Raw genomic sequence first — 72,089 nt, forward strand, 5'->3', positions numbered from 1 at the left:
GATGTCAAACACAACCCTGATGTGGTCCTCAATGAAATCGAGTTTGACACCTCTGCTTTAATCCCTTAATTTGGGGTATAGTTGGGCTGACTGAATGGAGCTGAGCTTTTACTAGCCAGATGCTGTCCTGATGCAAGATGGAGATCAGTGCAGATATTTTTTTTCTTTGCACACTAGGAGAGAAATATCTGCCACTATGTAGAAACAAACCCTCAACCTTCTGACTGGGAGGTAAGCATCTTCACCCCTACGCCACCACACCACTCCAATTTATTCTATTTGTTATATTTAGTCATTATGTGTGCTTGTTTACAGATTCAAAAGAACAAAATAGTATGCATTCTATCGGGAATTTACATCACTAGAAATAATTGAATTAGAAACACAGAATAAATATTAACTATATAATTAAGGTACTCTGAACATTTTTTCCTGATTAATGGCCACTTGGCCTGTGATTAAATCTTACTTTTATTCTCCCACAGCAATAATTACTATCTGCAAAAATAAGTTACATTTAAAAGGTCATGTTATATAATAGTTGATGGAATGAACTATGTGGGGGCAGGAATATCATGCTATAACTATGATTATGAGTATTGGTTCTAGGTTTTATGAACAATGACATCTGCAGGGTCTTTCTTCTTTGCAATGCCGCGCTGCTGCTTTCATCATGACCCTCCCTCCAGAGACCATTCATCCTAGTATCAGACGGAAGAATGCAATTTTTTTGCAGATTAGAAATAAAAAAAAGTAATAGATTGCCTGTAAAATACATTCTTCTACTTCGTCGACATAATAGGTTCCTTTGTGCTGTTAGAGAGAACCACTTATTTATTGCAGGCTGCCTCAATCATTAGAATAACTGCAGAAGGCTTAGGCAATAGAGTTTCCAAAGAGAAAAATAAGAATAATTAAAGTGAGCAAGAACCAAGGAAGCAATCATGCTTACAGCACCCTGAAGAAAGAAAAAACCAAATTCAATCACATGGTACTGCCACTATTCTAAACGGGCCTATTCTTGTGAGTAATAATAATAATACCATAATGCATTTTCAGTGTATTTTGAAATGATTTCTTGAAAGCCGTTATTTAAAAACATAGTTGACATCCAACCAGCATATTTTGCAGGGATATTTTGAGGATAGATTCCTCAAGTAACTCTTCAGAATCTTTCAAGCAAGTATTTGTTTCATATGCCAGCATTGGAGAGAAGAATAGAACTCTTCAAAGGCAGTGAAGCCTACTCTGCATTGTTTGAAGCTGAATATCAGGGGAATAATATCTTCATCCCTGAATGGGTGTTGAATAGGTAGTACAAATAGTACAATAGCAAAAATATATTCATAAACATTTATTTGTAATGGCATCTGCTTCAGGAGAAGTGAATATAGGGGTGTATGGGGAGGTATGGAGTATGGGGTGCCTTTTTGTTTGTGTATCATGGTGTTTTTCAACTTGTGACCACAATTGAGCCCAAAATTCCTGTTGTAAAGTGAGATAGTTGTTAAGTGGTTTTTGCTTCATTTTATGACCTTTTTGTCACAGTGTTGTGACCCGCCAGTGGCCAGTGCAACTGGCAGCAGATTCGGACAGTGAGGAGGTTGGGGAGGAACATGGCTCAGTCCTGGAGTCTGGGGAAGGCTCTGAGGAGGGCTCTGTGTCAAAGGCAGAGAGGGAGGCAGAGCCATATGCCAGATATCAGCTGCCTTCAGAATCAGACATCAGTGAGGCAGACAAACAGCTGGAGCCTATTCCCAGTGTGCACTTGCGCAGAGTTGCCAGACAAAGGGAACAGCTAAAGAACAGGGGTCGAACAGGAGTAAGGCCACAGGTGGATGATGAATGACCCCTCACAGAGGAAATAAAAGAGGAGCGAAAGGGGAGTAGAGTTTGCAGGAGACAATTAGTTTGCTTAATTGATTTGTGACTTTCAGACACTCCTTGCCAAGTTTTGCAGATATTGGCCTGACAGTTCTCTAAATCAGATAAGGTCTGTGACTGTAAATCCTCCCTTGAAAGACTTTGCTGGATGTGAATGAGCAGAATTCACAGTAAGTTAATAAAAGGGGCTCTTGGGAAGCCTAGGTCAGAACATACAGTTGTTAAATCACTGCAGTTCTTAAGTTATTACGACGGTTGTTAAGTGAATCTGGCTTCTCCATTGTTTGTCAGAAGGTTGCAAAAGGCAATCACATGTCCCCAGGATACTGCAACCATCATAAAGATGAGCCAGTGAGCATATGAATTTTGATCAAATGACCATAAGGATCCTGTGATGGTCATAAGTGTGAACAATGGTCATAAATCAATTTTTCAGTGCCACTGTAACTTTGAATGGTCATTAAATGAACTGTTGTAAGTCAAAAACTACCTGTACTAATAAATTCAGAAGTATTCTTTTATAGAATCAGAACATTTTCTTCCTACTTTCCTTTAAAGACCAGTGTTCCATTATGACTACCGTGTTTCCCCGAAAATAAGACAGGGTCTTACTTTCTTTTGATCTCTGAAATAAGCACTTGGCCTTATTTTCGGGGAGGTCTTATTATTTTTGAGGTGCAGGAGGCGGCGAGGGTGGTCACCTCATGGCTACTGCTGTGTTGCAATATTTTCAGGGAGGGCTTATTTTCAGGCGAGGGCTTATTTTAGTGCATGCACTCAAAAGCCCGATTGGGCTTATTATCCAGGGAGGTCTTATTTTCGGGGAAACAGGGTATTTATATTAATGTATGTCATATATTGCTAACAGAAGCTCCGTATAAATGTTGCCAAAATAAAAGATTCATTCCAATTCCTGTAGGTCCTTTACGTACGTGAAATGAAATTCACCTTTCTAAGAAACAACATAACATTTTGATATATTAGAACAGCTCCACTTATATGATAGACAGCTATATAATTTTTTTTATCATAAAACAAATCAAGTTGTTCATAGATTTAACTTGTGTATTCTGTTTTTATATTAATGTATGAAATTTAAGATGCTTTGCATATTTTTCTGTGCCTGTCACTGAGAGCTTACTCTTTACCCCCCCCTGGGGAGGAGGGGAGACACATAATGAAAAAAATGTAAGCTGACAGGATAAGAAGCTCAAGAAGTTGCAATAGCAACAACTGAGTCATAATATTTATTTTATAACACTGATCATACTGTATTTGTTCCGAGGCATTAAGTTACAGCATTGAATCAAACAGCCAACTGATTTAATTTCAATACCTGAAAGCAGAAAACTAGCTTAGTTGAGGTATCATGTAATGAACAAACACTTTTTCAACATGTCACCCTTAAGTCCCTCCTTGCTATCTGTGCTTGAAGCACATGTCTCATTCTTTCTAATTGTAGGGCCAGCCTTAAATAATTATATGCTCCTATAAATAATAACCATGATTCCATGGATTCACTGCTATATGTTTTAAAACATGGCTCACAAGGAAATCTATTGTTTCTAGCTTGAATAAAATATTCACTTAGTTAATCAAATGTCTGTGGCTGTTGAATTTGCAAACAGGCTACAAAAGCTTTCCAGATGTTGTGGGGTAATTAGTGCCCTTAAAGGAAACTAGAAATACTTCATTCCTGTTCAGATCACCGAAAGGTTATCAATCAGAATGAGAGCACCTCACATTTAGACGAATGGAAACAAATCCAGAATGTTAACTACACAATATGTATTTACTGCATTATGCAATTCAGCCTTAAAATATGCAAACTCATTTCTTCTGTATCTGGATAACTTCCACATTCTGTTCAAAGACTGGCATATCTCTTAATGTCCTTGTGAGTGATAGCTTTGCTCAACAGTCAACTGTGTTTCTCAAAGCTGCGAGTTGCTTTTGTTTCTCTTAAGCCTCCTTAAACTACCCTGCTCCTTTCCTATTAAAAATAGATGGTATTATTTTCCACTTTGAAAGTGTCATCTACTAATATGATCTACTATCAGAAGAAAGTAGCAAGTTGCTCTTCATCTCAGGGGGCAAAATATTATGAATAGCATTTTCTGTATGAGGTTCCTTATGATAGATGGTGATATACATTTTTATAAGTAAATAACAGACAAATAAATAATAGATACAAATATAGATTCCTTTAGGCTAAAACGTTTAGATGCTCACAATGAGAATCTATCTGGCAAGAGATGGAATTTAAGATAGATAGATAGATAGATAGATAGATAGATAGATAGATAGATAGATAGATAGATAGATAGATAGATAGATAGATAGATATTCATTCATTCATTCTGGATCCATCAGTTTTTTCCTAATTTGAAATAATGTGCTTTTTGTTATTGTTTATACCTTGATTAGCAATGATTACAAATGAATCATTTTAGTCAATTACATTGTAATTGCTTGCTTAATTGTGTTTTAAATATCTGAATCATTTTCTGTTATGTTTTCAGTGTTCTTCAGTGATTTGTCACCACTTTGCCTATTTATTCCACCAAATATTTATGCAATAATGGTATAAAAGAACCCAGCTTTCAAGCAAGTTAAATTAGTAAGGGAGAGACAGGGAAGTTAGCTAGCAAGAAATATGTGATGCACTGTAAATTAAAAATTGACACAAGGTATCACAAATATTAAAGAGAGGGTTTAGTGGATATTATAATTAACCATAATTTTATTTTATTTTAGCAAAACTACTTGTTGATTCCAAAAACAAACAGATGTTTAAGTTTCTACAGTGGTTTATTGTCTATACTGATTCTAAAATTAATATAATTCATTCAGGGGTAGGCTTCAAAAATTTCAACAACGGATTCTGTGCTTGGTTGCCGGGTGGGCGTGGGCATGGTGGGCATGGCCTAGTCAGCCTCCTGCACCATGGTTGGGGGATGTTCTCCCCTCCCCCAGGCTCCAGAGGCCTTCCAGGAGGCCCATTTCCCCCCCGCTAAGCCTCCGTAAGGGCCCTGCACTTACCTCACATCCAAAATGGGCCATGTGGAGACTCCTGGGAGAGGCACAGTGGGGTGGCAGCAGTGGGGGCGCAATGGGCAGGGCCAGCCAGGAGTGGGATTTGAAGGTTCTGCAAACTGGCCATAACATTAGCTATGGGCGAAACCATAAGAGCCCACCCCTGTTTTTATTTCACATCCTAGCTTTGGCATTGCCAGTTAAATTTATGTAGAACTTCTGCTTTCTGAAATCAGGTACCAGATTATTGTAGTCATTATTAGGGGAAGTTTGAAATCATCAAACCAGATTAAAGTCTTTCTCAGAGAGCTCAGAACTTCATAGGAAATGTATTTTATATGTTACAGTTCTGTTGATATTTCTTTTATATCTAATGGCAAAGGCAAATCTCAGAAGTCTTTAAGTTTCATGGATGGTTTCGAATACATTGCCTTTGCATTCAGAACTCTAATGGGAAAAATGTCATTAGAGGGATATTATAAATACAGGTTAAGGTTCTCTAATCTTTTGAGTGTGAAAGTAAATATAATTTTGCTCATACCAATTGATGTGTTACAGTACTTGGATAAAAAGGAAGCTGTACATTATCTAGGAGCAATTCCCATTTTTGAGTGCCATCATATTATAAGGCAATGAATAAAATTCAGGTATTGCAGTGAAATTTTGTATATAATCAGAAAGATATTTCATGGTACATCAAGAGTTTAAAACCTTAAGTTCGTATCCCAGAGATGGGTTACTGAATGTCATTTTTGATACTTCATGGAAATTAGGAAACTCTCTGCAGTTTTAATCTATTTGCAAAAGTATATGGCCAAATAAAGATTGATTTGATCTGATTACAAAAGAACAGAAATTTCATTACCTTAATTTTAATTTGCTTTGAGTCCTTAAGATGGAGCTATATTAAAGATCCTACACTACGTTGGAGCCACTTTAAATCTAAATTTCATTTTTTAAAATAATGTAGATAAGGAAAGAAAAAAGATAAGACCAAACAATCATTACAGCATTATAGATTGCTAATATAAACACTGATGAACATTTGATTGCAACAATCTAATTATTTGCAAGCAGCTAAATTCTCTAGATTGGTACAGCTGCTATTCACTTAATTTGGAATGCTCACTTCACAACCTATGCTATTTTTTCTCATAGTTAAAAACATTATGTCTTCCTATAAGTAAAGGTTCTCCTTGCACATACGTACTAGTCATTCCCAATTCTAGGGAAGTGTGCTCATCTCCGATTCAAAGCTGAAGAGCCAGCACTGTCCAAAGACGTCTCCGTGGTTATGTGGCTATCATGACTAAATGCAAAGGTGCACAGAATGCTGTTACATGTCTTCCTGTAGATTTTGTATAAATATTATTAAACAGATGGAATAGGCTACATATCCAACCATAAAATTGATTTTAATGAATGGAAATATGCATTGCAGTTTAGAATAGATTAGATAAAGAGTTATAAGAGTTATAAACCTTGATAAATGGATTTAAACTAGTTCTGCATCTGAAACATATCATATCCTTCTAATGGAATGGGTGCCAGATGATTGGTTCAAGCAGAAAGAGAGTGGCTTGCTTATAATTCTGATTTCTCCGTAGTATTGGTGAAATACTATAGCAAATATTTTAGCCTATAGCAGTGATGGCGAACCTATGGCACACAGGACATGTGGAAGAGCGCACGCTCACATCGCAAGGATGCAGAGGCCGAGAGCTCAGAAGGCGAAGAAGATGACAGCTGCTGCATGCACAGTAGCCGCGCCCAGCCGGCGCGCAAATTCAAACCGCATCTCCCACCTTGTACTATTTGCAGAGGAGACCATGCCAGATCATTTTGCTGTCTCCACGACTCTATCTGCCAACGCTGCGAGAGAAAGGGGCACATCGCCAAGGTTTACCAAAGCAAGCTTCCCCCAACGACCTGGCAGCCACAAAGCCGACCTAACCACCAGCAGAGGCCTGACCAAGGGGCATGGCGGCCATCACCACAGCACTCAGAGGGTGACAACAGAGTCACCCATCACACCCCAATTGGCCAAGCCCGCACAAGACGGTCAAAGAAGCTGAAGGTCACAGTCCCCATTGAGGGCTCTCCATGCGATATGGAGATCAACACCGGGTCATCACTGACCATCATGCCATGGTCTACCCTGAAGCAGGTTATCCCTAGCCTGAAGAAATAACATCTATGCACTCCTGACATCCGCCTTCGTGATTACCAGGGGGACTGAGTCCCCATCGTGGGCCAAGGCACCTTCCAGGTGAACTTCAACCACTTCAGCAGACAGCTCCCGGTGATGGTGATCAGCAGAAACCTGCAAAGCCTCCTGGGGCTTGACTGGTTCGAAGCCCTGAGGCTGGAATGGAGAGAGCACCGATGAACTACTCGCAGAACCTACCCCCGAGACACCAGTTTTTTGCATTGTCTGTTTAGAGACTGGCTCCATCTTGCTTAGTGACATTGCCCGCCATTTTGCCAGATACTCCAAGATCAAACAGGTTTTGAACTGGGTGGTGGAGGGAGTGGCCCAAGGGGCCTGTTGGGTCTGATTTCAAAATGTATTATCATAAGAGAAATAATCTGTCTGTTGTTAAAGGATGTTTACTGTGGGGGGACCGAGTCATTGTTCTACCCAAACTGCACATTGCAGTACTAGAGGCTTTACATGTAGGGCATCCTGGAATTGTCCGGATGAAGTCTTTGGTTACGTGTGGTGACCTAACATGGACAGGGAGATCGAAGAATGGGTGGCTACCTGCACACTGTGCCAGGAGTCCAAACCAGCTCCCCCAGAGGCACCCGCTAAGGAGTGGGAGTGACCTCAAACACCATGGTCTAGGGTGCACATTGACTTTGCTGGCACAGTTCACGGCCAGACATTTCTCATAGTTGTGGACACCTACTCAAAATGGTTAGAGGTAGTCCTGATGACCTCCACTACAGCAGAAGCAGTAATCAAGGTGCTACGGAGACTTTTCTCCATGCACGGCCTGTCCGACGTCTTGGTCTCTGACAATGGGCCCCAATTCATGGCCATGCAATTTGAGATCTTCCTAGCAGCTCAGGGAATCAGCCATGCCCTGGTCGTGCCATTTCATCCGGCCTCCAATGGTCAGACGGAAAGAATGGTGAGATCTGCAAAAGAGGCCCTCTCTAGGATGGGCCCAGGACATTGGCAAACACGGGTTGACCACTATTTGCTAATTCAGCACATCACACCCAATGCCATTACAGGGAGAAGCCCCTCCGAGCTACTCATGGGTCACCAGCTAAGGTCCCACTTAGACCGGCTACACCCAAATTATTCTGCCTCATCGACCCCAGGCTCCACAAGCAAGATTTGGACATTTAGCGTAGGGGATTCAGTATAAGCCCACAGCTACGCCGGGGGAACTCTGTGGATTCCTGCCACGGTGATAGGCATCACCGGCCCTCGCTCTTACCTCCTAGAGCTCTAGAACGGTAGGAATTGGAGAAGGCATATTGACCAACTCCGTGGCCGCCTCTCCAACTCCACTCTTAGACAACCAGAGGAAACTCCTGCATGAGTTAGCCAAAGCCCTACCCAAACAGAGCAAACACTCACTCCTTCCATGGCCAGTTCAAGCCCGAGGGTACTGGGAAACTTATCTGGTTATGTTGCAGGCCCGCAGTGAGCTCTGAGCGAACCGGCTCTAGAAGCTCTAGCCGCGGCCTGTGAAAGGTTCCAGGAGCTTCCACCAAGCGGAGCTGCAGAGCAAACCAGTCCGTCCGACCTGTCCAAGGAAAACAGTCCTGAACTGTGCAGGTCAGGCAGAGCTACCCAAAAGCCCACCTACCTGCATGACTACATAATAAGTAGGATTGTTCCATCCAAGAGGGGAGGGGTGTTAGATACTTGCTCTAACTTCAGTGGTTTCCACCAAGGTCCTCTGTTCCGGCGGGAACAGAGGTTTAATCCTATTGGTCGAAGGGCCTGACAGCTCCCTATAAAAGGGCTGCTGTCAGACTCAACCTTCGCTGGATTGTTCTCACTTGTTGTACTTAATAAAGAGCTGTTGTTACCGTTAAGCCTTTGTGTGCTTATCCATGACAATCATTCACATTTCAGATTAGATTTTTGAACCGTGATTTAGATGTAATAAAATAATAATAAAATAATAATAATAAAATTTTATTTGTTAGCCGCACCCTCTCCAGAAGGACTTGGGGCGGCGTACAATAAAAACACATAAAATACAAGTATAGACAGTACATAACATAAATAGACGTATACGTGGAGGAGGTAGACAGATAAATGGAAATAGAATTAAAATTGCAATTTAAAATCCCCTAAGTAAAATTACAAGATTAAAAACCCGTCAGGAGCGATATGATCAAACTATGGTTGAGCCAGGCCAGCTACTTGTGTCTGGGTTTTAAAGCATTCAGAAAACCTAACCAGTGATATGATACATATACTTTGTAAAAAACAAAAAGACAACCAAAATGTGTAATATTAGCTTTGATTGAATTATTCTAGTCAGTTATTTCTACCCAGACTTGATTTTATAGTGTGGTAATTTTAATGTGCTATAAAATCTGAGACTCCGTGTTTCCCAGAACTACAAAATGCTATTAAGATTCTTCCACCCAAAAGTGTCAGGAGTGTAACCTGGAATTATTTAGGACCAAAAGCTGGGAGTTAGAAATAAAGATCAGACTGTGTTGAGCAATTCTATACAGATAGTCCTTGACTTACAGCAGTTCATTTAGTGACCATTCAAAATTTCATTGGCATTGAAAAAAGTGTCTTGGGACTGATTTTCACACTTACAAACATTGCTACAATCCCATAGTCATGTCAAATACAAACACTTGCCAACTAACTCATATTTATGACTGTTGCAGTGTCTTTTGCAACCTTCTGATAAGCAAAGGTCAATGGGGAAGCCAGATTCACTTAACAACCAAATTATATAGAGTGTAATTATAAGACCTGAGTGCAACATAAAAAGTAATAGGTGAACAATCATTAAAGAAGGATCCAATCTAGAACTAAGGACAAATTTCCTGACAGTGGGAACAATTAATCAGTGGAAAGACGTATCTCTGGAACAGTGGTGGGTTGCAGGCGGTATGTCCCAGTGTGGGTGTACCGGAGCCTCCCAGAGCACCGGATACCGTTCTGGTACGGTGCTCTGGAGAGCCCACCTGCCTGCCCAAGCTCCTTACCTGTGCTTTAAGACTTTGGTGCTTCCGCGCATGCGCATGGCACATACAGCGCCTGTGCGATGCTCCACCAAGCAGCTGAAATCACGGAGGCTTGCAGAAGCATTGCAGGCAAGTACGATGCATGTGCACGCTGCATGCATGGGCACATGTGCCAAGTGCATCCCTGTGGGTGATGCCGGGGCCGTTCCAACTGTACCGGTTGGAATGGAATTTGGAACCCACCACTGCTCTGGAAGTTCTGGGAACTCCTTCACTGAAGAGATTGGGAGCTCCTTCACGAAGAGATTGGACAACATGTGTCCAGAATGGTATAAACTCAAGGCCTGGGCTGTGGGGGCCAGTTCTGGCCCACAGGGTGCTTAGATCTGGTTGTGGGGCCACCATAGAAACAGTAAAGGACTGGTCCGCGGTGTCTCTGCCAGAAAAAATAGTTGGGAAGGCCCTACATGTGGCCCTCCCAGGCTCCATTTTCAGCTGTGATGGCCTCCTGCTGTCCTCTGTGAGAAAAAAGTGCAGCTCCCCCCCCCCAGCTCCATTTTTGCTGGCAGAGGGTGGCAGGAGGCCATCACAGTTGAAAATGGAACCTGCAACCCCCTCTTTGCTGGTAGACTGCTTGGGTCACCACAGACATCCCTGACATGAGTGATATCAAGCTGGCCATGCCCACCCTGCCCACGGCAACCCCGGCCCCTGAGGTGAAACACAACCCTGAGACAGCCCTCAATGAAATTGGGTATGACACCCCTGGTATAAGGTCTCCTGCTTGAGCAGGGAGTTGGACTAGAAGACCTCCAAGGTCTTTTCCAAACCTGTTATTCTATGTACTCTGTTCTAGATCCTCCCATAGTATAATATCAGCAGTATGATGTCCAATATGTTTAAGTTCTCTAGTGAGTAATCATTCGTATATATGAAGCATCAATTGCAAATCAGCAATGGCTTTGCTGGAAATCTTTCAAACTGAGATCAAGCAGCTGTTTATTGTTAAAAAACCACTAGATATTGATTTAATGTGTTGTACTTCTTGCAAGGAACTAGTTTTAATTAAGAATAACACCCACTTTCTTGGACCAGAAGGGAGAAAGAAATGTCAGAGAAGAGAGCTTTGTGAAAGCTTTACTTAAATAAAATTCACAGTTGGTTTAGAGTTTGCTTGAAACTATAAATAATGCCATATTCTTGAAATACTAGCTATATTTTCTAAGGATTTTTTTAAAAAAGAAAACTTCAAATTGCCTTGTGTCTTTTAATTAAAGATGGAAAATTACAGATTTCCAACCATGTAGTTTACTCACAATGATTTTTAAAAGAGAAACACTTTTTTTTCAAGCTCAGAATAAAGCTGAAAAAAGTCAGACATGAGTAAGAGGAAACAGCTGCATTCGCATTCATGCAACGTCTAAAACACATCTTCTGAATCATTTTCAGAGTCCGCACACTCCCGCTATGTCATGCCTTGCAAATCATTGTTTCCAATCCCTCATTTCCTAGTATGAAAGGAAGTGTTTTAGAAAATGGACTCAGCCTACAGAGTCCAGATTCAAACCCACAAGTAGTTAGGAAATTGCATAGATGTCTTTGAATCAATTGCTTGATTGAAATATTTAGATCAGTCTCTGAGTAGGTCTGTAAAACCTCAGAAGCAGCAGCGGGATTGCTGACTTCATAGTTCAATGTACATTACAGTCCAAATTCATGCAACTGAATTAATTCACTAAAGCAGGTTTGTCATACATTTGCATTTTATGAACACATCCACAATCGTACAAGACTATTTCAGAGAAACTTTCAGGTAACAGCACTTTGTTCCTGCAGGAAAAAAAGCAATATTGTATGTATGTATGTATGTATGTATGTATGTATGTATGTATGTATGACATTGCTGTCATTGTTATCTTCCCCATCATCATCATCATCATCATCATCATCATCATCGGAAATTAATAATCCTTAATCCTATAAATCAACATTGATTCCATTTTCAAAACTCTCTCCAAACTCATTTATCCTGGAAGTAAGATGGCGGGTGAGTGGGTGGAGAAGTAATAATAATTTTTAAAAACCTGGAAGCTCTGTTAGGAAAACTGGTGATCTATTTGATAATTGTTTGGGAATAGTTAATATGTCTATGTTGCAAAAAGAAAATGAAATTACTTACAGTATAAAGCTTATAGAGCTCAATATTTAATTAGAGAACTTAGTAGGAAATCATTGCTTATTAACATCTACTGTATCTTGTGAAATTTTAAATTTGGTTTTACAATTTAAGAAACAAATAAAATGTGTTACTTATATTGTAAGAATAATAAATGCAAAACAGTAATGCAGCATCTAAGATTCCTACCAAACAATTGAAGTTAGTCTTCTCTACTATTTCTGTACAAACATACATTACACAGAGCTTTCTAAATGGATATGTGGTGACAATATGGAGATATGTTGCATAATTAATTAGTGATAAGGGAAAAATGTCAGACTCAAGCTCAAGAACTAACAATTCACATAGCTGAAATAAGACACATTTCAAATTCGGTTTTCATGAAAGCTAGGCTACCATATAGGCATTGCAAAAGTCTAGAAGATCATTAGGTGGAAACATGAGTCAAAGTTTCTTGCAACCCATTTGCTACCATCTAGTAATCATCTCTATTTCTGAAGCCCAGAAATTTCATAGACTATATATGTGGCCCAATTAAAATAAAATAATACTTGCATATAAACAAGTGGGTATAATCAATGACCTTGGGTTAGTGGTCATTATACTAACCAACATTGCTGTATTAGAAAGAATACCAACCTTGTAGAGTTGAACCACATTTTAATAGGATTTTTTAAATTAGCACATAATGTCAGTAAAATCATTTGGAGGGGGTGTCAGTCTCAATTCCTGGTGACCAGAGGTGGTAATCAGCAGGTTCTGACCAGTTCCGGAGAACCGGTAGCAGAAATTTTGAATAATTCAGAGAACCGGTAAATACCACCTCTGACTGGCCCCGACTCTATCTATTCTCTGCCTCCCGAGTCCCAGCTGATCTGGAAGGAATGGGGATTTTGCAGTAACCTTTCCCTGGAGTGGGGTGGGAATTGAGATTTTATAGTATCCTCCCCCTGCCACACCCACCAAGCCACGCCCACAGAACTGGTAGTAAAAAAAATTGAATCCCACCACTGCTGGTGACCTTGCTGTTTTCTTGGCAAGGTTTCAGAAGCAGTTTGCCACTGACTGCTTACTAGGACTGAGAGAATATTAATGGCCCAAGGTCTCCCAGCTGGTTTTGTACCTAAAGCAGAACTAGAACTTACTGGCTCCCAGTATCTAGCCTGATACCTTAACCACTACACTAAACTGAACCTCCTTATAATCATAGACAATGGTAAATGTCATCATGCTATTTATATAGACTGAATATTCATTCGCTTTCTTCTCAACAGTCTTCAGGATTGATGAAATGCAATGGTGGTGTCTTCCACCTTGTAGGGCTTTTCCCTATATAGAGGTTATGCTATAATACAATAATACAATAGCAGAGTTGGAGGGGACCTTGGAGGTCTTCTAGTCCAACCCCCTGCCTAGGCAGGAAACCCTATACCGTTTCAGACAAATGGCTATCCAACATCTTCTTAAAGACTTCCAGTGTTGGGTCATTCACAACTTCTGGAGGCAAGCTGTTCCACTGATTAATTGTTCTAACTGTCAGGAAATTTCTCCTCAGTTCTAAGTTGCTTCTCCCCTTGATTAGTTTCCACCCATTGCTTCTTGTTCTACCCTCGGGTGCCTTGGAGAATAGTTTGACTCCCTCTTCTTTGTGGCAACCCCTGAGATATTGGAATAATGCTATCATGTCTCCCCTAGTCCTTCTTTCTCTTAAGCTAAACATACCCAGTTCCTGCAACCATTCTTCATATGTTTTAGTCTCCAGTCCCCTAATCATCTTTGTTGCTCTTCTCTGCACTCTTTCTAGAGTCTCTGCATCTTTTCTACATCGTGACGACCAAAACTGAATGCAGTATTCCAAGTGTGGCCTCACCAAAGCATTATAAAGTGGTATTAACACTTCACGTGATCTTGATTCTATCCCTCTGTTTATGTAGCCTAGAACTGTGTTGGCTTTTTTTGGCAGCTGCTGTACACTGCTGGCACATATTTAAATGGTTGTCCACGAGGACTCCAAGATCCTCCAAGACTCCAAGATGCTGTTTGCAACTAATTAATGAATAAGGAAGAAAGTTACATTAAAATTACTAACGAAGGTGACCGTCTGTAGAGAAACCCATTAGTGATGTCATTTTCTTCATTTCTTCCAAGCATTACAGTTTCATCCCTTATTTCTTTTGTTTTATTTCACATCTCCTGTTATGGCTGCTGTAATATGTTTATTTTCCAATATCTCACTTGAATGGCTCCAGTTCACTTAATATGGTAGTTAGCTCAGAGTTTCTGAGCCCCTGTCATCCATAGCAGAGACTTTTAATATAAGCCAATTTTTGTGACTATTAAAGCAAGGACTGGCAATGGACATCAACAGAAAACATAATATGGTAATTGTATTGTATTATGCAAGTGAACAGATAATCTTAATTGTTGGCTTTGAGCTCATCCCAAAACTATAGTTGTTTCACATATGGTTCATGTGTTACTAAGCCATGGTTTGTTTTAAGCATGATTTGTTGAATAGGCCATAGTTTGTAGAGTCACATAATGTCTTAAATCAAAAGCAAATTGAACCAAATATGATTCAGTGCTATTATGGTTTAGAGCAGGGTGTCAAACTCACGTCATCACAGCAGCATCACATGACATACCAGGACTCCCACTCCCCTTCACTAAGTGGGCATGGGTGTGCCTAGCATATGATGCATCTGTCCTGTGGGCCGGGAGTTTGACAGCCCTGGTTTAGAATGATATATACTCAGAGTCACCAAGTCGGATTATTTGACTACTTAGGTTTGAGTTTTTGATATTGTCTCTCAAAAAGGAGTCTTTTTCTGCTATGTTTTAAAATGCCAGGTGCTGAATCTGACACTGATTGTACATAACAAGATGTGCTTTGCCTTTGAAGGTATGCTTCTTCCATTCTTGCATCCATTTTGTAATAAATGAAACCTTAAAACCTTAACAAAAATCCATGCATAAGTGCTTTATTAACAAATTCTGTTTACCCCTTCCCATCCTCCTTCAAACAATTTAATTGAGTGCCCTGTTTTTCCTTCTAATTCAGGGTTTCCCAGCTTCCAGGACAAAGACCACTACCGGGCCATAGCCTATTCAGAACTAGGCTGCACAAGCAACAGGCAAGTGGGTGCTTATGCTGGCAAGTGCAGCTCCACTTGCCCAAGCAGTGAGCATTCAAATGCAAAGTTCCATTTGCGCAAAGGGAGCTGTGCTTGATCACGTGTGCACCTGCCACTCACACAGAACCAGGGGTGGGATCCTACCAGTTTAATAATAATAATAATAATAATAATAATAAGAATAAGAATAAGAATAAGAATAAGAATAAGAATAAGAATAAGAATAAGAATAAGAATAACAACAACAACAACAACAACAACAACAACAACAACAATAATAATAATAATAATAATAATAATAATAATAATAATAATAATAATTTATTAAATTTCTAGACCGCCCCCTCTCCCCGGAGGGACTCGGGGCGGTGTTTACCAACCAGTTCGCTGAGTGCATGCTTCTGCCATGCAAATCAGCTCCTAAAGATAGGTAAAGTGCAGCAGCAGACGGGACCACTTGCTCATGGGAGTGAACCATTTCACTCCCCGCTGATCTTCGGAGCTACAGTTTCGCCCAAACCAATCCAAACCAGTTGAATCCCACCACTGCACGGAACCATTCCCTCTACCCCCCCCCCCCTCCACCGGGCCTCTAAGCCAGAAAGGTTGGAGTCCACTGTTCTAACTTCACAGTTTGTTAATGTGATTCTCATTCTTTCTCTCTCCCTCCCTCCTCCCTCTCTCTCCAGAGAAAAGAATTAAATATGAATGTGCACTCCTCTCTTTTTGAAGAGAAGAATCTATACTTGCAATCAGAACATATATATTAAGATTTTAAGAATTAGTTCTATAAGGAGAAGACAAGGAAGCCTGGATTCTTTGGTAGCATGTGGTCTTGTTATCCTTTCTGCATGCAGCAACATCCACTTTTCCTATTTGAACAACCTGTATAAACATTTGGGAAATTAAATGTCTTAATTCTGGATGATTAATTGTACTCGGGTAATGTTAAGATAACCCATTTTTCTACCCATCCTGATATCAAATTGTGATATTCATATATATTCTCCAAATATTCTATTCTGTTCAGATAATGATATATACATTTTGGAAGCAAATCTATTGCTTGCAGTCTATTTTTAATGAAGAATCATTAGGAGATCAGACTTTTTCTTTGATAATTTGAAACGAGGAGCATTAAGAAAAGACAAGCAGCTTTGGAACAAAAGCAAAAGCAGTCAATAATGTCTAACGTGAATTGCTATTTTTCACAAATGCCAGCCCCCCCCCCACACACACACACACTCCAAAGACTCTTTTCTCATTACAAGGGTTACAGCTCACAGAAACAAATAAAAGAGAAGTTGACATTTGCAGGGGAAAAGCAGTTAAAGGGGCCTAAACAATCTTCTAAAGAATGTTCCTCGGCATACAACAGTTCATTTAAAGACCATTCAAAGTTACAACAGCAGAGAAGAAAGGGACTGAAGATCAGTTTTCACACTTAAGATCACTGCAGTATCCTGCAATCATGTGATCAAAATTCAGATGCTTGGCAATTGGGTTCATATTTAGGATGGTATTTAGGATATTTAGTGTCCCAAGGCCATGCAACCTTCTGACAAGCAGAGTCATTGGGGAAGCCAGATTCACTTCGTCTTATTAACTTAACAACTGCAATGATTTACTTAACAACTGTGGCAAGAAAAGTTGTAAAATACAGCAAAACTCACTTAAAGACTGTTTCGTTTAGCAACAGAAATATTGGGCTGAATTGTGTTATAAGTCAAGGATTATTTGTATGACATCCCTTGACACACCATTACTATAGCAATTAGAGGAGGAAGTTTGGTGTTAAGACCAGTATTCAACTAGTTCTCTCCGGTTCACATGAACCAGTAGCAGTGGCTGCGGGAGGCTCTGCCCACCCGCCCCAATGTAATACGCGACCTGCGCATGCGCAGAAGGCAATATGCATGCACAGACATAGGGTGAGCAAGGAAAGCAAGCGCACATGTGCACTCACATTTACAAACTAGTAGGGAAGGTAAGTGAATCCCACTGCTGGTTAAGACTATACAGTACAGTGGTGGGATACGACTGGTACGCCCGGTACGGGCAAACTGGTGGCTGCTGGGAGCACCAGGTACTGTTCCGGTACAGTGCTCTGGAGGGCCTACCCACTTTACCTGTATTTGAGCCGATCGGGGCTTACGTGCAAGGAGCATACTGCGCCTGTGCAACGCTCTGCCAAGCAGCTCGAGTGTCGCAGAGCATCTTGGGTGGTAAGTACTCAAGCATGCACTGCGTGTGTGCTGCACGTATGCACGTGGTGGACACCCGGCCCCGTTGCACCGTACCAGTTGCACAGGGATCCGGAACCAACCTTATTGCCTCATTGAAGTATATTCAGGCCAGCCATCTTACAGGTTCCTGCCCAAATTAGAATCACTGTGCAAGGCCCATTTCAACCATGAAGGAAAATCTAACATTAGAAGCAGTCAGTGGAGCAGAGACATCACTGTTAATTGTTGCCAGAGCTGATTAGGAAATCTGTCTCTCTCTGTCTCTCTGGGCTTTTCCTCCTCCACTGAGTTCAACATACAACATTTGTTGTCACCATTGCCCATCCCAATCATGCCTGTGGTGCAGCTGTTCTGAGTCACTGTTGATTGGGGTTATGTTGATGGACTCTGCCATTTGTTAAAGGCACCATACCTGGATTTCTTTGGTGCTTTCCTCCTTCAGTATTTCACCAGCTAGAAGGGGGAAATGGACACCTATCAGGACTTTGCAGCATGCAGAGTTCGGATTTCACCTCAAAAGTCTGCCTGGGATTTTCTATGGTGAAGAAGCTTTCTGTGACACATCCAGATTAAAACAATCTCAAAAACGTAAGGCACATATCAGGGAAGAAATAGCCACCCAGAGGACAGAAGCGGGTCATGTATTGTTTTTGTCCTCTGAGTGGAGAATGAAATTGACTAGCTAGTAAGGAACCAAATCTTCTCCTTCAAAGGGAAAGTCCCTTAAGTATGGAGAAAGGGTAATTGAAACTGACCATATGAGGATGGTGGTGAATAAACAATAAAATATATCCCTCATTATTCATTATAGCCCTCCTTATTTTCTTGACTAAGAAAGTCTAAAGGGATATTCATGATGTCAAAGTGGTAGGCCAAACTGGATGATCAAAGCCATGTCCTGATTTTGTTCACTAGATACCTGAAACATAACTTAAAAATAGACGGTGCTTCCATCTCTCGTAGAGAGCCGGAGTGCACAGTGGTTAGAATGCAGTATTTCAGTCTAATTCTGCCAACTGCCAGCAGTTCAATTCTCACTGGATAAATGTTGACTCAGCCTTCCATCCTTCTGAGGTTAGTGAAATGAGGGCCCAAACTGTTGGGGACAATATGCTGATTCTATAAACCACTTAGAGCGGGCTATAAAGCACTACAAAGTGGTATATAAGTAAGTGCTATTGCTATTTACATTCACCATTTTGAGCATTGCCATGGTTTTTTAAACAAGGAAAATAGGTTTGTTGCATCGAAAGATAAAGGTACAGTTCAGGATATTATTTGAGTGCAATGGTGCTAGAATAATCCTAGTTCTTCATACGAAATAGTGGAATTATGTTCTTCTATCTTCTCCCTTGTTGGAAGCCTGGAAAGAAAATGAGGTCTAAGGCAAAAGCAACATTCAGAAGAAACCAATTTCCAATGCCTGGAGATAAACGGTTATGCCAAGCATGGAGAGTGAATACAGAATAAGGGGAAGATCACTCCCAACACTCATCTCTGGTCTGACAATGCTACAGTTTTAACATATATTGAAATCAGGGTGGAGGAGAGGGAAGAGGAGATTATTTTTATATCAGCATAGCTAATAACTTCAGGCTGTTCACAAGTGGACTAGGAATGTGAACTGGAAGTGCTGTAGGGAGAAGAGGCAAATTTGATGTTGTAACATTGTTAAGTTTAAGACGGAGAGTGTTACTGGTTTTTTCTTTCACAGACCTTGATCATTTTTCTACATTTTTTTTTATTTCCTAGCACTTTCCCCCCAACAGCAAGCCTGGTCCCATTCTATTCAGTTTTTGGAGCATTATGTTGTCAATTGGCAGACTGCTGAGCCTCATTTTATTTAATTCTTTTCATTACTGCAAAGAATAAACAGTTAAGAAAAACATGCAGAACATGGCTTCTGAAAATCTTCCAATCGGTTAACAGCAGATCACCCTGAGTCTCATGAGATCCATTTTACAATAATACAATAGTAGAGTTGGAAGGGACCTTGGAGGTCTTCTAGTCCAACCCCCTGCCAAGGCAGGAAACCCTATACCGTTTCAGACAGATGGCTATCCAACATCTTCTTAAAGACTTCCAGTGTTGGGGCATTCACAACTTCTGGAGGCAAGCTGTTCCACTGATTAATTGTTCTAACTGTCAGGAAATTTCTCCTCAGTTCTAAGTTGCTTCTCTCCTTGATTAGTTTCCACCCATTGCTTCTTGTTCTACCCTCAGGTGCCTTGGAGAATAGCTTGACTCCCTCTTCTTTGGGGAAACCCCTGAGATATTGGAACACTGCTATCATGTCTCCCCTAGTCCTTCTTTCTCTTAAGCTAAACATACCCAGTTCCTGCAACCGTTCTTCATATGTCCCCTAATCATCTTTGTTGCTCTTCTCTGCACTCTTTCTAGAGTCTCCAGAGAAGAGCAACAAAGATGATTAGGGGACTGGAGACTAAAACATATGAAGAACGGTTGCAGGAACTGGGTATGTCTAGCTTAAGAGAAAGAAGGACTAGGGGAGACATATGGCAGTGTTCCATTTTTGACCAGTCTCATTTGTTTCAGAGAGTTATCTCAGTGGTGTATAGAATTCCAGACCTGTCCAGGTGATTAATTTCCAAACATTTTTAAGGTGGTACAGAATAGCAACATTTGACAAAAATGTAACATCCTTGTTTTAAGGATCCGTGCTGTCCCTCCTAGTGCAAAAATTCAGAAGTGGTTTTGTTTATTTTTGTGATTTGTTTGCTTTCAGCTAATGAGTCAACAGTTACTTCTGCTGCTGCATGCTGAGATCCCAAGATATACTAACAATAGTAATTGCAATAACAGCAACTGTTTCATAAATGCTGAGCTTAGCCTTTTCCTCAGCATCTTTTGAGAGCAGAGCTGAAGCTGAGCAGGTAACCTGTTTTTCAGTTATACTAAAAGTGATGGGGGGGGCAGGTTTAGAGAAAACCCTTGCTTTTAAAAAAAAATAGTAGGAGCTTTCACGAGAAAATATTATATGTACTATAATATATTTGCTGAGATTTTCTGCAAACGAATAAACCCGAAATACTGAGTATCAAGTATTACAAGAGGCAATAGCACCACCTGTTGACCAGTAATGGAAACAGCTAATTCGTTATTTGCTTATTGTTATCAACAGTTGTAGAGTTGTGCAAAGTTTGAAGAGGTGCTTCTCTGCTATGATGTTTTGAAGCAAAGTATCTCCTCAAATCTACACTGCAAAACAAGGTGGAAGTTCTGTTTCTCAAAAGTGCAGCACAAGTCAAAATGAAACTCTTTTGCTTTGAGATTTCGGGGTTTGAGAACTGGTTGCTTTCCAGTTGCTACTGCGTAGGAATTAGGTAACAGAATGACACCTCATGGAAGTGCCCTTCCTTTGTCTAAAACAGGGCTGTCGAACTCGTGGCTTGCAGGCCAGATGCGTCACATGCTGGTCAAGCCCACGCCCAGTTTTGCAAAGGGGAAAAAAGTCCTGATAAATTGAGCGACAATGCCGTGACAACGTGAGTTTGACACTCCTGGTCTAAAACAAGCATATGTAAAGACATATTTACTCCTGTTGTTGTTCCAAGGTGCTGTGATCTGGTTGCTTGTTTCTTGTTAGATGACCAAAAAAATCTCCAAGTAAAATTGAATGCATATTAATTGATGGATGAAACAATCCCTTTGCTTCCTCCCCAATCCCACCCCAAACACATAAACTGGGATTTCTTATCTTTCTATTCATTTTCCAAGAAAAATACATTTGGTCACATTTTTTTAAAAAAAAAACTTCATTAAAAAGTATCTAATTGGTGTCTGTAAGTCTCACTTTTAAAACTCTTTATTGGAGCTTGTGTCTTCTTAACAATAAAAATGTAAAATAAAAATAAAAGGCAGGTGAACACATATCAATATTATAATTTCAAAACTAATTCTATTTTATTTGAATCAACTACTTCCAATGGCAAATAAATAAATGCCAAGGACATCAAGTAGACTTTTCAGAGGTGGTGTAATGGTAGGGTGTTGGATTGAACTAAGGTGGCCAGGATCGTTTAGGTATGTTTTAAAAAGTTAAGATGATGGGCTTTATGATACAATCAAAGCCATGCCTGTTTTCTGTGTGTTTTCTGTGGCATACATAAAAAAATAGGCAGGGATTTGGTTACTCTATTGTGGCTGCCATCTTGATTTTTTTTCGACACTCCAGGACACCACTGAAAATAACTTAAACTTAACACTTCATCATAGCCATTCTGGGTAAGTAGACACATCTTCAAACAAAACACTAAGTTGCACTTACTCCTTATTTTTATTCTATGGGGCATATGTAAGAGTCAAAGACAGATACAGACATGGATGATATGGATAAGATGGTGCTTTGCTGCATGCAGCTTCTCATCTTCAGAATTTGAAATGCATATATTTTTTTAAAGCCATGGTGTGGAGAGTCTGGAAGACGCACAGTTGTCCCTAAATACTCAATTGCCCCCATTGTATCTCCATTGTTAATCATTTGCAAGGATAATGGAGTCCATAAAATAACAATGGTTGTTTAAGTGCCACAGAGCCACAGACATCATGTGTGGTGTCCACATGTATGTCTATCCTCCATTTTAGCTCCAGGGTTAGTCATTTGCAAGGATAACAGAGTCCACAATACAAAGACATTAATGCCAACTTTGAAAAGTGCTTTAATCAATATAAATAAATTACATGGGTTCTCACTGAAGAAAGTAAATGTTCAAAATCATTTACATTGTACGATTATCTAAAATAAATTCCTCTTTCATTTAAAATATTGTGCAAAAAGTATACAGTATAGACACAACTGCATGCTGTCCAGTCAGATTATTTGTATAAAGTATTGCTTTTTATTTCTTTGTTTCAGAAAATATATTCCTGACATACTACATGTCAGCACTCAGCAGAAGCCTGGGAGCTGCATCCTGGAAACTTTTAAAGAACAGTTTATTGAGTGCAAATAGAACAGTTTTCTATGGAAGACAAAATGTCTTTATATTTACAGAAGATTTTCTGGCAATACAATCTGATTATCTTGTTGAGGAAACCTGTATTAATCTATGGTGACGTTAATCAGAAAGAGATTGGTAGCATCTTTTCCAACGAAAGCATTTTATTAAAAGGCAAAAGCTTTCTTGGCTGCAGATGCACAGAGTGGATAAATTGATATAAGGTTTAAATTGGGGTAAGGCAGGCCAGAAGATGCAACAACATTCCTTCTATTCAATATTCACAGTAGTTGAGAGTTGGGCAGCATTCAAGTTTGATAAATTATTATCTATGTCATTATTTATAACTATGCTTCCAAACACTTATGAAGTTTAAATATTCTGAAATAAAGGTGTTTAAAACGCAGACAAAAATAGTCTGCATAGAAAAATATGCATAGCAAGGTTACTAATGAACTGTCTGCTGCTTTCAAGTAAGCAACTTTTTAAAAAATGATTTTGGAACAAAATAAAGTACCTTTTCTAAATCATAAGGGGGAGCTCCAAAGCAATTTGAAAAGTGCAGTATTACATTTCTATGCAGAAGTCAAAGGCACATCTCTGAAATATAAGCATGCTGGAGTAGCCACCAACTACATACATACCTCAAGGTTCAACTATTGAAGGCACCTCCACAACTTGCTTAAAATGAGGTTAAGTGGTTTTCTTTCTCGACTTTTTTCATTTTGCAATGATATTACAAAACTGTCCATAGAGTCAGACATTAATATAATAAATCCATATTCTCAAAAAAAAATTGAGAACGTATGTAACCACTATAAAATCATTTATCCCTACAGTGACTAGTATACACTGAGCATTGGAAAAGGAAATACCAATATATAGATAGATAGATAGATGATAGATAGATAGATAGATAGATAGATAGATAGATAGATAGATAGATAGATGATAGATAGATAGATAGATAGATGATAGATAGATAGATAGATAGATAGATAGATAGATAGATAGATAGATAGATAGATATAGATATAGATATAGATTAGATTAGATATAGATATAGATATAGATATAGATATAGATATAGATATAGATATAGATATAGATATAGATATAGATATAGATATAGATATAGATAGATATATAGATATATAGATATAGTAATAAAACTATTTTGCCATACACAATCACACACACACACACAGTAGAAGAGGGAGAGAGGGAAAGGAAGAGGGGGTGGGAGAGGTTAAGTTATAGCTCCTTTCCCTGATTTAGTACCTTGTTTACATGTTGCAGTTAAAACTCCCATTCAACAGCTTTATTTACAATGCCCATTTGCTATTGACAATCCAACCCATTCTCAGATAACAATATGAAACAGAACAAGGAGATGAACACTATAGCAGGGTAGTATTCCATGCTTCATAAATACAAGTAACAATGGTCTCTCATGATACCTGCAGCCAGAGATTTCTTATAAATATAGGCCAAAATGTCACTTAGCATTTATGAATCAAGGGAATACTTGAAATGCCAAGAGTGCTGAAATTAATACCTCAGTGCTGAAAGTCTTAGTCACAGCTCATCAAGTCTTTGGAAATTGCCCAAGAGCATTTTGAATAATGCTGGAGAACTCCAGTTTTGATTTCTGAGTGTGTTTAAACAGTTATTGGCTCAATGTGGGCTACTCCCATTGTTCTTAGTGAACTGAGTTGATTAGATCTGTCTCTGTTTTCATACCAGCTTTAGGGCAGTTCTAAAGGCTGTAACCTAGCAATAGCTAGGTTATTAAATTGGCTATAATAGCTTCCAGATTATTAAATTGGCTATAATAATCTTGAACTTCTCCTTGACTGATTAAATTGATCAATCCTTAAAGGAAATGATCTGTATCTCTTTGCAAGAGGAAGTAATAATGCTTTCACTAATGAAAAAGTTCCTTGACATGAAAGATCTGTACAATTATAGGTCATTCTCAAATATTCTAGTTTCGGGAAAGGTGAACAAGAAGATAGATGCCTTGCAACTTCAGACAGATGTGAATGATACTAATTTTCTACCTCTGTATGAATTAGCCTTCAGTTGGTCATGGTAAAGAAACCTCACTGGTTCCTTGGTAGACGACATGTCAGAAACTGAAAGGGAATAGTATAAACTGCTGGAGTTCTTGAATCTCATGATATCTATTTAGACTGCCTGGCAGGACTGGGCGATGAAGGCATCATTTATAATAGCCAGTGGTGGGATTCAGCTAGTTCGCACCTATTCATGAGAACCAGTTGTTAACTTTCTAAGCAGTTCGGAGAACTGTTTGTTGGAAGAAATCTCATTTTGTTTTTTTCCACTTTACAGGGCTAATCCTGTAAGGAAGGCAGGAAGGAAGCATTCTGGTGTTGTTTCTAGACTAACCTTTATTGCCCTGCTTAGAGAAACTGCCTCTCCAGTTAACCCTTATTACATTGTAACAGCTAAGGTGAAGTGCCCATTAACCTGAGTGACGTTGAGTTGGCCACGACCACATGGTCACATGACCACAGAGCCATGCCTACCCAGCTGGTCATTAGAGAACCAGTTGTTAAATTATTTGAATCCCACCACTTATAATAGCCCTAGTACTGTCACACTATGTCTAGGATGTAGTGTCAAAGGACTACTGCTCAAGTCCAGGGCTGACAATCTTTGATGATCCTCAGAGTTCCTTTTTGGGGAAATTCAGCTGAAATTTTAAGTGTCATGCTGACAAACCTAAACTATCCTCATCTAACTCACCCAACTCCAAGGATACAAGAGGGTTGAATGAGGAAAAATATACTGAAGTAAAACTTGGAGGAGATGGTGATATTGTTGGTAAATAGGAAAATGTATGTAGGAGGAATTGAGATTCAGCATCTTTCAGATGGAGTTCCACTTCCCAAAGAAAAAATAAGTTTTCTATCTGAGAATGGTCTTTGATTCTCAGCTATCATTGGATTCATACATGGTAGCTGAGGTAAACAACACCTCTGAATATACCTAGTATATCATCTGGGACTTGTTCTGAACCAGTCAGATTTCATGATGGCTATCCATGCCTTGATTATATCCTATCATGACTATCCTCATATACTTAATGTGGGCCTACCTCTGGAAATATATCCAGAAATTGTATTTGGAGCAAAAAAAAATCTGACAACTAGGCTTTTTCGGTTCAAGCATTATATGATACCTATATCAAAATATCTGCATAGGGGCAGTTGTTTGTTACTAGGCACAATTTAAAGTAACAGAATAACAGTTAGGAGGGACTTCAGAGGTCTTCTAATCCAACCCCCCCAAGTGTCGACCTTGATCCCGCTAATCCTAAAGAGTTTAGGATCTCACTATCTGAAGGACTGCTCTTCTGAAGATGACCTTTAAAAGTCCAATTTTTGTGACATGTAAAATTGGGCCTCTCTGTGTTGTTCCACATTACACGGTGTATTTCCTTGGGAATAATACTTGGCCTCCACTCTTTCAGCATTTAGAAAATTAATGGTTCAATGGTTTAAGTGTGCATGCCAAGGTTAATTTTAGTAAATGTTTTTACTCTTGGGCAATTTTTCTTTTAAAATGGTTTGCTTCTCATCCAAGATGTTTCTTCAGCTCAGAGTTGGATGGTGGGGAATTCCACCACTTGGATGAGAAGTGAAACATCTTCAAAGAAAAACCAGAAAGTCCAGTTGCCTCTTGAAAAAGCACCTTTAAGACAACCATGACCTGGATGATTGAGAATCCCCATAGACATTTGAGCAATCTGATATTTTGAGGTGGGGACATTAATTTTGGAAGCTGCCTTTGAGTACATACCAGAGTAGAAATGGAGACATTAATAAATTACTTAAAGGTATAATTTTTAAATGTATTAATATGAAAAAATGGTAACTACTTGGTTAGTAGTCATGTTAACAGATTTAATTTTATTTCATTTTGTTTTTATCTTGGCCCATAATCCTTTCAGTGTCCTGAGTCCTAATAGGCAAGATGGTGGCACTCAGATTAAAAGATTGAGCTTGCCTTTTACATGCCAAAATTGAAGGTGCTTCTTTCTTATCATACTATTGCCATGTCCCATGGAAATCTCTTATCTTCCTACAAGCAATTAAATGAGTTTCTATAGTTCATTTTTGGTTAAAATATTTAGACATTCTAAACTACAAAAATCGTACTATTCTCTTGAGTGAGTAAAAAGTTTCATGTGACTGAGATACTCTTGAAGTAAAATGGATTTAAAGTAAAAGTATATTTATTTATTTTTTAAAAAAGAATTAAATGACTTGCTCAGAGTCCTCCAGTGCTGGTAGTCAGAAGTTACAGCTGCCATTGGACATCACTGAGATTTTTTCTTTGACATTCTCTAGAAAGAATAGTTTGTTCCTCATTCAAAGACGCACTGAAGTGCTTGTTTGATCTTGTGTCTTCAAATCTGCAATCTCTGGGGGAGGCTTATATAACACATATGCTGTGATAGTAAAAATTAGAGAAATTGCTTTGGAACATGCACCTGCAAAAAAAAATTAAACAAAAAATAAATTAAACATTGATCTTAATTTATCTTCTTGCTTTAAGAGATGAAAAAAACGCAACCTTCTAGGCTGCCATTATATCAATAGATTTTATATGTATCCAATAGGTTGGATCTGCACTGCTTAGAAGTCTGAATAAACAAGACTTGCAAATTACATGGTGTTGTGTACCGAGCCGGTCTACCAGTAGGTGGCGCTGCGTAGACCTTCTTTCATTGGCCCATACATCCGGCGGGAGAATCCTGGTTACCCTATTGGTTCCCCGACTGACGGCGTTTGTATAAATTGCTGTCAGCCGGGGATTGTGTATCTCGGTTTTAGTCAGTTACTGTTGCTTTTAAATAAAGATTAACGTCCAGCAGCCTTCTTGTTCTTCTTGCCTTGGAACACAAAACTACATAGGAGCTCCCATGCTCTGATCTCTGCCAATTAACACTTTTCTTTGATTAAAACTGCCAAACTGGTGTTTGATCCATTCAGCCTGTAATTAATTAATATTAGATTGTTTCAATATAAATTTCAAATAATTATGGTTCTGGACTTGAATTGGCTCAGTTAGACAAGGTGATCTCTATTACAGGTAGCTTTCAACTTATGACTGTAATGGAGCCTCCCATTGCAGTCATAAATAATTGTAGTCGTTGAGTGAGATGCCCACATGATTGCCTTGCTCAATGATCCCTACGGTGGCTCTCTAAGTGTGGTCATTAAGTGACTGTGCAGGTCATTAAATGAATGAAGCAAAACATCTGCCTACCAAAGGAGGGCAGGAAATTCTGTTCTATGCACAGAAGGAAATTACTTCTCCTCTCTGTGCATGGTTGGCTGGGGAATTCTGGGAGTTGATGTTGCCAATGTTGACAAACACTGTTTTAGACATTAAAGATCAAACACTGATTGTTTTAACATAAATTTTGTTTATATACCAAATCAAAGAAATGAGAGAATGAAATAAATTATACAAGTGTAAGCTGATCCCTTCAGCATATTTTCATAATTTTAAGGAAAACAAAGACACTTACTTATACCAAATAGCAAATATGCCATTTTGATGTTGTTATAGGTCCAACATGCTCCTGCACGTCCACATCTATCTATAGACCAGAGTGTGCAAGAATGGTCTATTGAGACCCCAAAAAGGATCGGGCCAGGAATAGTGCCTGCAAAAGATGGAGTGATACAAAATTATAACAAAATACCAGCTACGGATACTGAAACCATAAAATAGAAAATAAAGATTTTGAGAGATTTATAAATGTAAACGGCAAATTATCTCAACAAGAAACCCTTTGTGAAAGTTGCAGGCAAATCATTTAATGTATTTTTGCATAATTTTTAAGTGACTTAAAGTTAGCCATTTTTAGTTCTCCCTACTCCTCCCACCAAGGGTTTCATAAGAGCTAAATCTTCAAAGTGGCTAAAATATTTAAGATGTTGGCAATCTCATTCCTAAGTTTTGCAAATTCTCATCAACAAACAATAACATTTCACGTGGTCTCACATGAAAATTAACATTGCAAGTAAGGTGGTTTTGTGGATACTTCAACATCTCTTTATAGTTTTAAATCTCATTATTAGGGAGTCGGTCTAGGCATTAGCTAGGGATGAATGAATCTTGATGCTTCCTTAACCACTGATGTTCCTCAGGAACTACTTATACAGTTTTTCTGATACACAGTCTCTTTTTATGGAAACCAGGTCTTCCTGAATTGTGAAATATGTTTTCCTGGCTGCAGTTTGTTTCATAAAAGCTATGAAACTACCAGTGATTGCTTACTCGACCTTTTAACCCTATTCAGAAAATAGATCAGCTTCCTTTTAGAAAATACTATCTTTTTCAGTTAGGTCAAGACCTAAAATCTGTTCTCCTGTTTAACTTCCTCTTCTTCTTCCAGAAAATGTGGCACAAATGATGCCAGCAATTTCTTGCTGCCTCTGTGCATAGTTTCACTTAGCCCAGTTTTTTGGCCAACAGAGAAGCTAGCACAGCAGCATGATTTTGGGGAGATTAGAGAAAGCTATGCAGGCTTTTGTGAGTTGCTTTGGAGGAGAAGAAGATGTAATTAAGAAGATTACTTACAAACAGAGGTCTTTGAAAATAAAGAATGCATGCTATAGAATTATAACATATTGCAGTAAAATTGTATTGTATAGTTTGACATTTTATTATAAGGAGCAAAATGAAAAGCAGAATATATTTTGGGGATGAGAAAAAACTATCTTCCTGTTTTTAGCAGACTTGTATAAAGCAATGCATGTGAAAAAATGGAAACTTGGGCTAAAAGTTCTCAATGAAGAATTTTCAGTCAAATTTATGATGGTCAAAGCCAACCAGGAAGGGATGGATTTCCAATAATAATAGTAAAATTTGGAATAGTTCTCTCTCTACTATAATCTTCATAGTACCTAGTAGATCAAAACAAGGGCAATAAATTATTACTCATGCGTACTTTGAAGAAGAAGAAATGACAGTCAACAGGAACCACTTTCAAATTTTTGGTCAAATTTGATCTGCCCCTTAAATCTATAGTCCTTATAGATTTACAATATTATTCCTACCATGAAATTTCTTTTGTGAAGTTTTAAACTTACCTAGAATTCGTAGAAAGAGCATATGAACACCTAAAGCAAATGATCTGTGATTTTCTGGCACACATCTGTAAATCAAAGTTAATTTCAACATTTAATGTGATATATACTATCCTTCAACAGATACCATGATATGATTGCTATTCGTTTAACGATGTAATGTATTTCTTGAAACTGCAGCGTTAAAACAGAAGGCAAAACTAATACTAAAGAAAAACTTTCTTCAGGGGAAATATCACCATAGAGACATTATGCAAGACTATTACGCTGACAGTTAGAACAATTAATCAGTGTAATAACTTGCCTCCAGAAGTTGTGCTCCAACACTGGAGGTTTTTAAGAAGAGATTATATACCATTTGTCTGAAATGTTATAGAATTTCCTGCTCAAGCAGGAGGTGGGACTAGAAAACCTGCAACGTCCCTTCCAACTCTGTTATTCTATTATTCTTTTCGGTTACTTTTTAAATTCTTAGCTAGAGTTAGAAATTCTGTTTGAATGTATTCAGCTCAATGTTTCAAATAGCTGGACATCCCAGTACATTTGTGGAGAATCTACTGCTGACCTCTGCATTCTTGAACACTTTCTTCAACACTAGGTTGTCAACTTAATTTCCCAGAATGCCCTAGCACCAGGAAGCAGACTCAGGTTTTCTCATTTGCATATTATGGAAATAATTTCCTCACTGTACAAATAGTTTGGCGTGTTTGCAAAGGAATGGTAGAAGAAACAAGTTCATGTTTTTTTTTAAAAAAAATTCCTACACTGCATTCCATTTTACAAAATTTAAAAAATAAAATAAAAGTAGCCTTATAACTACCTGAGAATGGCCACAGTTGTTGGTGTAACGGCCATAAAGGTAAAAACAACAGCGAAAAAGAAGAAGCTAAGGAACCAAGGTAGGACTGTGCACTTAGATTTACATTTCCCAGAAGTGGCTCCGTGGAAGGTATTCTGAATTTCAAGTACGGGATTCACAACACAGGAACAATTGCTGTAGTGCTATAAATAGTGTGTTAAAAAACACAGACAAACAAAATAAGTAACCGATTTGTCCAAAATTAATTGAAAATTCATTCGACAGCAAAATGAATTGATTTCAAAATGTTACAGATATACACAGACAACATATAGCAAGATTGAATAACTTAACTATTCAGCCAGTTGTAAAATAAAAAATGTTCTTGTAGCAAGAGAGTTCTATTTCTAAAAGTAATTGTGGAACATTTGGTGATCAGGGATCTACCTTCATATCAAAATATACTGTCTGTTCAGCCAGTTCAGTGGCCCTTAAATAAACCAATGGTGCCACATCTAAATTCTAGGTATGATATCCATTTCCATATGTGGATCTTTTCTCTAAAATCCAAATAGCTGTTCTTCTGTTCTCCACTTTGCATTTATGTCAACGGAGAATATTAAGAACACGTTAAGTTCCTGGTATTTTCTGAGCTTGGCTGTTTTCCTGCAGATGTTTGGTTACCAGATGTTTGGTTACTACAGGAAAACAACCAAATTTAGATAGCACCAAGAAACCAACAGTTCAACACTGAGTTACATATTATTGCCTGCTAAACTGAAATAAAATGTTGCAGCTCCTAATATAATTGCTCTTGTTCAGTGATTAGTCTAGCAAGTCATGCCCTCATTGAGGATAGATATTTCATTTGTCTTCCTATGCCCCCTTGTTACTGTCTGGGTTTCTTGTCTGTTTGTTTATTTTTCCAAGTAGTCTAACTTAGCTACTGACTTGCCCAAAGTTCAATGTATTGCTAATGATACCAATTGGATAATTATAATGATTATTTTCCAAAGCACCAGAAGGCAAGACAAGAAACAATGGATGGGAACTAATCAAAGAGAGAAATAACCTGGAATTAAGGAGACACTTCCTAAAAGTGAGGACAATTAACCAGTGGAACAGCTTGCCATCAGAAGTTGTGGGTGCTTCATCCCTGGAGGTTTTTAAGAAGAGACTGGACTTGTTTGAAATGGTATGCTTAAGCTAGGGGCTGGACTAGAAGACATCTAAAGTCCCGTCCCCCCAAGCTCTATTCTGATGGATACATTTTAAGCCAGACACATGGCTAAATCATTTTTAACATTCAGAACTTAGATTTGATGTAGAGTGAGCATCCACTTTCATAGCACAACATACCTTTCCATGCTTTTGAGGAACAACAGCAGTACATCCTGCATAACATGGAGAAAAATACTGGACTTCATCTGCACCACATATAGGCAAAAAGTCTGAACGCAAACATCTACAATGGGCATTGCAGGGTGCTGTTAAGTTTAATAACATGCCTGTGCTGAAACAGAGAAATAATACATATATGAAATAAAGAATAAACTTTCCATAATAGCATGTTTTCATTCATTAATAACCATGAACAATTGGAGCTAAATATTTCTAAAGTCACTGCAATGTGCGTGAGATTTTTTTTTCAAAAAAGTTATATTCTTCATTTTGTAAAGAAATGGGAGACTACTGAAGTTCATGGAGATGGTTTCTAGGTAGCCCTTGACTTATGATGGCAATTGAGACTGGAGTTTTTATTGATAAGCAACGTGGTCATAAAACATGCCACATGACCACACCACTCAGCAATGACAAGACCTATAGTCCATCTTGCCATTGTTAAGTGAGGATCATGAATCACTAAGTGAGCACCTCTCATAATTCCCTACTGGCTTCCAACAAGCAAACTCAGTGGGGAAGCCACCAGGAAGTTGCAAGTCTCAGGCAGTTAGCATAGCAGGCCATCAAGCAGCTGATGGCTGCAGCAAGATGGGGGCAAAGGGATGAATTGGTGGCTGGGGAGCTGTGGCATGAGTGAGGCAGGCTTGGGATGGCTGCTGCTGGGTGGGAGATCTGCAAGTGGCCAGAGAGGCACAATACAAGCACAGCAAGTCTTGTGAAGGACTGCAGAGAGGTATTCTACTGGTTTGGATCAGTTCTCCCGAACCAATAGCGGAAATCGCAGGTGGCCCCACCCACCTGCGCCCGGCTCTATGGCATCCTATTTAGGCCATTTTTCACCAAAGGCGCATGCGCGGAAGGCTGTGCACATGTACAGAGGTGGCGCTTGCAAGCGAAGTGAGCACATGCGCAAGCTCGCATTTGTGAACAGGTAGGGGAGGTAAGTGTATACCACCCCTGGTGGGGCGTAAGAGTGTGTGGGTGGCAGGGGAGGCATGGCATGAACACAGTGGAGATTGGAGTAGGCGCTGATGGTTGGAGGAATGTGTGTGAGGGTGGACGAGTGGCTGGAAAGGTTCGGAGTGAGTGCAGCAAGGTTCAAGGAGAGGGTGTGGGTGTGGGAGACATACCTGAGCAACTTGCAACCCTTCCTTTTCCAATAAGAAAGCCAGCAGGGAAGGTCACAAATGGTGATGATATGGTTCACTGCAACCATCATAATTATAAACCAGTTGCTAAGTGCCCAGATTGTGATCACATGACTGTGGGTATACAGGTAGTCCTCAACATATAACAGTTCATTTAGTATACCATTCAAAGTTATAACAGCCCTGAAAAAAGTGACTTAGGATAATTTTTCACATTCATGACCATTTCAACATCCCCATGTTCACATTGATAAAACTTAGATGCTTGGCAACTGGCTATTATTTATGATGGTTGCAGCGTCCCAGTGATGACCTTTTCTGACCTTCGGACAAGCAAAGTCAATGGGGAAGCCAGATTCACTTAACAACCATGTTACTAAGTTAACAACGGCAGTGATTCACATCTGTGGCAAGAAAGTTCGTAAAATGGGGCAAAATTCACTTAACAAATGTTTTGCTTAATTGTAAGTTGAGGACTACCAGCACTGGGGCAACTTTTAAAGACTTTGAGGACTGATTATAACTCCCACCTGTTCAGCTTTGTTCTTACTTTGAATGGATGCTGAATGAGGGACTGTTAACTGAGCACTATCTGTAGTGTCATTGGGAGAAGGAATGAGGACTAATTTACAAAGCAAGCATGTGAATGAAAAGTGAATTGATTCACAAAAACATAAGCTCTGATGATGTAGTAGAGTATAATAATAGTTGTAGTTGTTTTGTCTTATGTCTTCTACTTTTTCTTATTTGTTTTCTATGCTTTGCATGATACCACTTTTCCCACAAAGACAGTGTGATGGAAATATATTGTGAACACTGTTTTCATCAACATCAATACGAGCAATTTTGATTTAATGTTTCATTATCTCTGAGATGTATAAAAATATAAAGCATAAAATGAATTCTGAAGAATGTTTGATTTAATTCCCATCTTGTGGCCGTTATATATTTCAACATATACTTTTAATCATATACTTGCCCATTATATGTTTCAGAAACACCAGCAAATGGTTCATTCCCACATTTAGCAATTGCAAACACCATGTTTAATAGTAGCGCCAGCGTACAAGTAGCAATAATAAACTTGATTATAGTTTTGCAATTCATTTGCAGCTTGGAAATTAAGGTACCACTTATGATTTGGCCAAATGCTGCGCCTGGGATTAAGACAAGTCCTAACAAGAAAATAAAGGAAAACAGTTATCAAAGTAATAATTTCACTTAAAATAAAACAATAAATATATTCACTACTAAAAAGAGAACTAAACATGGTTATATTATTGTTATGATAAGCAATCATTCTTTAACTTTTCTCTCTCTTTGCATTTTTATGAATTATGAATTATGACTAAAAAAGAAATGGGTTTGGAATGCTAATCTGTGAAAAAAATACATTTTCATGCAGTTACTCGTTACATATATAGCTGTGTCACACAAACAAGCTTAGCATATCTATATGACTGAATCAATTAACCCAATTTCAAAATTTATATGACACACTGAACCATAAACCTAGCTCTCACACTGTGTTTGCACAACACACTGAGCTAAAAAGTGTCCAGTTGTCCAGTTTATAGTTCAATTGTTTTTTTTTTAAATACAGTTACTACAGTGAGATAAAAGTACAAACACCAATATCCCCACTGTTAAATAATTTCTAAATACTTATTAAATTCATCTTTCAGAGTTTATGGGCTTTATTGGCACAAATTTCATTTTTGTTTTCCATGTGCTTGGCTATTAAAACTTCATTTCAGATAATAATGCCAGTTCACTTAACTGGTTGTTTCATGGGATTACACATGTGTGAACCAGCTTTCAGATATAAAATGCCAAAGATTGTACAACACTGATCCTCTGTGATCACATCTCTACTTCTTTCCTGACTGGCATGTTCTCTCACTCAGTAACATGTTCCTGATTTTAAGTACAAGAAAGCAGGTAGAAAGAGCAACTAGAGGCAGTTCCAGGCTCCTTACCTTCCATTCAAGATGGTATCCCAGTAAACCGATTGTTAATCAAGGATCTCAAACAATGAACACAGCACTGAAATGCCATTTTACAGAAAGGTTTTTTGTTTGCTGAGGTGCTTAGAAAAGATCAACTGATTCCCCCCCGCCCCAGGTCAGTGCCCCTCAAGGGACAATAACCTGAAGAACAGTAAATATTGTTTGGATTCCCAAATTATTCTGATTAGTTTATCAAAGAAAACATATTTTTCTGGACATAAAATTCACAGAATTCAATAGGATAGTTTCTAATAAAACTCTTAAAACTCTAGCCTTTCTTTCCATTGTTTAGTTTTCTTTTTTCCCAAAGTATTAAATCTCATCATTAACAAAAATTAAAAGGGGTTTTGTGTAGAATGAAGCAAATACATTACCTCCTAAAGTAGCTGAATAGCTAGATGTAAATCCAAACTGATTTTCTATAAATTTAGGCAAGAAAGTTGCAAAACCAGTAGCGACTAAAGCTTCTAATGCAGCAGCTACTACAAGATACATCAACACGGGATTTCTCAGCAGCATCTAGAAAAGGAGGGTTGGTTAAGTTCCACCTACATATTTTAGTTAGATTTCTTAAATCAATGTTATGTTACATACAGAGTGCCTGCTTAGATTATTCCACAAAGAAATTGATCTATTTTTTTTTAGAATACATTTTCATTATAACATCAGTTTTGCTATTCAATCTATCATTTTAAAACTGTTAGAAATGTTATCTCCTTCTCCATCTCTTCAATGAAAAACAAGAGAACATTAAGAAGAAAAACATATTCTTAGTGGACTATTTGGGCAGAAAGACTCCAGGTCTACCTATTATCATGCTAATTAATCCAATTATTTGAATCTATATCCTGAATTTCAGCTAGTCAAATTCGGTTTGAGCTTTGAAATTCATTTAAACCATTCTAGAATTAATATTTACCCCCATTTTCATATGACTACTTTGGATATATTTATGAATAAACTTTAGAAACATTCTGTTCTTTACAAAACAAAAAAGAAATCCCTCCTGTTAATCAACTACCCTTTTTGTTGATTTTCCACATATCTGAGCCACTATTTTAGCTTCCTTGATGCTGTCAAGAGATAAAGATGTCAAGATACAGGTGAGTAATGCCTAATTTTGACTTTTGCACAAGTTAGCAAAGGGGGGGGGGTCAAACAGAAGTAGAAAAAACACAAGGTTTCTGACAGAAACATGGCAATTTAACCAGAGATTTTCTTAGGATCTATGACAATAATCCCATACTAATACAGTACATATATATGAAGAATTGCATTAGCTCAATATTTTGCTCTTCTTTCTTCCTTTTCTATTTGGCTTTTAAAATTCAACAAGTTGTAAGCCTTAGAGCTACCACAGTCTTGACAAATCTCTTAGAGTAGAATCTCAAACTGTTTCATCACAAAAGGCCGTTGCTTCAGAACTCAAATATTGAAATGTGTAGAAATCTGGTTCACAGGCCACAAACAAGTTGTCGGAGATTTCCTTTTATAAATATACTTTTTATAAATATAGTTTGGCTGGTTTGACACCAGTGCATGCATGAAAACAGAAAAATGTTGGTCATTTCCTCATCTAGGCATAGCATATGGAGCCAGGATATTAGGTGGAGTTACCCCCCTCACCCCGTAATAACTTAGTACGATTTAGCTATCATTGCCTCTTTTCTTGAACAGAAGATTTTACTGCCATCAGTTACAGTAAGAAATCATCATCAACTTCTTTCTGCTTGTGCTGATGAAAACAGCCAACGGCTATGATTTCTATCAAGGCTTGCAGGGGCATGGAAGGAAATGAGATGAAACTGTCAAACTCATCCCTTAGCTGGTACTTAATTTTAAAATCATTTAATTTAGTATCTAACCGGCCCTCAAGAAGTGGTGAAAACAAACATTATTAGCTACTGATGAGTGGCCATAAACTGGAACAGGCAATTAGAGCTGTTGATGTAATCTGCAAAGATATACTGGGTAATAAAAGTTATTATTCATGGTTAATACATATATCCTTTTTATTATGCTTTTTACTTATCTTTTTTTTTCAAATAATGTGTCTTAGTGATCAAATATCTATTAAAAATAAAAGGATAATTGAATTTTAGAGCTGCAAGAGGTCTTGGGGTGGCATTTAGTTCAGTCTTTTGCTTAAAGCACCATTTACAGTTCAGGAATCTTACAACACACCATCCTTAACAGAAGGTCTTTATTTAAATGCCTTACAACTTTTTGAAGCAATTTATTCCACTCCAACTAGATCTTCCCATTAGGAATGTGTTCTAATGAAGAGCAACTGTATTCCCAATGCCAACTCCTCTGGCACTTGGCAGAAGCTCTGGTCTCATGTTTTGGTTCGTTTTGAGATCTTTAAAAAAAAACTTTTTTTAAAAGAAGAAATTATATCTGCAAGTAAACTCTCAGATTCTAGCATCATTTTGATTTCCAAAAATACTTATCAACCTTGTATTTTCCTATAGGCATAATGGGAAATAAAAATGGATGGCCGCAACACCTGAGTGCTTTGTTTGGAAGTGTGACTACTTCCCAGTAAAATATATACATATAAAGGTTTTGAATTGATGGGTTTTATCTATGGGATGACAGATAATGGGGAGCAATCTCATCAGTTTTTTGTTTGTTTGTTTTGTAGTTCATAAGTATTTTGTGATTGGACACATCTTTGTGGCAACTGTTTTAATTAGCATCCATATGTGAAAATTCAAACATCTATCAACTCAAAAGGCTAGGGGTCCTGTGCTTAAACCTTTCAAACAGAAGCAATCTGTTTGAAGCACCAGAAGCACCCTCACCCTTCAATAATCTGTCCTACAACAGACCTTGCAATTAGGCATTTCTTCTTAACACTTTGCCAGATTTGCTTCCCTATTAGTTCCATTCATTGGTTTTAGAGCTCACTTCTAAAATCATATAAAACAACTCTGTTCCATCTTCTCCATAAAAGGTCTTGAGACATTTGTTGTTAGTTGTGAAGTCATGTCTGACCCATTGCAACCCCATGAACAATGTTCCTCTGGCCTTCCTGTCCTCTACCATCCTCTGGAGTCCATTCAAGCTCACTCCTACTGCTTCAGTGACTCCATCTAGCCACCTTATTCTCTGTCATCCCCTTCTTTTTTGCCCTCAATTGTTCCTAGGTTCTTCTCCAGTGAGTCCTTCCTTCTCATTAGGTGGTCAAAGTATTCAAGATTAATCTTCAGGATCTGGCCTTCTAAAGAGCAGTCAGGGTTGATCTCCTCTAGGACTGACCGGTTTGATTGCCTTGCAGTCCAAGGAACTTGCAGGAGTCTTCTCCAGCACCATAGTTCAACGGCCTTAATTCTTTGACTCTCAGCTTTTCTTATGCTCCAACTTTCACAGTCATACATTACAACTGGGAAAACCATAGCTTTGACTATACTCACTTTTGTTGGCAGGGTGATGTCTTTCTCAAGAGCAAGCGTCTTTTAATTTCTTGAAGATGAATCCCTTAATCTGCTCTATTTAAGTTTCACCAATTCATCATAGATCTCATTGTTCTGACTGGCAATCACTTTTGCCTAAACCTCAGTTACATATAAAATATGACCATGGGCTTGAATTATATGAAACTTGAAGAAGCCTAGGAGCAGTATGTTCATTTCCTTTTCAAAGTATCTTATACTAATGCAATTCTCCTTCCACTCATTACTCTTTGGCTATTAAAAATCAATATTCAAATAAGTGAAAGTGAGGAAATCTACACTACTGAAATTGATGTTTGAATCTGACTTTAATCATTTATTGCTTTGAATGTAAAGTACTGCCTTATCGAACCATTTCAAACATTGAATAATGCTATTACCCTTGTTGCATTCTGTTAATGAGGCCTTGCAAGTATTATTGACACAATTACTCCCAAATGTGGCCAGATTCAAATTAACTACAGATAATGATTTGAATGTGTGGCTTTTGTTACCCAGAGAATCATAAGAAAGTCCTTAATGCTCCTCCCAGTATATTCACACGTCTGTTTTCCATTATGATGTGCTTCAGAAATCTTCTCTGCTCGTATTTTGCTTGTACCTAGAAAAAGAAATAATTTACTTTTGACAAAAGGCAATTGTAATCACAAGAAGTACATACATTCTGTGGAAATTAGCTGTAATTTTAAATGTTTGGTCAAGTAACTTTAGTAAGTCTGTCTGCTTGGACACAAATTTGTATTCTTTATGGTTTCCAGATCACCTTTCTGTCAGATATTTCCCACTTAAAATAGTTTCATCCTCTTGAAGAATGCACTAACAGGATGCACTAACAGGGTTACCAGACTTCCAGCAAAAGAGTTACCATGTGGTATGATGGGCAACTAAATAAAAGGACAACAATCCTCCCTTTTGTCTTCATGTCCTTTGTTGGACAGGCATAGCCTTAAAATCAAACATTGCTTTTCAAGTATCTCTTCCATAGCAACTGTTCTCCATGGCACACTGTTTCCTTAATAAGGGCTAAGGGCAAGTTAAAAAGCTCTATTCTGTAATCTTAATTAATTGAAGAGTACTTTTCAACAGGCTTGCTCTGCTGCCTGAAATTGGCAAGACTTTAATTAGTTATGTACATACGGAAGACTTTTGCCTCTTAACTGACTCTAGCACATTGCTGCCATTGAAAAACCTGATCCTGGAAAAAGTAAGTTCTTATGCATGTACAACTATAGAGTTTTATTTTATTATTTTATTTTTTGTAGATTTGCACTGTAATTTTTTTACAGATGTCAAGAAAGTTAACAATTAGTGTATCCCCTTTTCACCCATTTGTCCTTCTTTCCAATTGTCTAGGTCAGGGGTGTCAAACTCATGGCCCAAGGGCCGGACAAGTCACATGCTGTTTCCACCCCTATCCGGTTTAGCAAAGGGGGAAAAGGTCATGATATGTCACGTGATGACACCATGACAATGCCGTGATGATGTGAGTTTGATACTTCTAGTCTAGGTCCTCCTTTGCCTGTTCAGATCACTGGTATCTTAAGGACAAATAGTTTCAGAAAATCAGTCTATGGCATAAAGATAAAAAATATGTATAGGAAGGTATTTAAGTTTGTTGAAAGCAGATTTAAGATTGGAATCACCATAAATCATTGAGTTATAATAGCATTTGTTCCTACCAGCGGTAATGAAATAGGGTTGGCTAATATCCAAAAATGGATTGAGTCTCTCTCTCCCTGTTCAACCGGTTTTGTCTACTGAAAAGTAGAAATGGGGATTTTGAAATAAAGCTTTGCCTTAAAGAATTTTGATCTTGTGCCACAGAAAAATTCTGCCTTAGCTCAGGACATTATGAAGGGACTTCTCACATCTTTTTGAAAGACTGATTCTTGTAATTTCTTTTTTCAAACATTGGTTAAAGAATAAGATATATAAGAAAGGATCATCTTATCAAAGATAGAAAGACTATCAGGTTTTTACTCATACATCCTTATTTTTTATTGCAATTCAATACATATCTTGTCTTAGAAATAAGTGGCCTTCATTTGTCTACATCCAACTGATCATTGTGCTTCTCTTAGTAGTTGTCTTCTCTCTTTTTTTTAGAGGAGGCCTTATTTCTTTGTACCCAATGTTCCTTATACAATTATACTACTGCAGTAAGAATAATTTAAAACTGTGATAAACTATATGAAAGTTGCAAATTCCAGAATATTTATTATAGTACAATCCATCCATCCATTCATTCTGTACTGTTTTACACTATAACTTTAGGAATCCCAACAACTTATCTAAGGCTCAATATATTTAGTATTATACTAATTACTTATTTTAGAATACTTATTTACCTGGCAAATGCTTTGGGAAATATGAAAATGGTGCTACTAAAAGGCATGTAGCGAAGCTGCATATCACAAAGGCTATCCACCATGCTCCAACCCAGCGTGGATCTTCTGGAGTGAGGTCTACACTAGAATAATATTATTTAGTGAACACATATTTAACAGAGGTATTATGAATTAAATAAAAATACCTTTTGCAAATATATTCTATATGATAAAATATACATTTTAACTTATTTATTACAACTGTGCTGCCTTCTTCCCACATTTATGCAGTTATACAAAAAAGAAATTAGTTCTGTTTTACTAAATGGAAAATTGAATATATTTCAGTTAATAATGAGTCCAATCAAGTATTATTGTTCAAGCTTGAAGGAGTGTTTTACTTCAAGTAAGATTCAAAAGTAGCAGCACTTAATAGGTTTTGCCTAGCAATATGAGCACCATATGTATGAAGGTAAAGCAAAAGAGAACAACAACTTTTATCTCTTTCTCCTCCTCAGAGCTCAAGGTACAAGAAAAGGTTTTGAGAAATTTACAACATTGACTGAAGTGCTTTCAAAATGTGTAGATTCACCACAAGTAGTGGGATTGATTACAGTGTACCCTGAAGCTGTCCAGTCTGGAACTACCTTAACATGTGTGAAATCTAGAAGCATCTTAGTCAACACTGGAGAAAAGAAGGCTAAGAGGATCCTTCTTCCACAGAAGAAGCCCAAAGAAGCTTCAAGCAACCAGACTGTTCATGAACTAAATTGGTTGGCCTTTCACAGCATAAATGGCTTCACATATATCTATTCATATAGGCATCTTCTAAAAATAAAACAATCAAAATCCACATCTAGCAAATTGACTAAAAATTGTTCATTGTTCATGGCAGCTCTGGTGTTTTAATCCAGGTTTCCCAAATACAAATCATTGCTTGGTTATTGAAAACAACCCCTTCCTCCAGTGGTAGGATTCAAATAATTTAACAACCAGTTCTCTGCCCTAGTGACCAGCTGGGTAGGCATGAGTAGGTGGTCATGTGACTGGGTGGGTATGGCTAACTCAATGTCACGTCAATGGGCACTTTGCCTTAGCTGTTACAATGTAACAAGGGTTAAGCAGAGAGGCAGTTTCTGTAAGCAGGACAATAAAAATTAGGCTAGAAACAACACCAAAGTTTTTTTTCTTCCTGCCTTCCTTACAAAATTAGCCCTATAAAGTGGAAAAAAAGAAAATTAGATTTCTTCCAACACCCGGTTCTCTGAACTGCTTAAAAAGTTAACAAATGGTTCTCCCAAATAGGTATGAAATGGCTGAATCCCACCACTGCCCTCCCAAAAAATCCCTACCAACTAAACCCATTAAAATTATTATAGGTAACTAAACTATTTCTGTATGAACTATTAGGATAATGCTTTTCAAAATGATGTCTTACTATTAAGAAAAATGTACATTCTTATTTATGCAGATGAAAAACAAAAAGTTCTTGCCTTATATCACGATTGAAATCAACATAGACATTCAGCAACTGTCCTCCTAAAACATAGCCAATGGCAGGACCCAGCAGTGACATGGCATATCCAATTCCTGCAGGGAAGACAATAGTTTGCATTTTGGATATTAAGCACAAAAATGCATGATGGATCCCATATCCACTGTATAAATGTGTAAGGTGATACAAGATTGAGAATGTTAAGTTCATGCAGCCAGAGTAAATTACCACAGGAAAGACACTGTTTAGAATGAGAGTAGGATGGTGAAGTTTCCACATGGTTCTTCTCAGCATGCCATCTCATTTAAAAATGCATTAAACATACAGCTAAAGACAAATGATACAACTTATTTTAAAGACACAAAGACTCTTAATCACATAAATGTAATTATGGTAAATGCCAGACATTGAATTCAACCTTACCCTAGCCTTAACCCTGTTATAGGGTCTCCTGCTTGATCAGGAGGTTGGATTAGAAGACCTCCAAGGGATCTTCCAACTCTATTAGTCTGTATTCTGTAGTCAATAGAAAAATATTTGGAGGCTGAAAGGTGGCATATAAATATCTCAGATCAAATCTACCCATTCAATAAATCTATTGAATCATCAGGGGAATGCTTTTCCATTTATCAATTGTGTCATGAGCTCCTGTTCACCCCTGATCCTCATTTGAAGGCTTACTCCAAAAGGGCCAAATGCTGCTCAGAGGAAAGAAATGATTTAGGATAATAAACTTCTTTCAGATTTTGTGCGTCCTTTGCTGGAAGGAGATAAAAATGCAGAAAGACTTCCTGCAGTTCAGCTGCTGAGGAGGAATCTCCAAGAACGCACAACGTTTTTAATGAAGAAGAATGGACTTTCCAAAGCTTCCAACTTCCTCTAGACTAGAAGGCAGTAACTCAGAATATACTGAAAGGATATGCTGAAGCCTCCTTCTCTTTCACAATTTTGCCACCTTTTCTGAATGCCTTAGTAGACCACCAGAGAGTTGTTTTCTGTGGGAAGGGGAATTTTCTGCATTAATGAATGATGGGTCTAGTTGACACATTTGTTATTCTTGCTGGTTATTCATTTGTGGTATTCACATGCTGGTGGTTAAAATGATTATGAGATTGGCTGTGGCTAGGCAAGCAAAAGGGAAACCAAGGTCAACCCTGCAGGAGCATAGTATCTGATTCTTATCTACTGATTCACACAGATGAGAAGGAGCAACTGCAATTGTGAAAAGTAATTCTTCCCAAAATAGGATCTAAGTGCCAACCCACTCTCTAGAAAACATAATTCTAGACCAGGTGTTCAATTAAATGCTTGTGATTTGAAGTGGGTAAGCAGCATCCTCAAACATGCCAGCTTTAATTCTTTGCGCACAGGTAGTCCTCAACCTACAACAGTTCATTTATTGACTGCTCAAAGTTGCAATAGCACTGAATAAAGTGACTTATGTCCATTTTTGACACTTTACAACCTTTGCAGCGTCTCCATGCTCATGTGATCAAAATTCAGATGCTTGGCAACTGGCTCATACTTATGACCATTGCTGTCAACCTGGGTCATGTGATCGCCTTTTGCAGCCTTCTGACAAGCAAAATCAAGCAAAAGCCAGATTCATTTAACAATTGTGGCAAAGAAGTTTGTAAAATGGGGCAAAGCTCACTTAACAAATGTCTCACTTAACAAACGGAAATTTGGGGCTCAATTGCAGAGATAAGTCGAGGACTACCTTTATTGAACATATAAAGGTATGAAGTGGGAAGGTATGTATGGACGAATGTTCACATCACTTAGATAAGCATTTGCTTGGGAAGTTCCCAATGTGGGTGGGTGCTGACTTTCAAGGACATTCAGTATAACATACTTAGAAGGCCCCTTCAGGCCTTAGTGCTAATCATGAAAAGGTCCAAAGCTCCCTTTCATGGGAATTGAGACCTTAGGAATAAGGTCATCCTCCATACAGTATACCTGAAGTTGAACATAGTCCTAATGTAAGCAACTGTAAAAATACATCCTATATGCCAACAAACTTTTTTTTAAAAAACCCTTACAAGCAGTTAAATAAGCAAATAGAAAATACAAATGAATATTACCAAACTTGCTAGATGCTCAAGGTAAATTTGGCGTTTCAAGAAATCAAATTGAATTATACCTACCTATGTAGACTGAAGCTTGGTGCTTTGGGACACTATCATCGATGAAAGTTGTGCCCAGTGTGTACAGAGGAGTTCCACCTGCTCCTAAGAGGAACTGACCCAGCAAGAAAACATAGAAGTAGTTGGAAAGTTTAGATCTGCTGCCACGGTGGCATGGCATGGTTTGGCCACCAGAAAGAGGTACTGGACACAGGTCTGGAAATATAGGAGCAGTAAGTCAATGGAAGTTCTTTAACAGGAGAAATTGTCATATGCTTGCAATTGTTTGAAATAAATCTACTGGGTCTAGACTGTAAAAATCTAGCTGATAGCAACAAAGAGTTAAAATTTTGTTATCTCTTTGCTGCCATCTCGTACCATCCAGAGCAGTTATATAATCCACAATCAGAACAGTCATAAGATTTCAAAACTTCTCCAAAGTTTCAAAACTACGAGCCATTTTTCAGACAATAGGGAAAAATCAACATGTAATAAGTGCATTTTCTTTAATGTAGTGCTTCCAAATACACTGGGATTTCGAATCCCCAAATTCTCAGTTTGAATGTTTAATAACTGCTTGAGATTTTGGGGAGACTGTTCATCACTGAACAATGGTTATTCAGAGATTTTAGAAACTAGAAGCCGGATCACCGGAACTACTGACAATATAATTTAGCTGTATTGTTTTTGTATACCTTGGGTAGCTATGGTGTCTTTAAACATAATTCATTAATAAATAATAACTGAGCAGATTCACTCATCCTGCTAAATTATAATCCATGATTTACAAGCCACAATAATCATTTTAATTCAAAATCAATCAAAACACATTATAGCTTAACAATACTTAAAAGAATAATGAAAGAAGATGATGCACTATTAAGAGATAAGAGTAGTAACTAAACATAGCAAAACTCTCATTTTAAAAGAAGCACCCCAGTTAGGATTCTGTCCCAACACTTCCGCTAATCTTAACATTCCACTCCTTGGATTTCCTGAATTCTATGTTTTTCCAACTCTCTGCACTACTGAATGTGCTCAGACTTAATATGATGATTGTTTCATATTACTGTTGTCTGGTTGCTATACTGAAAATCTCGGGATTTTCTAAATGATGTTGATAATCCTTTGAGTTTTTTAGTTGGGCTTTGGTTATTTGAGTGGCATTCAGTTTACTCTTAGAATAGCAATAATGTCATCCAGTAGAGGGTGCTGACATTTAATACATCTGAAGAATGGAACTCATTCCTAAAACAAGCTTAATATTTTGTGACATTGTCTGTTTTTTTAAAATGAAGGAGAATGGTCAAAGTTGAACCAGAAGCGGGTTCAATTTTACCTTGATTTTTGTTGTCAAATGCTTTATTATATTCAATAAGCAATAAATATAATAGTAACCATGTTAACAATACCACATATTTTATTTCCAAAGAACAGGCCTATTATTATGGTGCACAAAATATCCATCGACTTTTATATTGTAAGAATCATATAATGTAGAAGACAACACTTCATATAAGTCATACCACCAGGGAGCAAATCCCTTAAAATCGAAGATGAGCAATAGATTTTATAACTTTTGATTGCTATACGTCCTCCCATATCTATGGCAAAATGTTTATACCTGTATAAGAATACAAAATTGTCTGTCTTTGGCTTTCAAGCTCAGTTTATAAAGGAGCTCATGTCTTCCCTCCAACCCTGCCTGCTGGAATTTATTTATATTGGCTCTTCCTGATAATGTATAAAGCACTATTGTAGCTCTACCTCAAAATCCCCAAAAGTTCACATTTTTTCTTCTAACCTTTTCCAACCATCTTCTATCCCATTTCATCAGCTTCACAAAGCTCAAATATGAAAAAGGCTGTTTTGAGACATATGAGCACTCTTCCAGGCTAGTTTTCATATACCAGCAATTCAGGAGATTTTTAACCATGGTTTTTAAAACAAGCTACAGTGACTTGATTTATACACCATGAAAAACTAAACCATTATTGCCCAAATCACAAGGTCCAGGTGGTTTAGTACAATTTATGAACCTAGCTTTAATCTTTCTCTTACTAAAAGTCTACTAAAACTTCATTTAAAATATTTTTATTCTATTTGGATGCTGACTAAGAGATCACCTTTAAACACTGAAATGTAATTAGCAGCTTGATGCTTATTATATAAAATAGAAGAGAATAATGCAGCTCAGGGTTGAACCTTGGAGTCCTTCGTGATTCCAAGTCACCCTGGAGTCCTTGGTACTGATGACATTACCTAGTTGGGCAATGAAACACCCACAAACAACCAAAGTCAGAGAGCATCCAAGGACTTCTAAGGGTAATATTTAGAATGAACCAGAATTCTTAAGTCTCATGCAATAGTTCTTAGTTTATTTATTTATTTCAATTTAATTCAAGTATTATACAGTGCTTCACCAGACAAGATTCTGAAAGCAATGACTTCATGTAAAACCCAAAATAATATCCTTTCAAAGAGTATAATGATCCTGGAGCTATTTAGCTAATGCTCTTTTCAACTCGTATGCATAATCTTTTTCAGTATTCATTAACTTTCATTGCAATAAAGAGAAACAAGATTATGTTTCCCATTGATAGAATCTTAGAAGATAAGATTAGACATCATACTTTAGCAATCTATTTGTAACAAAAAAAAAACACCAACAAAACCAACGAAAGCTATAACATCCATGGACATTTACTTTTCATAGCCAACTTTCATTGTAACAGAAACAAATGCACATAAGTCCTCAACGTACAGCCACTATTGGGATGAAAATTTCCATTACTAAGAAGGCAGTTGTTTAGTGAGCCACACTTAATGTTATGATCTTCAATGCTATGGTTATTAAGCCAATCATTGCAGTTGTTAAGTGAACCAGGTGGTCCTTAAGCAAATTTTTCCCAATTGACTTTGCTTGTCAGAAACCAGCTGAACCAGCTGAGAGGGTCACAAATGGCAGCTACTGGGTGTATGTTTTGAGTAGCCCCAATTTAAACAGCAGATAACGGTTGCATATAGATTTTTTTCTTTATATGTTATGAGACACACACCCCCATGGCTCTACTTCAAAGGACAGTTCTGATTATATAGTACTCTAATACAATTCCATATGAATCTTATGTGATAACTAAGATGTTAGTATATAGTTCACATTAAACATAAAACCAATAAGGTAAGAACTATACACCTTGGATCAGTCCATAACATACATATCAATGGATAGAAACTAATCAAGGAGAGAAGCAACCTGGAATTAAGGAGCAACTTCCTAACAGTGAGAACATTTAACCACTGGAAAGTTGTGGGTGCTCCATCACTGAAGACTTTTAAGAAGAGACTGGACAGCCACTTGTCTAAAATGGCATGGGGTCTCCTGTTCCAGCAAGGGGTTTTGGACTAGATGACCTATAAGGTCCCTTTGTCATTGTATGTTCTATATTCTTAAACACCAATAGCAACAAGTCCAAAAATATACACCATGGGTGAAAAGCCTTAACAAACAAAATCAATGGAATATTTACAGTCCTGGGCATGCAACTTATATTCAAACAAGTTTACATTCTATTCAAGACATACTGCCTCTGTGTTCAGCACTTTTGTTTCTCTGAACTGTACAATAAGTTTTAGTTTTGCTGTAGTTTGAGGTATGGAGGAAGGAAGCTACATAAGTTCTGCAAAATTAAGAATATTGTTGAATTATAACATCACAGAGAAGTACTGGCTCAGAGGTGGCCAGGTGTCTGTATCTCTCTCTCTCTCTCTCTCTCTCTCTCTCTCTCTCTCTCTCTCTCTCTCTCTCTCTCTCTCTCTCTCTCTCTCTCTGTGTGTGCGTGTGTGTGTGTGCCTACATGCATGCTAACCTATTTATTAAAAGTTTTTAAAAACAGGTTTTTAAAAACAAAACATTTTTAATCAGCACCCTCAACAGAAGCCATTCTTCAATAAACCTTCCTCCCAGAATTTCAACATTGCCTCAAGTTTAGTTCCTTTCATTTTTCTAATTTGCCATTTCCTTCTGAGAAGAAATATTAATTTCTCCTAGTTAATGGTTTTTTTAACATTATTTTTAAAACAGCTTCAGTGGCTGTCCCGTCCTCGTGTCCCCCCTCCCCGCAATCAGCAGTGACAGTGTGTTAACCACACCTTCAGGAGGAGAGCAATGAGGACATATATCTTTGTTGCATAACTGCCGTTTCCCTTCAAGACAGTTTCACTGGAAACAAATAGACTAGAAAGCATTGGGTAATAACAGTTCCGCCCTTTCAGGAATTGCTCAGCAGCTGGATGCTACACCACTACGCTCCCAAGTAACCTCTTAAGTCCTTCTGAGGCATCAGGTGTGCCAAGCCAGACTTCATTAGCAGGATGCAAAATAGATTTCAACTTGCATTTCAAAAAGAGGTCAGTTAGGCAACTACTTGTATTACCCGACCCACTACAATCAGGGTTCAGCTTCTGGGGGTTCATACGGGTTCAGGCAATCCTCTAGCTAGGATTCTGTCCAGTTCGGCGAACCCCCTTTTGCCACCCCTGGCTGGCCATGCCCACCTCGCCCTCCCACCCCACCCTGCCCATCCCAGGAGTTTCCATGCAGCCCGTTCATCATGCCAGGTAAGTGCAGGGCCCGCGCAGAGGCTCATGGAGGGGGGGAAGGGCTTACTAGAGGTTCCAGAAATCCGGAAACGGGACTGTTTCCGGCCTCTGGAGGGCCTCCAGAGCCTGGGGAAAGCAGTTTTTGCCCTCCTGGAGGCTTGAAGAAAATCTCTGGAGCCTGGGGACGGCGAAAAACACCCCCACCCCCGCCATGATGCAGGAGGCCAACTAGGCCATGCCCATGATGGCCACGCGCACTCAGCAATGAGGCAGCAAACCTGTTAGTGCAATTTTTGAGGCCCACCCCTGACTACAATGTTTCCTCAAATCTGCCACCACCGGTAGGAATGTGTTAGGCAGATGACAGCAGCGACTGGGGAGACTTAATTCAGTGGCTCATGGTACTCCATGCTCTGTTTACTTAATTTTTGTACCATTTTATATTGCACATAAAGACAAAGACTGTCAAATTCAAAAGTTATGTCCCTGGTATGAGGAAGCTGACATTTCCAAACAATTGAACATACGCACATAGATAATGGCATGTTCCATTCTAAGATCTTTTTTTTAAAATTCCAGATCAGACTTGAATCCAAGCTGATCATAATAAATATGCTAAAATGACATGATGACATTGTTCCTCCTAAATGAACAATACACAATCTCCGAAGGGCAGCAGAATTATTGTGCCACAATGAGAACCCACTGAGTTTGAGTAAAAAGAGAAAAATAAAATAAGTTAGGTTGCTAAAAAATGTAAAATGTGAGTACTACTGTGCATTTAAACCACAGAGATTGGGCTGCAAAAAAAGGCAGATGTAGCCTGATAACTGCAGGTTATTTATTTCTGATGTAATTTAATTAATTAAAAAAATGATTATGGAATTATCATGCAAAGGAATCTAAGATCATTCCCCTTTAAAGAAAACGGAGAATAGGGAATCATGATTAATATATATATGAAACAGAAAAATACAGATAGTACAAGTATATACAGATAGTATTACAACAGTTCATTTAGTGAACATTCAAAGTTACAACGGCACTGAAACATTCACACTTATGACTGTGGCAGCATCCCAAGGACCAGGTGATTAATATTTGGACACTTGATGCCTGGCTTATATGTAGTGTGACAGTTCTTTAAGAAAAGTGGCTAATTACTTCACTCCTCTAAGCACATTTACAACAATGGTTTGAATAACTTGCCTAGTCTCTAGCCTATCTAAAGCAGGGTGTTAAACTTATGTCATCACAGCAGCAGCATGTGACCTATCGGGACGTTTTCCCCCTTTGCTAAACCGGGCATGGACATGGCCAGAGCATGATGCGTTCAGCCCGCAGGCCAGGAGTTTGACAGCCCTGATTCTAAAGCATTTAATGAAATTACCATTGTAGTATTTTAGTCTGTAATTAGAGCTGTCATTTGAATTCTTTACATTTCACAACGTTTCAAGCCATTTTTATGGCATACAAAATATTTCTAATCATCAAGACCTAAAATCAAAGTCTCATTTTTTAAAAAAAAAATTGAACAAAAAGCTTCAAAAGCTGTTTCCAAGTAGAAACAAATTTAGAACTTTGTTTTCTTCCTTCCGTGGTGACGGAGTTAGAGATGATGAAATTTTAATTAAACAGATAACTTCACCATCTCTAACTCCGTCACCTTACTATCCACTCTTCCATTGAAGGAAAGAAAGCTAATTCTATTTGGTCTTTTGTAATGAGGTCTGTTCCAAGATTGTGTTGTCAATTCCCAATAAGCAACAGAAATACTTGTATTGAAAATACTTGTATTGATTCCATAAATACATGCTGGGTATATATTTTTGAACTAGCTCTATAGAACAACAATAAAAGAAATAATGACCACCTTAAGATATATGAACTTACCTTCTGCTTTTTCTCCATATGTGTATGGTCCAGAAGTAAAATGTGGCAAAGAAAATACTAATGCTCCTACAGCGATCAGAAAAGAGGACAAAGCCAGCCATCTTGGTTTGTGACCTCTTTCACCATAGAAGGATATAAAAAGGCATAACACGGAGAATGAAATGTCATAACCAGCAGAGATTACGCCAGTGAGGGAACTGCTCAAATCATAACGCTTCTCAATTGTGGAAATGCTGACATTTATCAATCCATTTACAATAATCCCTAGAAGTAAAAGAGGCAAGCATTAGTTTATTTAGTCATGTTTTCAATCTGTCAAATATGTACCCCGCCCAACTCCAAAACAACTCTCAGCAGTGTTATAAATTTAAAACCATAAGAAAAACAACATGGAAAAAAGAAGCAAAATCTCCCCAAGAGAGTAAGCAAAACATACCCCTTACGTCATCATTAACCTAAAGCAGCCCATCAAATACCATAAACCCATGATGATTAACCTATGGCATGCATGCCAGAGGTGGCACGCAGAGCCCTCTTTGCTGGCATGCGCACCGTTGCCCCAGGTCAGACCTCTGTGGCATTTCTTTCGTGACCTTCTGTTTCCCTGCAAACGATGAGACAGAAGCTCACGAAAGAAAAAGATCTTACCCCTTACAGCGCTGCCGGTGTTGGGATGCCCTTCCTCCTGCCAGCCAGCTGGTCTTTGGGTCTCTGCTGCGCATACGCACACTTGCACACATTCACACATTCACACTCTCACACACTTTTCAGTTTGGGCATGCATGTGCACGCAGTTAGGGCACTTAGTGGATAAAAGGTTCGCCATCACTGCCCTAAAGCAAATCCTGGATAAAGGGGCAGGTTATTAGAAGTTGTCTGAAAGTGGGTCCGATTAATCAGATTACATATCTAATTTTGTGGATTTTTAAATGCAGTTTTCAGATCATCCTTTTCTGACTATGACCAAACAGTGATTTTTTTTAAAAAAAATGCCATTTTAAGAAAGAAACATGTACAATACTTTATCCAAAATTCCCTTCAAAGAGAACTCTTAGGTTCCTTAACATGAGGGCCAAAATTAGAGACATCCAAGGAATATCTCAGACTTAACAATGTGTATTTACAGTTTCCATTTTTCTTGCCCATTTCTTCCCCAGTTATTGTCACCTAAGTTAATAAATGGGATGGTTTTCCTTTTCCCCAAATACATAGCTCTTTGCAATATTACACATCTGTCTGAATATATCTAATTCAGGCAGAAGAAAATTTCTTGTGTTTCCAAATAATTGTGCATAAGGTTACAGTGTTCACTACCAGACATTCACCAACTAATTGATTCATTGATTTCTAAGTTTTTTATTCTGGGCCCAATTTATATAATCCAAAGAAGTATTGCTTGTTATCATTAAAAAGCACCTATTTTCCTATTTAATTAGAATATACTTCTACAAGTAGTTCTAGCTCTTTTTTTTATTCAAGTCAGTATTATTTTAAAAGCAATATCTGAACAATAACTTTATGCAGAATCATAGGCATTGACAATCATAATCTTCAATCTCAGTTATAGTTATTTGATTCCAAATTATCACCTTGGAAGATTTACAGTAGGTGGATCAGGTAACTAGGACAATAATTGCTTAGTTCTGGTCAAACGCCAACTGTCAATATTACTTTTGAATTTAAAAGCTAAAGTTTATGTTTCAGGTCCTCCATCCATTACTTCCCCACACATCATGTGGTAAAATAGCTGATGCACCATTTGACACATTGCTGAACAAGTTTCTTGCTGGAATAAAAATCTCATTTATGAATTGAAGCAGATGATGGAACCGGTCAAACTCCATGGGAGTTCACTTAGTTGAATTTAATTTGTTCCTTTCATTTCAACAGGTCTATCTTATCACACTGACAAGTGTCATATGCATAGGCCATCCATCCATGTAATCTGTACACTGAGATGTACAGATTGTGTAACTTATCCCAGTGTACATCAGAATCAATGTACATAAGGAGACCAATAAGACCAATAAGAGTTTCTGTTTTATTACCTCTATGGGGTTCTTTGGATCAAAGAGAATCTATCCCCTTTGTTTTTCTAGTCAGATTTTACTATCAAAATAGCTGCTTTTAAACAGTTGCAAAATTTATAAATTTTCTTTCCTTATTATTTCACTGAAATGAAATGAAAGCTGCCCTAGAAAATCTGGCTATGAAGCAATTTGTGACATTTAAAAAAAATTGTGACACAAAACACAGTAAAGCAGCACTCAGATCTGAAACTCTTCTTATAAAACACACCTCTCAATTTACCTCATAGCACAGGAGTGCCTGATATTGGAAGCCATTACCCATAGACAAGAAGCATATTCTCATTGCCGTACAAAATAAGATGGTGAAGAAGATGGTCAAGAATTCAACCTCACTTTAGAAGTAGATAAAGGGATAAGAGAGACTTCAAAAGCCACCACCCGATCCCAACACAAAGCTGACAATTATTTTGTGGTTTCTTTTCCACAAGACTATGCTCCACCTGTAAGGTGATTGCCACATATCACCAGCCTACACTAGTTTCATCATGTTCTGTATGTGACAACCAGCAAAAAGCCAATTAACACATCTCCCCAGTGTGTGTTTTTTTTTGTTCTAATATACAAGGTCTTATAAAATAATAATGTAATATAATGTATTCAAGATCACTTTACATCACGAACTGTTTGAAAGGACAGGTCAAGAGGTTTAGAAGTACTAAAGAAGTTTTGGATGCTTTTTTGAGGGTGGAGAGCTTTCTGTTACTCATATTTCTAGAATAAGAAACAATTGTACATTTCACATTAACACCTCAGGCTAAATCCACTTGCATGGAATTAGCACTTAATAATTATGAAACGAAGTTCTATTAAGTAGGACTGTAACATTTGTTCTGTTTCCATTCCTATAAAACTGCAGAACTGGGACAATAAGGCCACCAATCTCTACTTCTGTATGGGGAAAATTAAAGCATTTATGATATATTGCTGTGCTCGAAAATAACCAAAGCCCAGAAACAGACTTGGTGATTTAAAGAAAAAGAAATTCAAAGCTCTTGGACTGACATTGTAGGAGGGCTCAAATGATCATCCTGTGTACCAGTGGTGGGATACGACCAGTATGCCCCTGTTCTGGTACTGTGCTCCAGAAGGCCCACCTGCCCGCCCTCCTTACCTGTACTTGAGTTGATCAGGGCTTACGCGTACGGAGAGTACAGCCCCTGCGTGATGCTCCGCCAAGCAGCTGGAGCTTTGCGGGCGGCAAATATGCATGCATGTGCTGCATGCATGCTGTGCGCATGCATGTGGTGGACGCCCAGCCCCCTTGCACTGTACCGTTTGCACCGGGATCTGGAACCCACCACTGCTATGTACAGTGGAAAAGAAAGCAGCACCAGAGGAACAACATCAGCATATTAATGATTGCAATGATGTTATAGCTTATGGACACTGTTGGTACCACAGCATCCTTTCTCCTAGTCAAATAGTAAGGATTACATACAGTAGTGGCCAAAATTGTGGAAATATTTTGGGAAAAGTTTATTTTTGAGGTTTGATGTCTAATAACACCACTTTTTGTTTGTTTAGTACCATAAAATTATATATCAATGAAAAGATAATTTAATCAAGAATGTAATGCAACAAAGTTTGTTCAATTATCTATGTTCTATGAAAGTTTATAGCCAAGTATATCCAGCAATAAAACCCAGTTAATAGGAGCAATCATTCAATCTTGGTTTCACATTAGAACAGCTGCAGAACTAAAAGACTTGGTTCACACCATGGGAAGACATTGTAAGGCTGTAATTCATGCTAAAGGTTACCCAACTAAGTATTACTTGACATGGTGATAAATTTTGTGTATCTTATTTTTTTTCTATGGCAATAATTTTTGTATATCTCGTTTTTTCTATGTGTTTCACTTTTTCTTCTTTCTAACTGCTATTCTAATAGCAAAACCTTCATAAACGTTATTGCATTGCATTCTTGATTAAATTACCTTTCCGTTGATATATAACTTCATGGTACTACTCCAAAACAAAAGGTGCCATCAGACCTCAAAAATACTGTACATTTTTCCCAAAAGGTTTCCACAATTTTGGCCATTTCTGTATATGGATAGGTATACGAACTGCATTTTATTGGAGGCAAAGTTTTACAATAGTTACAATCCTTGGAATCTTGGAACGTGCCCAGAAGGTTGGGCAGAGAGGCTACTTGTCAGGTTCTTGGAGACGAATTGTCTCAAACTGGTAGTAATTATCTGCAATTATTTATTGTTAATGCAGAAAGAATATTTATTTTCAAATATTTTTTTAGCAAAATATATTGGGAGAAAAGTGATGGGGTTATAAAAATAGAACAACTGGATTTTTCCATTTAGGACCAATTTATTTCTTATTACTTTTTTTTTCTTTTAATGATGATCTGGGAGTTCCTTTTTTTCATCATTACTAGAAAAACCTGCAGCTGGTTATTTACATAACAGATTCCTAAAGGTGTATTAATCAGGTCTGGTGGTTTAAACACCAGAGTATAAACCAGGTAACTATGAGTTCTAATCCCACTTTAGGCATGAAATTCAGTTAATAACTTTGAGCCCTCCCACCTCAACCCATTTCACAGGGTTGTTATTGTGGAGAAACTAGGAGGAGGAAAGATTATTACTGTAAGTATCTTTTCCATCCAGAGTTATTTATAAAAATAATAAAGGCAGGATAAAAAAAAAATAACTAAACTGACCATTATACTACTCTTTGACACTTAGTCTATTGATTTACAGTGTCCCACAGGATTTCCACTTCTCATGGAGATGTTTAATATTTATATTAAATTGCTGTTAAAGAGATCATACCAAGTTCTGGAGTGCCCTGTCATCACAATGCTTTACTGTTTCTTGCCTTCCAACTCTAGGGGACTAATCAATGCAGGTAGTCCTCAACTTACAACAGTTCATTTAGTGACCGTTCAAAGTTACAACAGCACGGAAAAAAGTGATGACTGTTTTTTACACTTACGACCATTGCAGCATCCCCATGGTAACGTGATCAAAATTCAGATGCTTGTCAACTGGTTCATATTTATGACAGTTGCAGCATCCTGGGGTCATGGGAGCCCCCTTTTGCCACCTTCTGACCAGCAACGTCAATGGGGAAGCCACATTCACTTAACAACTGTGTTACTAACAGAACAACTGCAATGATTCGTTTAACAAGTGTTGCAAGAAATGGAGCAAAACTCACTTAAATGTTGCACTTAGCCACATAAATGTTGGGCTCAATCGTGCTCATAACTCGAGGACTACCTGTACTACCCTTAATGCTATCTACATTACAGAATGGGTTGGATTAGGAAGAATCAACTGAAGTTAAACCCAGTCGGGGATGACTCACAAGCAGTTAGATTCAGAGATTAAGGTTCAAATCTTTTAGATGGAATCACACATCCTGGAGAAAATGAAACCTGAAGCCTGGGACCCTCTTTGATTTTCACCTGCCACTGGATTCTCAGATGGTAGCCATGAAGAGAGCACCAAAACTATTACAATTGGTGCAGCAGCTGCAACTGTCCAAATCCATCCAATAGTTATATGTCTGTCTGTCTCTCTGTCTCTGTATCCCCCTCCCTCTCCCTCTCTCCCTCTCCCTCCCTCCCTCCCTTTCCCCTCTCTCCAGGCTCCTTAGTGGGTTCTACACCAAGTTACCTTGAAAAGTATCCCTAAGTTACAAATGAATGACACATAGCCAGATAGTTGCCAAAGTGCAAAGTGCAAGGAATGTACAATCCTTACACTGAAAGATCTGTATTGGTTAACCAATTGTTTAACAGACTCATTTTAACGTTTGTGCTCATCCTTAAATCTGTTAAGTGGTTTTGGACCAAAGGAGCTATTCTTTCCCTCCAGACCTATCAGGCTGATGCTCCCCTGCCTCCAGTCAAAGGCTGGTTATGTGACACACAGGCTGAGGGCTTCTCCTCAGTCCCTCTTGGGCCACCAATAGATGTCTCTGGTCATCTGAGTTTTGCCTTGTGTTAGGGATGCCTGGAGAGATGAACCTCTTCCACAGGATCTAAACTGCTGGTTAATTTTAGTCTCGGGTTTCATTTTGTTCCACCCTTTGTATTTGTGTCACTGCTAATTGTTTTGACAGCGCACCGGAACCATCATCATAGATTGGAAGGCATTCAAGTTAGGGAACCATCTACCCGCAGCAGAAACAACATTGGTTAAAGCCAATGGGAATTCGTTCAGGGACGCAGCGTCTCGGAAGTGGGGCTCCTCCGTTCGTAAGTGTCCCCCCCTCCCCACAATTCGATGGGACAGAGAGCTGGAGATCAGAAGGAGGGAGAGCGGAACACTAACGTCGCCAAGGCAACTCAATAGTCCTGATGAAATGTCCCGTTCCCGGAATGGGCTCGCTGCTCTCGTTTACCTTGGAAGACCGAGAGGAGGCTGTAGAAGACCAAGTAGCCTTTGACGTTGTTGCAGACCTGCAGGGCGCGAGGAGTGCACCGGCCGATCCCGCAGAGTTGCTCGTCCGGGTCAAAACTCGGCGACTGCAAGTAACTCGGGGTAGCCGGAGGGAGCTGAGCGTCGAGGAGATCCGGGTTGGAAGCCTGGAAAGCCGGGTTGTCCACGCCAGTCTTTTTCATGGCGCGATCGAGGGGCCGGGAGAAGCTCAGCCGCCAAGCTCGCCTCAACGCCCGAAGCACCTGTCGTCGTCCGAGCGCCTTCCCCTCTACATAAGGCAAAGGAAGAAGAGCCGATCAAGGAGGGCCCGCTATCAAGAACCGGCAAAGTGAAAATTAGGAAGAAGAAAAACAATGAAGAAAGCCAGCCCTCTTGCGAGAGGACGGAGGTGGAACCCTCGGCGTGGTGGTGACCTGAGGTTTCTCCTTACTGGAATGACCAGTTTGCCCTTCTGCCCAAGGAAACGCGCCACCCTTGCTCCCATCAGCGCCTGAAACCAGCGGGGAGAAAGGAGATCTGCGAGCAGGACAGTCGCCAGGAAGACGAAGACGAACAGACCGCCCCCCCCCCCCGGCTCCCCTTTGCCCCCCCCCCCCCACCGCTCACCCTTAAATAGCAGTCACCGGAGAGGAAAGAGTAAGCGCATGAATGAATTCGTCAAGAAGAGCTAGCCGGTAGATGTCACCCGTGTCCGTACTAAATCTGAAGTTGCCTTCTCGTTTCTCCACCGGACTCTAATCTGAAGAGTTGGCTTCTTAATACTTGCAGTTTCGGGGTTTGGGCGATTCCGTTCCCATCCCCGATCCCCACGCTTTCCCGAGTGTGGCAAAATGTATCAAGATATTGCGACAGGCGGTAGATTCCACATTCCAGTTTATGGCCTTAATAAATAGCGATTCCAGATAATTGTTACAGCTCATGGCAAAAAACAATGGGTCAACTTAGTCAACCATGTTAATTGCAGGACATTCAGCCCATCTGGAATGTTGCAGACAGTCTGCTTTGTGACAGTTAGAAAATGACAGTTGTCAGTGGCACCATTGAAGGTATGACATCACTCTGCCAAAGGTGCACACACACTTTCTGAACTGGACCTGTAGACATTAACACTAGTTGTCCCCAGGTTTAGAAAAAAGTGAATACTTTATGCTTCAGACATATCTGGGGATATCACAGGAGTTGTTAAGGCCAGTGGGAGGACTGGCCGAATAAATGACTAACTGAAAGGGTTAAGAATGATAGATTTTTCTCTCTTCCCTTACCCTCTTTTGGGAATCAGTTGAGTTTTCCTTTACAGTTTAAAGTATTGATAAGATTTGAAATTAAATTTGAGTCTTCTGATCCCACAAAGAATGGGATGTCCCAAATAGACAAGTGGCAAAGTGACATTCCTGTAAGTATGATTTTCTATTGTGGTTAACAAGAATTTGTTAACACTTTATTCAAGGGGCGGGGTATTATGTCTCCCCATTATCCACTGATGAAAAAAGATAAAAGTGAGTTTGTTTGGCCTTTATTTAAAAAAAAACCCTACTACTTTGCCTTTTTTTAATTGAGTCAGATACAGTTGGCTACAACTCTGTTTGAACTGGTGGGAGCACTCACTACTTTCATTTTCAGGATGATAAGCAGTCCTCCTGGCCTTGAAATGAAGCCAGCTGAGTTGTAATTACCCCTCCTCCCCTTCCATGAGTTAGGTAGGAGATCAAAATCTACTTTTTAAAAAAAAATTCAGGGCCTTTTATTCTTTTAGGAGTTTTGTGTTAATTGCTTTAATATTTTTAATTGCTTTCAAATGCACTGTGATCTTTGTTTTTATAGTGTTTTAAAGCTTGCTTTCTTTGCATGCTTGGATACAGCCCTGAGCCATTATTAGAGTGGGCAGTGTACTAAAACTCCAAGGAAACAAATGAACAAAAATGACTTTTGCGGGTAATAGAAAAGTAGGACTATCATCTCCTTTTTTTTTCTATGCCCAAAGCATGGAAATTGAATATGTCTGTGGGGTACACTAAGAGGTGTGGGAGCTAATGAGTTTCCTCCAACTAATCAGTGGGAGCATGAGGTATTCTTTAGAGCAATCCCAAGAGTGCTTTTTCAAGAGACAATTGGACTTTCTGGGGTTTTCTTTCTTTTTCTTTGAAGAGGTTTTGCTTCTCATCCAAGAAGCTTCTTCAGCAAGAAGTGAAATATCTTCAAATAAAATTATGAGCTTGGACAATGTGGAACTGTGCCACGTGCAGTATGATCGAAGCACAGTACACACAATTGTCTACTACAACATCTTACCTGTCAATGACTTCTTCAGCTTCAACCTCAATAAAACAATACAAACTCGAGGTAAACAGCTCCAAACTCGATTGCAGAAAAATATGACTTCAGCAACAGAGTGGTCAACGCCTGGAATGCTCTACCTGACTCCATTGTTACATCCTCTAACTCTCACAGCTTCAACCTTAAACAGTCTACCATGGACTTTACCCCATTCCTAAGAAGTAAAGAGGCCGTGCATAAGCGCACCAGTGTGCCTAACATCCCTTTCCTACTGTTCCCATCTATTTGTATTCATTTCTTTTGTTTATATCCATGTTTATGTTTATACTTGCTATCTTGTAAATGTTTGACAAACTAATAAATGCAAATACGAAAAGACACCCATAAAGTTCAGTTGTCTCTTGAAAAAAGTACCTTTCGGACAACCATAACCTGGATGACTGAAAATCTCCATAGACATCTTTAGAACAATGTTTTTCCACCTTGGCAACTTTACGATATCTGGACTTGAACTCCAAGAATTCTGGCGGTTAAAGTTCATACATCTTAAAATAGTCAAGGTTGGAAAACACCGCTTTAGGGAGAAAGAGCATGACAATTATAGTTTCCCCACAACAGCAGAAGCAGCCCCAACAACCCACAATCACTAAATAATAATCCATTGCTACATATTATGTTACATACGTTATGCAATGGAAACTGACTCAGATGAACAAAATAAGGATCATGGCGTTTAGATTTGTTAGTGAACAAATTTTAAAGAATGAACCGTGGAAAGAGAAATAGCTCTCTTTGGACTTTGATTAATTGAAACCATGTTGATCAGATTTTTTAGGCAATTTGAAATATTTAAAAGTTAAAATAATTCTTAAAAAAATAATAAAAGTAGAGCAGCAACATAGTACAAATTAATATAATTACAGATGTAAACATTGTACAAATAAACAAGTGAATCAATTCATGTAACAGTTTATTAGGAACATCCAAAATTTCACCGGCTGTTTATAAAACATCAGTGAAGAAAGAAACTAATTAGACAACTTGTATACATTGCAACACACATTCTGCACCAGATGTACCTGTGTGCGATATTGCAACTCATGTATCCAAGAACGAAGTTTACATCTTGTTTTTACAATGCATATTTCATCATTCTGACATTATAGTAGCCAGCAAAAAAGAAACTATCCACAGATAGCTGGATATTTTACAAGGACCGCTGTCACCACAGAAAAGACCCTATCTCATATATAACCAGCCTAGTAAATTACAGTATATTAGTAGATTTGAGTGTAGGAATTCCAATCTTAGAGTCTCAAATTTCTACAGAGATACAATACAATACAATAGTAGAGTTGGAAGGGACCTTGGAGGTCTTCTAGTCCAACCCTCTGCCTAGGCAGGAAACCCTATACCGTTTCAGACAAATAGCTATCCAACATCTTCTTAAAGACTTCCAGTGTTGGGGCATTCACAACTTCTGGAGGCAAGCTGTTCCACTGATTAATTGTTCTCACTGTCAGGAAATTTCTCCTCAGTTCTAAGTTGCTTCTCTCCTTGATTAGTTTCCACCCATTGCTTCTTGTTCTACCCTCAGGTGCTTTGGAGAATAGTTTGACTCCCTCTTCTTTGTGGCAACCTCTGAGATATTGGAATAATGCTATCATGTCTCCCCTAGTCCTTCTTTCTCTTAAGCTAAACATACCCAGTTCCTGCAACCGTTCTTCATATGTTTTAGTCTCCAGTCCCCTAATCATCTTTGTTGCTCTTCTCTGCACTCTTTCTAGAGTCTCCACATCTTTTTTACATCGTGGCGACCAGAACTGAATGCAGTATTCCAAGTGTGGCCTTACCAAGGCATTATAAAGTGGTATTAACACTTCACGTGATCTTGATTCTATCCCTCTGTTGATGCAGCCTAGAACTGTGTTGGCTTTTTTGGCAGCTGCTGCACACTGCTGGCTCATATTTAAATGGTTGTCCACTAGGACTCCAAGATCCCTTTCACAGTTACTACTACTGAGTAAGGTATCACCTATACTGTACCTGTGCATTCCGTTTTTGTTGCCTAAATGTAGAACCTTACTCTTTTCACCATTGAATTTCATTTTATTAGATAGTGCCCAATGTTCAAGTTTGTCAAGATCCTTCTGTATCTTAAGCCTATCTTCTGGAGTGTTGGCTATTCCTGCCAGCTTGGTATCATCTGCAAATTTGATGAGTTCCCCATTTATTCCCTCATCCAAATCATTGATGAAGATGTTGAAGAGTACTGGGCCTAAAACAGAGCCTTGGGGTACTCCACTGCATACTTCCCTCCATGTAGATGCAGTTCCATTGAGAACTACACGTTGAGTGCGGTTGGTCAGCCAGTTACCAATCCATCTGGTGGTGATGCTGTCTAACCCACATTCTTCTACTTTATCTAGTAGTAGGTTATGGTCTACCTTATCAAAAGCCTTACTGAAGTCCAAGTAAACTATATCAACGGCATTCCTCTGGTCCACTAATTTTGTCACATTATCAAAGAATGCAATAAGATTAGTCTGGCATGATCTGTTTTTGACAAATCCATGTTGACTTTTGGCTATTACTTTGTTTGCTTCTAGGTGTTCGCAAATTCGTTGCTTGATTATTTTTTCCAGAATCTTTCCTGGTATTGAGGTTAGGCTGATAGGTCTGTAGTTTCCTGGATCTAATTTTTTCCCTTGAAAAAATTGAAGAGTCCCAACTTATTTAGTCATTTCACCCTGTCGCCAATGAGATATTAACCATCACTTTGGTCCAGCAGTGATTTGGCAGATTTTAATATCCTAAAAGAATATAAAACCACCACAGGAAATGTATCATAATATGATTAGGTGAGACACTGATGATACACAACTCTACTTTTGTCAAAATGGTGGTATTTATTATAAAATGAAGTCAAAATATTTGGGGGGGAGATGAGGAGACCCCATGTAAGGGTTCTTATTGATTTTCTGATCCAACGTGGAACAGGCATCTCACCATTAAAAAAAATGTCTCAAAGCTGATGTAGAGGTTCAACTGTTACTTTGGATTATCTATGTTTCTTCTTTTTCCTCAATTTTTTCTCCTGTGCCTCTATTAATGCACAGGAGAAACAAACATGCTCCTCCCTGTTTAAAAAAAAATATCTTGGGTGAGTGACCTAAGAATGAAAATAAATACTGGTATTTCATGTTCTTCCTGATCTTTTTTAATCTATGTACTTTGACTTGCTGTACAGTCCATGCCCATAGACAAAGTTCAATTGTACGTGGATTTTAGTCTACCATATCAGTTCCTGGTTTGCTCAAGAAGTGACTGAAATTTAATGTAACTTCATTCAAGACCAATATTATCTGTAAATGACACTGTAAACAATTACTATCTGAAACCTACAGAAAGCAAATCTATCTGGCAAAGAGTATACTATTTTTCATTGTACTATATATTGGAAACAAAAAATATCTTGATTATTCTAGCCAGAAACACAAGAACCAGGAAATGGATGCATAACATTGTTGAATGGGAGAGGTGTGTTATTTCCTTATGTCTATGAGCTATTCGAGTGGTGTAAATATAGCCAAAATTGGGAGGTAGTTGCCTTGGGTTGTACAAAGGGATGTGTCCCTGAGCCAGACATCTGTTAAATACAAACCAGCCTAACCCACAGATACCCACCCACCAGGAGTCCAATATGAGCAGAGTGGTACATCGGTAGGGGTGGTATCACAAATGGCAACTGTACTGATAGAACAAACCAAAAAGGGAGGGGAATCATCAATAGAAGAAGTTAACTATGTAAATCAGGAAACACATCCTCCTTCCCCCATTTTAATAACAATCACATTTTCTATTTTCTTATAAATATGTGACAGTTGTAAATGTCTATGGAGATTATCAATCATCAGGGTCGTGGTTGTCCGAAAAATGCTGTTAAAAAAAAATCAACTGGTCGGTCTTGTTCTTTTTTTTTCTTGAAAACATTTCACCTCTCATACAAGAAGCTTCTTTAGTTCTTGGGCGAGAAGTGAAATATTTCCAAGGGAAAAAAAATAAGAAAATCCAGTTGCCTTTTGAACAGCATATTTGTGATAGCAGTAGCAAAAGCATTTGTACAATACGTTTTACTATTGCATGTGCAGAGAGCCCCCCACCTCTTCAAAGGACATTAGGTGGGAAGAAAATCATCCCAAGAAACAGAAAAACTTCCCACAAAATAAAAATCAAGCCGCACTCTCTCACTGGCTATCCCGAAGCAGTTTTTTTGCAACACCAAGTACAGTAGAACCTCTGGTCATGAATGCTTCTGACCATGAGCAAATCGGGATCCAACCAAAGAAATGCACATTTTTTTTTCTTCGTGGTCAATTTCCCCTTCAGCACCATTTTTTTGTAAGTGCCAAATTTCCAAAATTAGGTTCAGGTCAAGGCCAAATCGGTTTGCAACCAAAGTTATGGAACGAACTATGATCGTAACCAGAGGTTCTACTTTATCCATGAATGAGATACTTCCATTCATATAAGCGGAACACTTTTTGAGAGCGGATATGAAGTATTTGGAACAGCTCAATTCAGGAGAAGAAAATATTACCGGCTACAGTCTATTCATAAACATGAAAACTTAAAACAATATCACTTAACTCTACATTCTCCCACTTAACCTGAAGGGCAGGACATGACCTCTCAACCACAATAGGAACCAACCCAGCACAATTAGAATAGTAAACCACACACATTCAATTTCATGGTACAATGGACCCAGTTATGTCAATCTCAAAGCCCCAGAACCTCATAAAAACCCAACCATTCACCAGATCCTTTTGTCAGCTGTCCCAGAACTGAACTGTCTGTCACTTCCCTTCTGAATAAACTGAACCTACTTCTAAGCAGCTGACTTCAATATCTTTACTTCTGCTCAGGTGACATTTCTGTGGCTGGAAGGATAAACCCAGAATTCAACTTCTAACACATGTTTCAGATAAATAGAAACTCATTAAGAATAAATCCTAAAGTGTATATAGGTAGGCCTCAATTAAAACTGTCAATGAACCCCATGAAGTGGTTGCATTATTTGAATTTATACTATAACTTTCTAGTTAATAGAAAACAAATGCATGTACATATCATTCCTATATATTTTCTAGATCACTGTTTCTCAGTCTTGGCAACTTGAAGATCTTCCAGATGCCAATGCTGAGAAACACTGTTCTAGATAAGTAGATCTCATAAATATTTAAAATAAATCAAGTGAATAAAAGATAAGCTGGAAAATAAACATATTTCTGCAAGGGCATTTCAGCTGAATTTGGCAACTAGATGCGAGGTTCAGGAGGCCAAAATTATTTCCGGAAGAAAGAGAAAACTGGATGTTGTCTATATGTACTTCAAACAGCTGGTTTTTGTGAGCAGATAGCAGAAAGTGTTATTTTTATAGCCGCTCTTGCGATCAGTTGGAAGTCACAGGTTCCATCATTCTCTGAGCTATAAATTCAGCCTTTTAGGATTGAAGGTTTGTGTAATCACTTCGGAGTTTTTTGTAATTACTTTAGAGTTTTACTTCTCTTATTCCTCTTCTAAGATTGAAAAACCTTTGAAGCAACAAGTTTAACAATTGTGAGTGGGATTCTCTTTAGTTTGTTTAACAAGAAAAAAAATCAAATCAGCTTTCTAAGATCTTTTTGTAATCTTTTGTAATATACAACAAAGAGGTGATTTTAAAGTTTCTCTTAGAAAGCTTTATAAATACTAAGGTTTTGTGAAACTGATTGAAAGCCTGTGAAGTTAATTATAAAGAGCCTCTTGGGTGAGAAAGCTGTCTGATTTCCATATCAATTCTGAAACAAAACCATGAAGGTCCATTATCAGAGCACAAGATGGCTACTTTAAAAGAAGTGTTTGATTTATAGGCCTGTGAAGTACTTACACTTTTTAACACTTTATTGGAACGAGAAGTTATTCATGAAGATAAACAAATCCCTCTGGAGACCACTGAGCCATTTAGCAGTTGGATGATAACTTAAATTGTTTTTTTTTTTTTTTAGTCGTGAATTAACCCTTTTAATCTGAAATACGGGATATTTTGACAACTTATTTTCCACATAAGATTAATGTGCATTATGGTTATAGAAACTTTCTCAGCTAGTTCTTGTTATGGATGTGATATCGTAGAACACAGCATACCTACCTATTGTCTGCTTCAGGGAACATTGCATAACTCCGGTAAATATTTACATTTTGTAAAGCTGGAACTGATCATACTGGTTTTCAGCTCCTCTTATTTGAAAATTCTATTTATATATAGCCATGTTTCTCAACCTTGACCGCTTGAATATGTGTGGATTTCAATTTCCAGAATTTCCCAGACAACTATGCCCAAAATTACTACACAAACTGAAGGCATCTTCTGTAAAATAATTTTTAAAAATGAATTTTTTTTAAAAAAATATTACTTTATAAAACAAAGTGTACACATAATGGATGTTTGGGGGTTTCCCTAATATTTCTTAACTGAATGAAGCAGTTGCTGGATTAGAATCATAGGTTTTGCCAACAAGTCTTCCTAGCAAGTAAGAAATCATAAAAAAGGCAAATGGAGGGAGTTCAAAAATTAGGTCTGCTAAAATTGTCACATGAAATGAACTGTTGCTTCAGACTACTTTGTTTCCAAACACATCATCCTAGCAATTAACATGAGGCAACTGTCATGAAGATTTATTATAATTAATAACACATAGTTAATATCTGACATACTAATATCTGGATTGCCAGCTGATTCTACATGCATATTCATGCACACTTTGAAGGACATTTTCTACTTAAATATGTAGTGTTGCATAGCATAAAATAATGAAGTCTCAGACCTATTTCCACATAGGGGCAAAAGAGCGGAGGGTAGTTGAATAATGTATTTGGCTTTCTGATATTAGAATGAGTAGCTGGCTGATACTTTTATCAGCTGTGCAAACGTGGCTTATCAGCACTTATGTCTCATCCTGCTGTTAGAATATGTTCAAGCAAGTTTATGTAGAATGAGAGATTAATATTTACCTATTTTGTGTAAGAGGTTGTAGGTAAGCAAAGATGAGAAGTTTGAACATTTATCTCAGAAGAGGCATATCAATCCAGCTGCTGAGCAAAAGTACCACAAGAAAAGTCCACCTTAGTTAACCCCGCAAGGCTGAGAAATCCCTCTTAGAGTTTTAACTAGCACTAATGATTCCTTCCTGAAAGCCATGTTGTTCCTTCTTCTTTGGTCTTGCCAAATACATGGGACTGGCCAGTGTGGGCCTGAAATACTGTGGTGTGCTTGCTACTGGACTACTACATGCAATATAAAGCCTTTCCTCACAATATAGTGCCTAATACCATGATGGCCAACCTATGGCATACGTGCCACAGGTGGCATGCCGAGCCATATCTGAGGGCACACAAGGCATTGCCCTATGTCAGCTCAAGCGTGCATGCATGTGCTTGCCAGCTGATTTTCGGCCTTCCGGAGGGTGGGGAAAACCGTTTTTACCCTCCCCAGGTTTCAGGAAAGTCTCTGGAGCCTGTGGATGGCGGAAATTGGCTCAACCAGCCTACCAGAAGTCGGGAGGCTTCAGTGCAGCCTGTGTGCATGCGAGGGGGAGCGCAGGGGGTTGCGTGCACATATGTGGGGGAGGGCATTGTACGATGGGTGTGGGCACGCAAATGCGCACACATGTACACCCTTTTGGCACCCGAGCAGAAAAACGTTCACCATCACTGGCCTAATATATGCATTAGCAGTGCATATATTAAAATAAAGTCATACAATCAATGCTTAATACAATATTCAAAGTAAAAAAATAGCCTTGGCAATGAGTCATGCTGACAAGTCTGTAATATTGTACAATATTTATTTTGATCTGCCAGCCCCAGAACCCATGATCCTACTATTCCTGCTACTTATCCTGCCAAAAAAATTAAGCAATTGCAGGAGGTTTGATGCATTCTTAATTATCTCTTTTTAAATAAACAAAATCTTGAATAACTAAAATTGCCTTGAAATCATGAATTATAAATCCAAACAGAACCATGGTATCTTTGGATCTCAGACTTTTTAAGACCTTGACTCCCTTGTATAGCCTCTCTTATCTGTTTGCCTCTCTGATCTATTTTCCACCAACTATTATAGAGCATCTAGATACAATACAAGGAATATTCTTTATATTTGTATCAGAAAATAACTTATCATTACACTAAGCTCAATTCACTGAATCAGAGCTTCAAGAGAGGGAATAGTATTTTGCATCCATTTAAGCATCTAATGCCCTCATAAAAAGAACTGAAGTCTAAGCATGGACACAAATAACAAGTGATTACATCTCAATAACGGTATATGCTTTATGCAACTGCCAAATAATGTCACCATCTGAATAACAAACCCAGGTCTAAATATATTCTTATAAGCAAATATGTAAGCAGTTGTTTGAACAGTGTTTCCAATGGTAGTTATTAAATAAATGTATATTTCATTTTCCCCTTCCTTTCTCTGAAATGAAGAATACATTCCCTTCTTCCTGTTATCTTCACAAAATCCCTGTGGAGATGTTAGGCGAAGAGATTATGATTGTCTTACAGTCACCTGGTGAGCTTCATACCTGAGCAGATAATTGAATTGTTTTCTCCTACTCTTAGTCTGACATTCTAGGCACTAGACCATGATGGGAAGCCTGTGGATGTTCAGCTATTGCTAAATTACAGTTACCAGCAACCCTCATCATAGACTGTACAGAGTGGGGCTGTTAAAACCCCAATTTCAAAATGTCTGTAGGCCCACGGGTTTCCTCGCATTGCATGGGAATATATTGGTAAGTGGTTAAAAGAGTTCATTCATCTAAAAGCAACAACATTTTTCCAACCAAGCAAATAGTGCCCATGTAACTATTTATAAATTATTGCACATAAATATTTTGTTATTATCTGTTCTGGGAAATGGGAGTTATACAGAATGGCCATGCAATTCTGGAACTGATTCCCTTCAAGCTGCAAGATTCTCTGTTCATTTTCTTAAGGAAACACCAAGAGTCTGCAGTCCCTCTTACTTCAGATATTATCCAGTTCTCTATAAAATGTTTGCACCTTCTCTTTTTCTGTGTGATCATGTATTCAATTTGAACTTTGGTATAAAAGGGCAGGACAGAAGAACTGCAGCAGCTGTTTCCAGGCAGATACGGTGTTACTTTCAAAACATAATAAGCTGAAATACAGTGTATCAGAATTTTGTTGTGCTATACCATGAGATACCATATACCATTTATGATTTCTTTTATCACACCTTTCCTTAGGGCAGCGTATAAACTTCTTCAACCCATCACTGCCTTTTTCTTCATAACTCCGTGAGTTAGATTTTGTCCAGACACCAAAGACATCCCCAGTGTTTTATGGCTGAATAGCAATATGATCTAAATTTTAACTTTAACTCCTCAGTTATATAATTCTACTAGTTCTTTTACTTGTCTCATTATATTTGGAAATGTATGCTCTATCTTGGAAAATAAGTGGATTAAGGAAAATATAAGAACATAATTTCATTCAGCCATTCTTCCTCTTCTGATCAACAATTGAACAGTTCAGTCCTAGTCTCTGGCTTATTACTCTAATGACATCAGCATCCTATAAACGAAAACATTTTCAGCACACATGTCTGTAGTGAGAAAAGATGTGTACATACAACTATATCCAAAGAGGTGTTATTGCTGCAAACACATCTGTATCTGTAAAAGGATGACTTCTAAAGGGTTAGAGCAAAGGGTTGATATCAACCTAATGTGACGAATGTAGCATGCCTGGAGGAAGCCAATGACATTGCAAAGTTATTGAGGGACCGGGAGTTGTCTGCAGTGCTTACACGTTGAGCTTTCCATGTCTGAATGGACTAGAAACCCCAATACATGTGGATTATTGAAAATAGTGTATACCTATTACATTTTTGCCATTGTGATGGGTTCCAAGTATATAACTATTTTAGTAATTTTGAGAAATTACCAAGAAATAAGAAACACAATTCAACTAAATATATTCCAATTCATATCAGATATGCCATGATTCTAAATATTGGAAGTTACTAATTGAGTGAATGACTGTGTTGTTCAGATTAAGCAATAGAGTGTATATGTTATTAAATATTGAAATATGCTGGAACTTGCTATGGTGCTACTCTGCCCACACAACACAAGTTTGATCCTGCCAGGATCAAGGTTGTGTCAGCCTTCCATCCTTCTAAGGTCAGTAAATGAGGACACAGATTTTTGGAGCAATATGCTGACATTGTAAACAGTTCAGAGAGTGCTGTAAAATGGTATGGAGTGATATATGAGTTTAAATGTCACAACTGTCCCAACTTGGGTTCTTAGGAAGGAAAGACTCTCAACTCCATTTGTATGAAAGTGCTTACAGTAGAGCAAAGCCAGAACTAAAAGTTTGTGTATGAAGGTTCCTCAGTTAACTTTCTGTTTCCCATTCCTTCCACCTGTTTTCTCCAGTTACATTCAAAGGAATTGTTTTGATAACAATCCCTGCATCGACAGGTTACATGATGAGCTGTTGCATTCCCCTCTGAGGTCTCTGGCCTTGGAAAGATGAGTTAATGTCTCAGGAAGGCACAATGAGCAGTTTTGATTTCCTCCTCCTGAGCAGCTCCCTCCCTCCATAGTGTCTGGCAAGCAGCCATCTAGCAAAGCGAGGCTGAAGCTCAGGATGGTAGTTCTGACACTAAATATTGCTATTGCTACATGCAACTGGTATTCTCTGCTACGCTGGATTTTTAATACAATATAAACTAACATCGTTGCACAAATATGCTTCAGAATATGGTTCTCTGTATGATAAGCAAATTTGTCAAGCTTATTTTTTTCAAAAAGCTCAAGTAAACTTGGCTTAAACATAATACTAAGTCATAAATCATGGTGTACCAACTACAAGGGCTCATCCTGTCAACTCAGAAAAACACCATTTGGTATCACATGATCAGATGGATGATCAGCCATGACATAGTTTTTTTCAACAAGTACTAAAGTAGACTATCTACCTTAGCTAGCTAGCTAGCTTTCTTCTTCTTCTTCTTCTTCTTCTTCTTCTTCTTCTTCTTCTTCTTCTTCTTCTTCTTCTTCTTCTTCTTCTTCTTCTTCTTCTTCTTCTTCTTCTTCTTCTTCTTCCTCTTCTCCTCCTCCTCCTCCTCCTCCTCCTCCTCCTTCTCTCTCTCTCTCTCTCTCTCTCTCTCTCTTTCTCTCTCTCTCTCTCTCTCGCAAACATTCTAACAAGCAAAATAGAATGTAAACAGAAACAGGAACTTTTAATGTATTGCTCATGTGGTAATATATTTTTAAAAAATATTACGTATTTTTTTAAGTTTATATCACCACCCATCTCAAGTACTTGACTCTGGGAAGCTTAAACATAAATAAGACATATATACAAATGTGAGAATGGCAAGTTGGTAAAATAAATACTTGAGCAATCAACAAGGCTAAATATGCAAAACCAATAACCAATATTGCATTTAATTCTTGCTACTCTCTTTTCATCAGTTTAGAATGATCTTAGAGAAGGCAGATTGTGATCAGTGGTAAAGTTCTAGTTATTCTATAGTAAATCCATATGGATTTCTAAAATGTAATAATGAAACGCCATTAAAAAATCTACACAAAAATAATCTACACTAAAAAATCTACACAAAAATAATTCCCTGCCTGTATTAATAACTGGTTAATTATTACCAACCTGCCTTGACACCTGTTTGTAAGATCTAAAGGAAGCATTTTCTTGTGATTGCTGCACAACTACTAAATGATGCCCAATGTTAGAATTGAGTTAGATTGCCTCAACTATATGAATAGATATCTAGATTTGTACATGTAATACTTCATATTGCAGTAATTGCCTGAATTCCATCAAGTACCTCCAATTTTCACATTTCACTGATTTGTAGCTGGTTCTCCTTGGGGGAACTTGAGCAATCTTGCACAAGCTGATGACTCAACAGGACACATCTTGGGAACTGTTACTCAAAGAAACCTGGGCTGGAAAAGATTGACCTAGCAGAGTAAATTGCACCTCCTTGATGTCTACGCATTTTTCTGTATACATACTAATAAAGTTTATAAGTGGTATTTATTTAAATTCAAATAAATGTGCCCTAGGATTTTTACTCTAGAATTTATCTTTGTTTGCTTTATTTCCTTATATACATGTGAGACTTGCTTACAACTATATAGACTATTTTCCCCAACCTTTTACTTTCAACTGTAAATTCCACTGTGTAATCCTATTTC

At 38.3% G+C, this 72,089-nt stretch overlaps 1 protein-coding gene across 1 annotated transcript; it reads right to left on the reverse strand.

Annotated features, from left to right (window-relative positions):
- Window positions 1-24,438: 24,438 nt before the first annotated feature.
- SLCO4C1 (solute carrier organic anion transporter family member 4C1) lies at window positions 24,439-58,070 on the reverse strand. The gene is made up of 13 exons (XM_081941768.1): window positions 57,473-58,070; window positions 51,013-51,276; window positions 44,539-44,733; window positions 42,390-42,486; window positions 40,918-41,039; window positions 39,064-39,170; window positions 35,486-35,630; window positions 34,082-34,277; window positions 31,910-32,063; window positions 30,572-30,753; window positions 29,755-29,819; window positions 28,185-28,322; window positions 24,439-27,140 (listed from the first exon to the last, which is right to left on the reverse strand). The coding sequence occupies exons 1-13, from the start codon at window positions 57,690-57,692 to the stop codon at window positions 27,019-27,021; spliced, it is 2,007 nt and encodes a 668-aa protein (XP_081797894.1). The 5' UTR covers window positions 57,693-58,070; the 3' UTR covers window positions 24,439-27,018.
- Window positions 58,071-72,089: the final 14,019 nt, after the last annotated feature.

The sequence above is a fragment of the Natrix helvetica genome (genome assembly GCF_964273705.1).
Source record: "Natrix helvetica genome assembly, chromosome: 2".
Lineage (NCBI taxonomy): Eukaryota > Metazoa > Chordata > Lepidosauria > Squamata > Natricidae > Natrix > Natrix helvetica.

Bases quoted from the DNA above. Each gene is read 5' to 3' on its own strand.
- SLCO4C1 (XM_081941768.1), bottom strand. From the start codon at position 57,692: ATGAAAAAGACTGGCGTGGACAACCCGGCTTTCCAGGCTTCCAACCCG. The intron at 34,278-35,485 runs GTAATGTATTTG...TTTTCTTGTTAG, and splicing joins CTATTCAGCTACTTTAGGAG to GACTTGTCTTAATCCCAGGC. The intron at 28,323-29,754 runs GTAAGTTTAAAA...CATCTTTTGCAG, and splicing joins GCTCTTTCTACGAATTCTAG to GCACTATTCCTGGCCCGATC.